This window comes from Chiloscyllium punctatum, chromosome 40 (genome assembly GCF_047496795.1).
Source record: "Chiloscyllium punctatum isolate Juve2018m chromosome 40, sChiPun1.3, whole genome shotgun sequence".
NCBI classification, from domain to species: Eukaryota; Metazoa; Chordata; class Chondrichthyes; order Orectolobiformes; family Hemiscylliidae; genus Chiloscyllium; species Chiloscyllium punctatum.
The window spans coordinates 21,390,171-21,462,259 of record NC_092778.1 but is presented as its reverse complement, the minus strand read 5'-3'; the positions used below and the strand labels follow the sequence as shown (position 1 = coordinate 21,462,259).

Genomic DNA, 72,089 nt, shown 5'->3' with positions numbered 1-72,089 from the left:
GGAGAAAGTGAGGACTGTAGGTGCTGGAGATCAGAGTCGAGAGTGTGGTGCTGGAAAAGCGCAGTCAGTCAGGCAACATCTGAGGATCGATGTTTCGGGCACAAGCCCTTCATCAGGAATCTTCCCGAAATGTCGACTCTCCTGCTCCTTGGATGCTGCCTGACCTGCTGTGCTTTTCCAACACCACACTCTCTCCCCTCCTAGTTATTGTCTCACCAAGTTATTTGCAAACACAGTGTCTTATTCAACTCTGAACTGACCTTACAACTTCACAATCAATCTGTCAGAAAGATTGCCTCAGTTTGTTTGGTACATTGCCTGTGACTCTTGTGCTGATGTCCTTACCTCTTTTAGAATTGTCATCCCAGCATTCTCAAGGTCAGTCTCGTGTCCCTCACAGACTATTAACTTCAATTACTTCAAACCTCTGTTATCCAGACTCTATTCCTTATGCTTCTCATTCACCAACTGTTAAACTATACTGCATTTTAACATTGTCAATTCTCCAAAGATCTTCCCTTCTCTATCACGGGAACTGCCTCTTCCCCAAATTTTGCCAACTGCAACACCCAAACCCAAACTCCCTACCCTCCAAGATCTCCATGTTACATATTCCCTCCCTTTCCCCCACTGCTTCATTATCATAGAATCCCTACAACTCATCGAGTCCACACAGACCCATCTGAAGAGTATCCCTCCCAGACCCAACCCCTCTACCTTACCCCTTTGACCCTGCATATCCCATGGCCAACCCATCTGAACCTGCAAATCTTTGGACTATGAGAGGAAACCGCACACAGACACGGGGAGAATGTGCAAATCCACACAGACAGTCGCCTGTGGCTGGAATCGAACGGAGGTCCCTGGTGCTGGGAGGCAGTGCTGCTAACCACTGAGCCACTGTGCCACCCTAACGATACCAGAAGTCACCAATGAGCCATGCTCATGAATCCTTTCCGTGAACCCTCTTCCATCTCCTGTCTGTACCTACTTTTCAGGCCACCTCTCCAAACAAACCTTGAAGGCACTATCGAAACGTTGGTACTGTGACTCTGATCTGAAGTACCTGTGCTAACTCAGTTGCTTTAAAACTGTAGCTAAAAGATGAACATATAACACTGGCAGTCAGCTCAGATTGAGTCATGGTTCTGAAAGGACTGAGTTCACATTGAGCCAAAGTTAGTGACCATTTCAACAGAGCAAGTTTAATTAAACTGCTTCATTCCCATCTGATAAATATACAACTTCAAGGACAAATAAATGATTCATTCTAATGGCTGAGTAAGTGCTGTCACTGCAGCTGGGCTCTCACACATGCAATCCACTAAATAAACTAAGATTTTACTGTAAACGATAGCACACACAAACTTTCCACCATGCATACAAAGGAATGTATGTCTGATTCTGTCAAAGTCTGTGCGGTCAATGCAGCTTTTGCAAAAAAGGCCTGAGGTAATTTGAAATAATCGGACCTTACAAATCTTGATTTTTCGGAATAAGCATTTTTCAGAATAAGCAAGGTCCTGAGAGCTGAACACTTAGATAACGTAAGAGATCGATGATCATCTATGATAGTGAGGGCAAAAAAACATGGAGGTGTTGGATCTACCATGATTATATTGGATGGCAGAGGAGGGTTGATGGGCTGAATGGCCCACTCCTCTACCTACCTTCCTCTCCTTTGACCCCAAACTAACAATAGGTTGCAGCTGCTACACTAAGTGAAGGACTAAGTGGATTGATACAGACTATGGATGTTCAGGGTGACTATCATGAATTCTCCACAAGTATCATCTTCCTGAGCTCACAGAGGAGCTGTCTCAGACATGACATTGGCATTGGATTTACCTGGAGCTGAAATTTAAGGTAGGGTGGTTTCTGTCCATTCTTAGTGCGAGGCCAAATAGACTGAGCTCATGCAGGCTCATGGGATTATTTCTGCATATTCTGGAGGGAGGTGGCTAATGTCAGCCAATCCCACGAATGCACCAGTCTGCTGCAAGGCTCCCTGATCTCCAGCGGGCACTTCCCTTAGGCCTACCAGCACAGTGTGTCTGCCAGCAATAACACTGCCTCAGGATCGAGGTGCTCAGATCCACTTTCCATTCATTTTTTCCAGAATTCATTACACTACCTCAAACTCAGGACTTGTGAACTGTCCCTAATTTCCCTTGTGGGCGGCACGGTGGCACAGTGGTTAGCACTGCTGGCTCACAGCGCCAGAGACCCGGGTTCAGTTCCCACCTCAGGCGACTGACTGTGTAGAGTTTGCACGTTCTCCCCGTGTCTGCGTGGGTTTCCTCCGGGTGCTCCGGTTTCCTCCCACAGTCCAAAGATGTGCAGGTCAGGTGAATTGGCCATGCTAAATTGCCAGTAAATTGAAGAGGTAAATGTAGGGTCTGGTGGGTTGCGCTTCGGTGGGTCGGTGTGGACTTGTTGGGCCGAAGGGCCTGTTTCCACACTGTAAGTAATCTAATCATAGCCTTGCTTTTTTTTTCCTGATTTAGCAATCAATAAGTTCAATCCAATCTTGTGCTCTAATTCTGGGGAGGAAGTGATGCATGAGTAATATTACTAAGAGCCCTATAATCCATTACCTTAGGCAGTTCACTCTTTCTCTCTCTCTCTCTCTTTCCCTTGATGCTTCCAGACCTGCTGAGTTTCTCCAGCAATCTCTGTGTTTGTTTCAGATCTCCAACATCTGCAGGAAGGAGAAGGAAATCTGCCATCCTGACCTGGTCTGGCCTACACGTGACTCCAGACCCACCACAATGTGGTTGACTCTTAACTGCTCTCGGAAAGGGCATGATAAGCCACTGGATCTGGGGAAATTAGGGACAGTTCACAAGTCCTGAACTTGCCAAGAACCAATGCAAGAACTAATAAAAAACATAAGAATACAGTCCCTTTTTAAGAGTAGTTGAATTGTTTGGTGATTTTCATTTTCATTTATTCATTTGCAGGGTGCTGATGTCACTGGTTGTTAATCCTACAGCACAGAAACAGACCCTTCGGTCCAACCAGTCCATGCTGACCATAATCCCAAACTAAACTGGTTCCCACCTGCCTATTCCTGACCAATAACCATCCAAACCCTTCTTCCTCATGTACTTATCGAAGTGTCTTTTAAATGATCCCACATCAACCACTTCCTCCGAAGTTCATTCCTCACACGATATAAAAAATTTGCCTCTTGTGTCTTTTGTAAACCTCTCTTCTCTCACCTTAAAAAGGTGCCTCCTAGTCTTGAAACCCTCCATCCCAGGGAAAAGACAACTACCATCAACTCTATCCATACTTCTCATTATCTTATAAACATTTATAAGGCCACGCCTCAACCTCCTACGCTCAATGAAAGAAGTTCCGGCTTATCCAGACTCTCATTATAACTCGAACATTCCATATCTGGCAGCATCCTAGTAAATCTCTTCTGAACTCTCTCTAGCTTCATAATATCCTTCCTATAACTGGGCGACCAGAACTGGGCACAGTATTCCAGAAGAGGCCTGATCAACGTCCTTCACAATCTCAACATGACATCCCAACTCCTACACTCAGGTGCCTTTGTAACCACCCTGTCTATATGTGATGCAAACTTCAAAGAATTATTTACCTGAACCTCGAGGTCCCTCTGTTCTACACCATTACCCCAGGGTCCTAATATTTCTTTCTGTTTCTGCATCTGAGTGTGCAGGACACTGTGATTGGAAGGGAAACTGACCAATAACTAACCTTAAAGTGAAAGACACTCACAAGAGCAACACCAACAAGATCTATTCTCTGTCTAATTTACCTTTTTAAGATTCCAACCAATTGATAGCCAATCAACAATATGCACAGACCAGTTCAGAGTTAGTCGAAAGTCAGAATGAAAAGTGAGATTATTCCGTCAATGTTATCTATTTTATACCAAAGTCACACTTAACCTGAAATCTGTGCAAGTTGTTGCACTTTATACAACTCAGCATTAACCTATCAGCTCTCTCCACAGATTTTGCTTATCCCTGATGAAGGGCTCTGGCCCGAAATGTCGATTCTCCTGCTCCTCGGATGCTGCCTGACCTGCTGTGCTTTTCCAGCAACACACTGTCGACTCTGATCTCCAGCATTCGCGGACCTCCCTTTCTCCCTGTGGCTTGGTGTTGCTGAGTGCTCCCGACATTTACCGTTCCTAACCTGCACAACCTACCTGAAGGCAGCGAAGAGAAAATCCAAAGAACTTGCCACAGTTATCTTGACATCCGTGCAGTGCATTATTTCCCAATGAGAATACTTAACCCAAGTGTCATGTCTGAAATGGACAATTTGTTCAAAATAGCTGCTACCACACAAGAAAAAGTGATCGAAATTAAATAGGATTCTGCCTTATTTCGCCATGGCAATAATTCCTTTATCCCCGACAACAAACAAATTTATTTTAGTCCAGGCATTACACTGAGTATATGAAACTATTCCTGTCAGTTCAACTGGTTTATATTTTTAAATAAAACAATCCCACAGTAATTTGAGTTAAGCATCAAGTTAAATAGCAATTGGAGGATTTTAATTGCAGCTTGCAATTATTCAGTCATATAAATTAAGTAGCTTTAACAGAAAGAGATTTGTTTATTGACCCGTGCTTTGTAATTTGAGACAATTGGCAGGTATCTGTACAACGAGGTAAAAACAATGACTGCAGATGCTGGAAACCAGATTCTGGATTAGTGGTGCTGGAAGAGCACAGCAGTTCAGGCAGCATCCAAGTAGCTTCGAAATCGACGTTTCGGGCAAAAGCCCTTCATCAGGAAGCCAGGTATCTGTACAACGCTGAACAAGGTGAAGAACCATATTTGTGCAGCACCTCAGATGATGTCAGAATGCCTCGAAGCCAACTTTGTGACTGTGTCATGAAGTTATATCACATTGAATATTGCTCTGAGAACTGAAGTTTGAAGAAACCATGTGTAGTACCGGGGCGGGGGCATTGAAGGGTGAGAGGGAAAAGTTCAAAGGAGATGTGGAGGGCAAGTTTTTTATGCAGAGTGTGGTAGGAGTCTGGAACACGTTGTCAGAGGTGCTGGTGGAAGCAGATACAATTCGGGACATTTAAAGGACATTTTAGTTAAGTACATGAATGTGCTTGGAATGGAGGGTTCAGACCACGAGCAGGCAGAAGGCATTGGTTTAATTTGGTGTCATGTTCAGCACAAGGGCCTGTTCTGTGCTGTATTGTTCTGAGTTCAATGTTCTATGTTCTATGTTCCAACATCATGGGCCAAAGGGCCTGTTCATGTGCTGTACTGTTCCCTATTCTACATTTTAAACATAAGATGCCTGGAAGTACTGGAACCTCGTCACATCAAGACTTCTTGGAAATCATGGGACTTGAAATAATTGCTGGTCATGGCTGCCCGAAAGTATTGCAGGAGAAACCCATGAGAGTTTCGCACTGAATATTGTGGCTATTATATTTGAACAGTGTTTGCAAGCTTGGAATTTGTGTTTGGAATTAATTGTGGATAAAGGCTTAGAGAGTGTGGGAGCCCAATCTGATGAGCGCCTCACATGGCACTCCCATAGCCAGCTAAGTGACAGCTCAGGCCCCCGACACTCAGAGACTAGGTAACAGTCCCCGGCCCAGGCAGGAGAGGGACCTGGGGATGTGGGCAATCAGGGATTTCATCCACATGCTCGGGGAGGGACAGCAGCAGCTGACAGGAATGTGGGAGGAATGGCTCTCATTGCCCAGAAGCTACAGCAGTGCAGTCAACAGATGGGGTGCAAGGCCCAGCCCCCTCAGGGTCTGCTGGAGAGGGGTACACACCCATTGCTCCAACCTCAGGACCAAGGCCATGGTGACAGGAGCATGGGGAACATTGACCCCCAATGCTGGTGCCCTCACAAGGGATAGTGCCAGAAGGTACCCAGACAGAGGAGGGCCACACACTGTCAACCACCAGAATTATCCAATCAGGGTGCTCCTGAGGCCTCGCTCCCCCCACCTTCACCCTGACTGCCTCCCCTCTAACCCTGCAAGGTCACTGCCACTTGCTATTGGCAAGAAGACCCTAGTTATCTCTGGACCATCCAGGCACAATCACCCCTGAGGTCTCATAATCCAACCTCTAGGCACAATGGGCCCTGCTGTTGGGCAGGTCCCCTCTACAAAATATCTGAGGGGATAGGGAGAGCACTGGGACAGGGGGGAGGAGGAAAACCTACTGAGGGGCACTTTGGTGTCCCGGGTCACAATGCACTGTAACCACTTCCTTATCCAGGCGACCGATCTGACTGTACATCTGTCAGCTTTTGTATTCGTTCACGTAATTTTGGCATCACTGGCTGGTCCAGATTTATTGCCCATCCCTAGGTGCTGCCCTGCCTCCCTCTGACAGCTCGTGTCTCTCTGGAGTAGTACAAAAACTCTTGGGCAAACAACAGATCTCAACCTCAGGGCAACGGGCAGCCTCAGGACTGCCACAGAATCCCTCACTTTGTCCCATCCTGCACTGTTCCAGCTGAATTCCACAGGAAACCCACCGAGGACGTGTCCACGTGCAAATCTGAGCTTCATCCGACGTTAGCCCCTCCCATCCCCAACCAGAGACGGATCCCTGACTCACAAAGGGACCAAACTCTTCTTTCCCCATTTCCCAGGTAGAAACTCAACATCAACCCTGAAGAAGGGCTGATGCCTGAAACATCGATTCTTCTGTTCCTTGGATGCTGCCTGACCTGCTGCACTTTTCCAGCAACACATTTTCAGCTAGAAACTCAAGTTAGTCATTCAAGAGCAAGCTTGAAGGAGCTGCAGACATTTGCCCACACTCCATTCCACATGATAGAAGCAGACAGGCTGCTGATTCTTCCTGAACTGCTGGTTTTTAAAATTTCAAATATATACTTTATTCATAAAATTATTTTGATATCTATACAATTGGCGATGCCATTCTTATGCACACATTGCATTTCTTTACACACAGAGATCGGAATTAATCATTCGTATCTACAAGTCTGTACATTGACCATCTAGATATTTAGCTGAGGTGTCAGTGGAGCCCAAATGTCTGCGTGGGCCCCCTGTTTTCTTTAGGCAGGCAGATGTTACACGGTGGTCTTTCCCCACCGCGCCTTGGCGGCAGCTGCCCCAAGCTTCAGCGCGTCCCTCAGCACGTAGTCCTGGACCTTGGAATGTGCCAGTCTGCAACACTCAGTCGGGGTCAACTCCTTCCGCTGGACGATCAACAGGTTTCGGACCGCCCAGAGAGCGTCCTTCACCGAACTGATGATCCTCCAGGCACAGTTGATGTTCGTCTCGGTGTGCGGCCCGGGGAACAGGCCGTAGAGCACGGAGTCCCGCGTCACGGCGCTGCTCGGGACAAACCTCGACAAACACCACTGCATTCCTCTTCAGACTTCCTCTGCGTAGGCACATTCCAGAAGGAGGTGTGTGACAGTCTCGTCCCCTCCACAGCCGCTTCGAGGGCAGCGTGCGGTGCGGCTGAGAGTCCGGGCGTGCATAAAGGATCTCACAGGCAGAGCCCTTCTCACCACCAGCCAAGCCATGTCTTGGTGCTTGTTGGAAAGTTCTGGCGATGAGGCATTCTGCCAAATGGCTTTGACGGTCTGCTCAGGGAACCGCTCGATAGGATCCGCCCTCTCCTTTTCCCGAAGGGTCTCAAGGACACTACGTGCTGACCACTTCCTGATGGACTTGTGGTCAAAGGTGTTTTTCTTCATAAACTTCTCCACGAAGGACAGGTGATACGGAACGGTCCAACTACTTGGAGCTTTCCGCGGCAGCGAGGCCAGGCCCATCCTTTGCAACACCAGGGACAGGTAGAACCTCAGTATGTAGTGACACTTGGTGTTTGTGTACCGGGGATCCATGCACAGCTTGATGCAGCCACACACAAAGGTGGCATCAGGGTGAGGGTGGCATTAGGTATATTTTTTCTCCCGCTGCCCAGATCTTTATACATTGAGTCCCTTAGGACCCGGTCCATTTTTGATCTCCATATAAATTGGAATATGGCCCAGGTGACTGCATCGGCACAGGTTCTGGGAATAGACCAGACCTGGGCCACGTATAACAACAATGATAGTGCCTCACACCTGATGACCAGGCTTTTTCCCGCGATGGAGAGTGACCGTAGCTTCCATCTGCTCAGTTTCTGCCTCACTTTGCTGATACACTCCTCCTAAGACTTGGCGCACACCCCAGCACCCCCCCCCAAACCAAATACCCAACACCTTCAGGTGGTCGGTCCTGACGGTGAAGGGGATCGAGGCTTGGTCGGCCCAGTTCCCGAAGAGCATGGCCTTGCTCTTGCCTTGGTTTACCTTGGCCCCCGAGGCCCGTTCGAACTGGTCACAGATGCACACGAGTCTGTGCACGGACAGCGGATCCGAGCAGAAAATGGCGATGTCATCCATGTACAGGGAGGCCTTAACCTGCAGGCCCCCGCTGCCAGGAATAGTCACCCCTCTCAGGCTTGCATCCTTCCTGATGGACTCGGCAAATGGCTCTATGCAACACACAAACAAGGCAGGAGTGAGAGGGCAGCCCTGCCTGACTCCAGATCTGACTGGGTAGCTATCTGATTCCCACCCATTGATTGAGACTGCACTGACAATGTTGGTGTAGAGCAGTCTGATCTAATTGCAGATTCCCTCCCCAAAGCCCATTTCGGAGAGAACATCTCTCATGTATGTGTGTGATATCCTGTCAAAGGCTTTCTCCTGGTCCAGACTGATCAGATGGGTGTCCAACCTTCTGTCCTGCACGTAGGCGATCGTATCCCTGAGGAGTGCGAGACTCTCAGCGATCTTCCTGCCCGTACAGCACAGGTTTGGACAGGGTGAATCACCAATCCCAGGGCAGGCCTGACCCAGTTGGCGATGACCTTTGACAAGATTTTGTAATCTATGTTTAATAGTGAGATTGGTCTCCAATTTCTAATTTCCTCCCTCTCCCCCTTCCGCTTGTAGATGAGGGTGATGATGCCTTTCCTCATGGATTCACTCATGGTACCTGCCCGAAGCATACTGACATACACCTCCAGCAGGTCCTGGCCAATCAAGTCCCACAGAGCGGAATAGAGCTCGACCGGTAAGCTGTCGCTTCCGTGAGTTTTATTCTTTTCGAAGGACTTGAGGGCCTTGGTCAGCTCATCCAGAGATAGCGGCTGGTCCAGCCTCTCTCGTGTTCTGTTGTCTAAGACCTCTGTGACAGAGGACAGGAACGACTGGGAGGCCGCGCTGTCAGTCGGCTTCACGTCATACAGACTGGCATAGAAGGATTTGCTGATCCTCATGACGTCAGCCTGAGGTGACGTTATGGAGCCATCTTCTTCCTTCAGGCTGCTGGGCACGGAGCTCTCTTTGTGCACCTTCTGGAAGAAGAAACGTGAGCACGTCTCGTCCTGCTCCACCGAGCGGACCCTGGACCGGAAGATTATCCTAGAGGCCTCTGAGGCAAAGAGCAAGGCTTGCTGGCCCTTCACCTCCTTGAGGTCCTCCGTGACATCGACCCCCATCGTCTGCAGCAGGAGCAGGTTCTGCATACTTTCCTGGAGCTGGGACAGTTTTCCCCGCCTCTCTTTCTCTCACCTCCTGAACACCTTTGAGGATGAAGAACCTCTTGATGTTCCCTTTTACTGTTTCCCACCAGTCCGCTGGGGACTCAAAGAGGGGCTTCATGGTTCTCCAACCTGCGTAGTCCCTCTTGAGCTCCTCAATGTTTCCCGGGGTCAACAGCTTTGAGTTCAGCTTCCACGTTCCCTTACCAGCCCGCTGCTCATCCTGTAGGTGACAGTCGGCCAGCAGGAGGCAGTGGTCAGAGAAGAACACCGACTTGATGTCGGTGGATCTGACCGAGAGCGTTCGGGACACAAACAGGTAATCTATCCTTGAGCGGATAGACCCGTCTGCCTGTGACCAGGTGTATCTACGCTGCGCTCCATCTGCAGGGGCGCTGAAGACATCGTGCGGCTTGGCGTCTTTGACCGTTTCCATCAGGGCTCTGGATGTAGCGTCCGGTTTACCGTCCCCCCCGCCGGATCGTCCATCTGCAACAATGATACAGTTGAAGTCTCCGGCCAGAATGACTGGCCTGGACGTAGCCAGCAGCAGTGGAAGCTGCTGCAGGACGGCCAACCGTTCACTCTTACCCGCTGGGGCGTACACATTAATCAGTCTCAGGGGAGCATTCCTGTACATGACGTTGGTGACGAGGAGGCGCCCGCCCACCACCTCCTTAACCTCGGAGATGGTGAAGTTGCCTCCTCGCAACAGGATACCCAGGCCGGAGGCGCGGCTATCGTTGCCCCCCGACCAAACTGACGGCCCATGGACCCCACAAGCTCGACCAATGTGTTTTATTCCAGTTATAGGGGGCATATTCCTTACCATGTGCTCTTCCCTCATTCTGGAATTGCACTGTACATCCCCTGAATTAAAACCACCTCACCGTTGCTGTTATATCTCGGAGCTGCAGCTGAAATAAAGTCAAAGTGAGAGGAGAAAGATTTAGAAGGGACCGGAGGGGCAACTTCCTCACACAGAGGGTGGTTCGTGTGTGGAACGAGCTGTCAGAGGAAGTGCTCAATGCAGATACAGTTGCAACATTTAAAAGAACTTTTGGGCAGGTAGGGTTTAAAGGGACACGGGCTGAACGCAGGCAAGTGGGACTAGCTTAGCTTGGGAAACTTGGTCGGCATGGTGGAGTTGGGCCGAAAGGTCTGTTTCTGTGCCGTACGACTCTATAAAATCAAACTGCTGGGGGAATCAAAATCAAATTCCAGTCCCGAAGAAAGCAAGTGTGGCTGCCGTTAAAACGGGATATTAAACAGAGTCTGACGAGAGCCGCTCTTGCCTCTCTTGTGGTCTGATGGTAGTCTTATTGGCACTAATTAAAGTTGTATCAAATGGAAATCAGTAAAGGCAGACAGAGACTAAAATAACAAATGTACATCCATTGCTTTCAGATAGACCTCGCAGGAGAAAATTTCTGATAGCGTCTAACATAAGGAATAAGCAACTTTAGTACATAATAGCAGTTATGCTATTTGGTTAGAAATAAAACAATGATACATTGCTACTTGTTAACCTGACTTTAAAATATCTTAACAATGGGTGGAGTGGGAAAGGCAAAAGTTCCTCATTAATATTTCCTTTTTGACTCCCAATTAATATGAGGTTTCTTTTCACCTCACGGTATTAACTTCACTTGGTAACCACGCGCTATTTGGATTCCGTGTTGGAGTGGTTGCCATGGCAGTGAGGCAAGACTGTGGGACGGTTGCCGGGTACAGTAGCTTTCAAAAGTAGATGTTCCAACTTGATAATCTGTGGACTAATCCTATCCAGAAAGCACTGGAGCTTGTTCACTGGGCTCCCAGTCCGACTGGGAAACAGATTCTCTCAGAGTACAGCAGAATTGGCAGACAGGGCCAGGATAAAGAATATATCAGCTTGATGCTGAGTGTATACCATGCTGAAAAAGACAGTCACCCTGCAGAAACACCGCATGGACATCCTGATCGTTGACTCTCGGATAACAAGACAGACACTCCAGCCAACTTCACCCGGAACAGGATGAGGGAGACCTAACATCAGGCAATTCCACCACAAATGTCCACAAGATGTGCTGTTACCCAACTCTGCAGTGCAGTCACCTTTGGTTTGGCAATTTCAGTGGCTATCGACCCATGTCGTTTTAACTCAACAACAACACTGCAGGAGAACAGCTGTCAGCCTAGGACTCTGGGGAGGACTTCAACCCTGTCCTAAAGTGCAAGTCAATTCCCAATCCAACAATTGAAGGCGGGAACTTTCCTTCATGTTCCTTTCTGTCCTTCCAGGAACCACTTCCTTTCTGGCTTCCAAGCAGGGATGTAAGGATTTCTGAAGGCTCGTGGAACACATTTGATGGTAGCCAGTTTGAGAAGTCAAATAAAATGGATGGTTCAATGTGATTTCTAATGTACTGGCTGTAGTTCCAATCCACAGATTCCAACCACACCAGCTTCCAGATCTTTCTGCAGCTATGTTAATGTTTGTTTGGGTCCTCACCCAGGCTTGAGCAATCAAGCTCAGTGAGCATCAATAGCAAACAGGCTCATGTAATCCAGCCCAGAACAATTGAACGCTGCAGTCAAAGTCACGGTGAGAGTGAATCTGGTGGAAGCCAGCTGGAGAAACGCAGCTGACAGAGTCGGCAGTGCTTCACTCACCCTGGATCTCTCAACGGTATAAGGTCCACTCCCCAACCTGGATGACTCAACGGTGTTTCTGCTGCTGGGTCCACTTGAGTCTGTGCTACTGAAACCCCATTTCCACCAATCCTCCTAAGAATTTCCTTTTTCCTCAATCTTTCTAAGTGGAACCTACCTAATTATCGATAACAGAGTGTCACCCATGGGAGAGTCTTAACAAGAAGAGGAACATATCCCACCTCACAAGGGGGGCATGGATAGGGCAAACAGACATGGTCTTTTCCCTGGGATGATGGGAGTTCAGAACTAGAGGGCATAGGTTTAGGGTGAGAAGGGGTAAAATTAAAGGGCACCTAAGGGGTAACTTTTTCATGCAGAGGGTGATCGTGTATGGAATGAGCCGCCAGAGGAAGTGGTGGAGGCTGGTACAATTACAGCATTTAAAAAGCATCTGGATTGATATATGAATAGGCAGGGTTTAGAGGAATATGGGCCAAGTGCCGGCAAATGGGACTAGATTAGATTAGGATATCTGGTTGGCATGGACTAGTTGGATAGAAGGATCTGTTTGTGTGCTGTACATCTCTATGACTCAATGACTGTAAGATGTAGTTGATTGTATGATAGCAGTAAGTGCAAATAACATGAACTACTAAGGCACAATTGCAACTATCAGCAGTTAGAGAGGGTACATCTGTCTCCATTAGGACTTCATGCTAGATTACCTGATTCTCTACCCAAAGACATTGTCACATCATCACATTGGATGGAGCTAATGCAATTTCAACGTTAACTCTTCTAGAACCGTTCTGAGCTTGGTTTAATATTTTGTCTAAAACATGGTAACTCTGACGGTGCAGCAGCCCCTCAGTATTGCATAGGAGTCTCAATGTGGATTTCTGTGCTCAAGCCCCAGTGTGAGACTTGAACCTGGAAACTTGCCATACAGAACCAAGCGCTGCCAACTGAACCATCACTGACACTTGGCATAGTGTACCAAACAAAGATAGATAGGTATCTGATCCAGGTTGGGAGGATTTACACCTACTTTTGTCTTATGTTAGAAAAATCCCTTAATATTGTGCAGGAATCTTATGGACACTGTGTCTCAAGCTGTTTCACAGTTTCACAGTAATTGTTACCACACTCTTAATGCTCGAGACCCAGAAGTAAGTGAGTTGACAATGAGTTTTGTCCAACATTATCCTGATTTCAAACTGATTACCTTACCTGATTACCCTAAGGGGTAGTGCCTTATTCAAAAATTGGAAACACAAATAGATTCAGCCTTGTTTGTTAAATGCTACATCAAACCCAATCAATTTGGCAACAGAAACATATTGGAACGCATATGTAAGGCTAGCGGTGTTTCTGGTTTTGGTGATTCTGTTGCTCATTTAACTGCTGAACACACACCTTTTCACCGATTTCTGTGCGTCTCTGCCGGCTATCATTTCCATCAATGTCGAAGATATTCTGTTGTGATTTGAGAGCTTGAGATAGGAAAGGCAGGGAAGGAGGTTGGGACAATTAACCATTGCAAAGGGCACAAAGAGAATAAGGAAGACAGAAATGAGCCTCACAGAAATGAGGATGCTACTGTGACTTTGATTAGGGACATGTCAGTGCTGGGAAACTTTGACTGGAAAGATTCCAAAATGGAGTGGTGGGAACGAGGGACACAGATAATGGAGGTCATTGGACTTTAGAGGGGATGGTGAGGTTGGAGGTGGTGACCTCAGTGAAAAAGGAGACCTTGGGTCCTTTCCACTCACTTTGGGGTCAACATTAGAAGGGACAGGGGAAATGAACTGCATTGGAGCCAGAAGGTCGCATTTCTGCTGTCTACGTTGACCCTGGAACATTGGGCGATTCTGGCAGAACAGGATTGTTCTGTTTCCAATTTTTAAATTCATTTGTGGGATCTGGGTGTCGCTGGCTGGGTCAGCATTTATTGCCTGTCCCTAGTTGCCCTTGAGAAGGTGGTGGTGAGCTGCCTGATTGAATCACTACAGTCCACCTATTGTGGGCTGACCAAAATGCCCTTAGGGAAGGATTTCCAGGATTTGGACCCAGCGGCAGTGAAGGAATGGCGATATATTTCCAAGTCGGGATGGAGGGGGTACTTGAAGGTGTTCCCATAGATCTGCTGCCCTTGTTGTTCTATTTAGAAGTGGTCGTGGGTTTGGAAGGTGCTGTCTGAGGATCTTGGGTGAATTTCTGCAGTGCATCTTGTAGAGAGCACACACTGCTGCGACTGAGAGTTGGTGGTGGAGGGAGTGGATGTGGTGCCAGTTATGTGGGCTGCTTAGTTTTGCATGGTGCTAAGCTTCTTGAGTGTTTGGGAAACTTTGACTGGAAAGATTCCAAAATGGAGTGGTGGGAACGAGGGACACAGATAATGGAGGTCATTGGAGCTGCACCCATTCAGGGTGACTCAATCAGATCAGAAGGATGGATGACAAAACCAACTCTATCAAATCTGTGTGTGTGTGTGTGTGTGTGTGTGTGTGTGTGTGTGTGTGTGTGTGTGTGTGTGTGTGTGTGTCACTTTGCTGAGGCAGAAACTAGGTTGAAGAGAGTGAAGCAAAATCAAATGAAGATATATTTCAAGACATAATTACAGTGAGCTAGAAACAGCTTAGACTGAATTTCCATTAAGGATGGAGCATTTCAATGATGTTTCCTTCTCAATCCCATCAATCCCATGCTGTGTATGAAACAGATTTTTACAAACTCTAGATAGTAAGTATTTTAAAAAGCTGCTGGAAGTCAACATTCTGTACACTGCTGAGGCCTGTGAATGAGGATGAACATTATAGCTATTGCATGTTGTCCAGAGGTAGCAGTATTGCTGTATCTTTAATGCAAGGCCCTACATTGCAGAAGATGTAAGTAAATTAAGTGAGACACTATTTTGGGAAGGCAAAAGGAGAAGGTGACAGCACAGTGCACACATGCTATATCTAATTAGCCACAAAAATTATCGTATCTTGGAGAGCCACAGATATGCTGTAGCGATAATAGAAGGAAAATAACAGGATTGGCTTATTAAGAAGGGTCTCCTGCACCACTTCATTAGATTGATTAATTGAAAACGGTTTACAAAGTCAGAGCAGCCACACGCCTCTTCACTTATTAATGGCTATTGCCGGAAGCAGTTGAAAGAGCGTTCACTCTCGTGATTTGACTGGTTATGTCACACGGCGGGTGTGGGTGGTTGGGGAACTCTCAATCTGGGCCAAGCTTTCCCAGGTAGGAGCGAGAGGGCAAAGGGTAAAGACTACTGTCACCTGCTTCACAGAACACAGCCGCACAATCGCTGAGCTATTAAAACAGAGCTACACCTCCGACACTGTCGGAAATGCTTAATAATCAGTAACACGTTGTTAATGAAGAGCCAGTTTCAGTCCAACGATGGATTGTTGGTGTGGACAGTCAGGGAAATGGAACTCTTCCTGCCAATAATTGTGGTTAGTAAGATATAATAATGTAATTGCAGCAAGTATGGTGAAAGAGCGAGGTCACCATTACATTTTCACTCAGACTAAAATTACTAGATATCTCTTCCTCGAAGCAATCATATCCTTCCAAAGGAGAGTAAAATTCAACACCTGCACTCAATTCAGTCATATTTCATACAGAAACCTTTCTGATGTTTCACACAAGCAAATAATGTGTGGGTTATGTCTTCTTCCAATGAAAGCAATTCGAGTGCAGTTTTGTATGGATAAGATGAGTTATCCTGACTTCAGCACTCTCATTACTTCTAACTTGAGATGTGTTAAAATGTCTTTATGTCCTACTCTCTCTCATGACTCTGCAAGATGCCATCGTTTGTGATATCTGTCTCGGTTTCTCTCGAGTGAGTTATGCAGATTGGGCTGGGAGCAGTACATGGCTCGGGTGTCCCTGCAGATTGCTGGCGCATTTAGCATCTCTGATGGCAAGTGCATCATGGACAATGTTTCCGGAACATAATGTGGTGAGGGTACATGGTGACAGAGCCCCACGGCGTCATCACTTGGCCAGAGGCTGACTGAGGATAAATTCAGAATCCTTTAGGAATCTCTCACTGGTTTGTAATTGGCAAACATTGGACAGTTACAGAAACATATTCTTCTCTTTGCAGTGTGAAACCAAGCATGAAGTACATTTGCCATGGTGTACGGTGCAGAAAGAGTCCTCTTTGGCTTATTCTTTCATGGGATGGGGAAGTCAATGAAGAGGCCAGTATTGTTGGACTGAGTGACTTACTCATCCATCCCAGAGGCCAGATAGAAGTCACCTGTTATTGCTGTGGATCTGAACAAAGGATGGTCTTTTGATCAGTTTTTTTCAGCAATCAATGTTGCTTTCAAGGTCACCCTCCCTGAGATTAGCTTTTGTATTGCAGAATTTCATTCACTGAATTCAAATTGCCCAGTTACCATGGCAGGAGTTGAACCCTTGTACCCAAGGCATTAGCTTGAGCCTCTTTGTTGTGGTCCAATGACATTAGCATGACCATTAGCACCCCCATTGTCCCTTATTATCTACTCAATTATCGTTCCTCACCTAAACTTGCAATCATAGCCTAATTTTATCCCATTTGCCAGCACTTGACCCATATCCCTGTAAACCCTTCCTATTCAGATACCCATCCAGATGCCTTTTAAATGTTGCAATTCTACTAGCCTCCACCACTTTGTCTGGCAGTTCATTCCATACACGTACCACCCTCTGCATAAAAAAGTTGCTCTTTAGGTCCCTTTTAAATCTTTCCCCTCTTTCCCTAAACCTATGCCCTCTAGTTCTAAACTCCCCCACCCCAGGGAAAAAGATCCATTCCCCTCATGATTTTATAAACCTCTATAAGCTCACCACTATATCGAATCTCATTAACTAACTACCCCATCCCTGTGGTGTTCTCCTCCTCCGGTTCAATCCCCACCTTGCCATGCAGTATTCCTGGAACAGCTCACTGGATATCCGCCAAAAGATCCCTTGCGCCCAAACCATTTCGGAAAGGATGCAGTTCACCCAGACACATGTTGGCATTCCAGCATTGCTCCTGAGGGGCAACATAATGGCACACAGCAGCCACAATGCCACACTGCTGTTGGCACAGGGTCGACAGAAGAAGTTATCTCGAGCAACTGAGGGTGCGAGCTGTCCAAATGAGTGTGAAGCCAAGCGAGAAGGAAATAATGGAAAGGAAGAAGTCACTCACGTGGGTATGTACTGACAGTGAAAGGACTTTGTCCGACAAGGTGTGAGTTTGTGACAACACTGCAACGACCAACAGATGTGAAATCAGTGCAGTAAATTATTAAGTTCAAGAACTACCTTACAAATTTCTCACTGGACCTCTGCCCAAGCTCACTGCGAAGGACATTCAATGGAATTGTGACGCAGAGCAAGAAGCAACTTGGCTGAGGATGAATCATCCAGCATTGACAATGCCAGTGCTGAGGTTCTATGTAGCTCCAGGACTTGGGGCAACCCTCATGCAGTAAAGACCACCAGTCCACAACATTAACACCAACTGAATGTGCTCAACATTGATTGAGAAAGCATGTCTTTGCTGCGAGTGTTTTAATCAAACACTTATTTGGGAGAGACAAAATGACAGTAGAGTCTGACCACAAGCCACTTTAAAGCATCTCACTCAAACCACTTGAACCTGCTACCACAAAGAGTGTGGTATCCTTTGCAGAGATATAATTCTGGAAGTTACGTACCAACGACATATGCATTGCAGATATGCTGTCAAGTGCAGCACTCCCTATGGAGAAAGTTTGTGATGCTAGAGCAGGCTGGGATATTTTGTAGAACCACCCAATGGCTTGAGGTGCTCGAGAAATCATCTTCCCAGCAGAGACATGGAACCCTCCTGAGAAACGTTATGGCCGGATTGTGGGTTGTAAAACAAATCTCTCCTCCTTTCCTCACACACCTGTCTGTAGTGGATTCTTTTTAGACCGTGGCAGCACATTTTCTACCTTCCCTCTGTGGAGTTTGTACAGACACTGGTGGAGTTAAACCAGGAATAGGGTTCATTTCAAAGACACTTCGGCTCCAGAGAATGCTTCAAACTTCTAGTGCCTTTACAAATGTACACAGAAAGATACAATTGGAAAGGATAAAGAGACTATTCAATTAATCACAACTTACTGACAAAGCTAATTTGGCAATGTCCCAGCTTTCAAGATGGAGTCCAAAAGTCTGAAATTGGAGTTAGCAGTCTGGATTTCCATTATGGTGATGGTTGATTTGCTGATAAGTAGTTAAGCAGTTATTTGTCGTTAATCTCTTTAAATGTCTACTGCAGACGTTTTGCTGAAATATAACTTCTGCTTCACTGACTAGACAAAAAAGGAGTTTTATTAGCAGAAGGTACATTACAGATTATTGGCTGTTTTCTACAAGCCAGAGCCTTCACCTTTGGAGCACAGATTTAAATATATTGACATTGTCATTAGATGTTGTGTGAAATATATTTCACCCCTAAACTGACTGGGTGACACAGTGGCTCAGCGGTTAGCACCGCTGCCTCACAGCGCTAGGGGCCCAGATTCGATGCCAGCCTTTGGCGACTTTCTGTGTGGAATTTGCTCATTTTCCCTCCTCTCTCCAGGTGCTCCACTTTCTTCCCACAGTCCAAAATATGCAGTTTAGGTGGATTGGCCGTGGGAAATTGACTCATAGTGTCCAGGGATGTGCAGGTTTGGTGCATGAGCTATGGGAAATGTGGAGTTATGGAGCTAGGATGGTGGGGAGAGTCTGGGGGGGATGCTGTTTGGAGGGTTGGTACAGACTCAATGGGCCAAATGGCCTCTATCTGCACTGATCGGATTCTATGACTGCTAGTTCACAATTGTATGTTTAAAAAGAGAGTTGGATTGTGTATTGTGTGGGTCATATGACTAAACCTTCTGTCAGACATGAGGATGGGGGAGTGGAACATAGGCATCCATCAAGGCAAAGGCATATAGCTCAATGCCGATGGTGTCAAGCTTCTTGAGTGTTGTTGGAACTGTACCCATCATCCAGGCAAGTGAGGATTATTCCATCGTACTCCTGACTTGTTGCATTTGGAATAGGTCTGCTTCAGTACCTGAGGAGATGCAAATGGTGCTGGTCATTATGCAATCATTGGCGAACATCCCCACTTCTGACCTTTGTTTTTAGATTAGATTACTTACAGTGTGGAAACAGGCCCTTCAGCCCAACAAGTCCACACCAACCCGCCGAAGCGCAACCCACCCATACCCCTACATTTACCCCTTACCTATCACTATGGGCAATTTCCCATGGCCAATTCACCTGACCTGCACATCTTTGGACTGTGGGAGGAAACCGGAGCACCCGGAGGAAACCCACGCAGACACTGGGAGAACGTGCAAACTCCACACAGTCAGTCGCCTGAGGTGGGAATTGAACCCAGGTCTCTGGCGCTGTGAGGCAGCAGTGCTAACCACTGTGCCACCGTGCCGCCCTTATAGTGGAGGAAATGTCATTGATGAAGCAGCTGAAGATGGCTGAGCCTAGGACACTACCCTGAGGAACTCCTACAGAGATGTTCTGGAACTGAGATGACTGACCTCCAACAACCACAACCAGCTTTGATATCAAGGGCTGTCACTCTCTCCTCACCTCTAGCATACAGCTCTTTTGTCCATATTTGAACCAAGGCTGTAATGAGGTCAGGAGCTGAGGGGTGGAACCCAAACTGGGCGTCACTAGACATGTTATTGCTGAGCAGGTTCTGCTTGATAGCACTGTTAGTGACACCTTCCATCACTTTACTGATGTTTGAGAGTAAACTGATGGGATGGTAATTGGCCGGGTTGGATTTGTCCTACTTTTTGAGCACAGGACAGACCTGGTCAATTTTGCACATTGTCAGGTAGATGCTAATGTTCAAGATTGGACTCATTTTCTTTGGAGCAGATAAGATTAAGAGGTGAATTTATTGAGGTATTAAAAATTATAAACATTTTGGACAAGGTAGAGTGGATACTCTGTTTCTACTAGTTGGTATGTCAGTAACCAGGGTGCACAACTTCAAAATTGTCAGCAAGACAGTTCAGAGTGAGATGAGGAGAAACGTCTTTACTCTGAGAGTTATTAGGATTTGGAATGCACTACCTGGGAGAGTGAGGGAGGCAGATTCCATAGAAGGTGTTAAAAGAGAGCAGGATATATATTTGAAAATGCTCAATTTAGGGGGTTACAGAGAAAGGGCTGGAGAATATGACTAGTTGGATAGCTCTTTCAGGATCCAGTACAGACAGAGTGAGTAAAATGGCCTTCTGTACTGTAAATCCCATGATTCTAAACAACTCAGTAAACCCTATAAACAGGGACCGTAGAACTGCCTTCCCAGTCATTCCTTCCACCCAGAACACCTTTTTTTTTGTCTGTTCATATAATGGGGTTTTTATTAAGGGGTTAGAACTATAACTGGTAGAGTTATATGTCAATGGCTTATAATCATTTATCCGTAGCTAGAATGTATTCATTTGTAATCAGTAGAATTTTTCCTCAGTAAAGAAACTTAGACTGAGCTTTTTGACAACGTGGGTCTGAAAGGCAGGTCAATTAGGGATTCTAAATACTTAAGTTGTTAACTTTCATGGTGACTCTGGGAATGGCTAGACTTGATTTCCAGCTTGCTACCCACCAAATGAGTATGCTTAACTGGTCTGTCAGACAGCTCTCCCAATCTTCGCAACCTCCCCCCCCCGCCCAGATGTTGGTAAGGGTGCTGTTGCAGGGTTAACAGAGCTGAAGTTGCCACTTCATCGATGTCACATGGTCCATCTAGTTCCATTGCCTTTTTTTTGAGACTTTTTAGCAGTCGGATAAAAGTGAATGGCATACTCAGCCATTTCAGAGGACAGTTAAGTGTCAACCACATCGCAATGGGTCTGGAATCACCAAGGAAGGATGGCAATCCCCAAGGACATCAGTGAACCAAGTTTTATTTTACAACAATGGATAATAGCTTCATAGCCATTATTGGAGTTTTAATTCCATAGGATTTATTTTAATCCACATGCCACAATCTGAGATTTGATCCTGGAACGTTAGGACATTACCCGGTAATCAGATAATTTCTAGTGCAGCAACAATACTACCCTGTCATCATAATCACCAACTAATGCTGCAATTTGATCTTCCAAGCAAAAGTCTATCAAAACCCCTGAATATTCAGCTCGAAGATTTGGTCACCTTGCAACCATATCTCTGTCATGGCTATAATTCCATTCCAATTTACTTCCATTGTGCTATCATTTCATCTATTCTGTTACAAGACTGTTTAATCCTGTGTATCATTTCTATACTCAATGAGATTAGACTATTGTCACAAAGGTAACCAGGCAAGACAGAATCACCTCCAGTGTATCTGGACAAAGAGGTATTTGAACTGTTTATGTGCAAACTTTATGTAGAACAGTTAAAAGAAACTGTCAGGAGTATTTTTGGATTTATGGTATTGTTGATTTAATATTCAGGAAGGCAGTAGCCTAGTGGTATTATCACTGAACTGAGATTATTTCAGAGATCCGTGTAATGATCCAGGTACTTATGTTCAAATCCCACCATGGTTGAATTTAAATTCAATAGAAATTTACTGTTGAAAAGGATATGGAAAGTATAGACTGTAGGGAAATAGATGGTGACATCTTGCAAAATGTCCAGATTACAGAGGAGGAAGTGCTGGATATCTTGAAATGGTTAAAGGTGGACAAATCCCCAGGACCTGATCAGGTGTACCCAAGAACTCTGTGGGAAGCTAGAGAAGTGATTGCTGGGCCTCTTGCTGAGATATTTGTATCATCGATAGTCACAGTTGAGGTGCTGGAAGACTGGAGATTGGTAAACATGGTGCCACTGTTTAAGAAGGGCAGTAAAGACAAACCAGGGAACTATAGACCGGTGAGCCTGACCTTGGTGGTGGGCAAGTTATTCGAGGGAATCCTGAGGGACAGGATGTACATGTATTTGGAAAGGAAAGGACTGATTCGGGATAGTCAACATGGCTTTGTGCGTGGGAAATCATGTCTCACAAACTTGATTGAGTTTTTTGAAGAAGTAACAAAGAGGATTGATGAGGGCAGAGCAGTAGATGTGATCTATATGGACTTCAGTAAAGCGTTCGACAAGGTTCCCCAAGGGAGACTGATTAGCAAGGTTAGATCTCACAGAATACAGGGGGACCTAGCCATTTGGATACAGAACTGGCTCAAAGGTAGAAGACAGAGGGTGGTGGTCGAGGGTTGTTTTCAGGCTGGAGGCCTGTGACCAGTGGAGTGTCACAAGGATTGGTGCTGGGCCCTCTACTTTTTGTCATTTACATAAATGATTTGGATGCAAGCATAAGAGGTACAGTTAGTAAGTTTGCAGATGACACCAAAATTGGAGGTGTAGTGGACAGCGAAGAAGGTTACCTCAGATTACAACAGGATCTGGACCAGATGGGTCAATGGGCTGAGAAATGGCAGATGGAGTTAATTCAGATAAATGCGAGGTGCTGCATTTTGGGAAAGCAAATCTTAGCAGGACTTATACACTTAATGGTAAGGTCCGAGGGAGTGTTGCTGAACAAAGAAACCTTGGAGTGCAGGTTCATAGCTCCTTGAAAGTGGAGTTGCAGGTAGATAGGATAGTGAAGAAGGCATTTGGTATGCTTTCCTTTATTGGTCAGAGTATTGAGTACAGGAGTTGGGAGGTCATGTTGCAGCTGTACAGGACATTGGTTAGGCCACTGTTGGAATATTGCGTGCAATTCTGGTCTCCTTCCTATCGGAAAGATGTTGTGAAACTTGAAAGGGTTCAGAAAAGATTTACAAGGATGTTGCCAGGGTTGGAGGATCTGAGCTACAGGGAGAGGCTGAACAGGCTGGGGCTGATTTCCCTGGAACGTCGGAGGCTGAGGGGTAACCATATAGAGGTTTACAAAATTATGAGGGGCATGGAAAGGGTAAATAGACAAAGTCATTTCCTTGGAGTGGGGGAGTCCAGAACTAGAGTGCATAGGTTTAGGGTGAGAGGTGAAAGATATAAAAGAGATCTAAGGGGCAACCTTTTCACGTAGAGCATGGTAGGTGTATGGAATGATCTGCCAGAGGAAGTGGTGGAAGTTGGTACAATTGCAACATTTAAGAGGCATTTGGATGGGTATATGAATAGGAAGGGTTTGGAGGGATATGGACCGGGTGTTGGCAGGTGGGACTAGATTGGGTTGGGATATCTGGTCGGCGTGGACGGGTTGGACCGAAGGGTCTATTTCCATGCTGTACATCTCTCTGACTCTATGACTCTAAGAGTCTGATGATGACCATTGCCGATATTTGGGAAAAATCCATCTGGGTCACTGATGTCCTTTAGGGAAGGAAGCTGCCATCCTTACCTGTTCTGGCCTACATGTGAATCCAGACCCACAGCAATGGGGTTGACTCTCGTCTGCACTTGGTGCAATCAGGGACAGGCAATAATGCTGGTCTGGCCCACAAAGCCCTCATCTGATGAATGAATAAAACACCATTGACCTCGAAACCGTGCGTTTTGTGACTTGAAGTGGGAGTTACTGATATACGCTGTTAGGAATTTCTGAAATTGTCTCATTGCGACCAGAGTTAAACATTTAGGTTCACTATCTTGGAGCAGCCTCAATGTTCTGTACGATCAAGGTTGAGCTCTGTCTCTGGCTATAATCAAGATGAAATATCTGATATTAGAGAGGTTTACAACACACAGAGAAAGGATCTTTGGTCCATCAAGTCTGTGCTGATCAAAACAGGCAAACCAGGGCAGGACTTATGCACTTCATGGTAATGTCCTGGGGAGTGTTGCTGAACAAAGAGACCTTGGAGCGCAGGTTCATAGCTTCTTGAAAGTGGAGTCTCGGGTAGATAGGATAGTTTGTGATGAAGCTGCTCCTTTAACAAGGTTATGAAGTCCTTGGCCTTTTTTTCAGAAATGACACAGACTCTGAAAGGTTGGGGGTGGGGGCATTGAAAGGCTTTGGGGCCAATTTGATAATAGCTAACAGATACTGCCTCAGGCAGAAGGCTTTCATGTTTTTAAAAACAACACTTGTACAATGAAAGGGGAGTGGCCAGTTCCCCCGGCTCAATCTTTCTCAAGTTTGGTTTGGTTCTTAGCAGTAGTGTGAAAAAAGCTAGTGGAGCCAGAAGAGGTAGGTCTTCTCTCTCTCTCTCTCTCTCTCTCTGACTTCCTTCCTGTAAGAACCTGGGTTTGACTTTACCTTTTGAGCCAAGGGGTATTTATGGGGATTGTTGCAAGCACTTGGAACACCATCATTAAGTTGGGATGGTTCTGTTGGGTTTTCAGAGAGGTTAAATTACTCGGTATTCTGTTTTCTGTTGTTTGTGTTTCATTCAGCAATCTTGTAAATAAATTCTGTTTTGTTTAAAATTATTGACCAGCTGATTCTGTCCTGGAATACCCACTTTACACCTGCTTAAAACAACGAGCTAAGATAAGGTCTGGGCTACTTTCTTGAAATGTTTGGAGAGGTCTGGCCTGGTCCGTAACATCGTGAAGAAGGCATTAGGTATGCTTGCCTTTAGTAGTCAGAGTATTGAGTACAGGAGTCGGGAGGTCATGCTGTGGCTGTACAAGACATTGGTTAGGCCACTTTGGGAATATTGGGTAAAGTTCTGGTCTCCCTGCTGCAGAAAGAATGTTGTGAAATCTGAAAAGGTTCAAAAAAGATTTACGAGGACGTTGCCAGAGCTGGAAGGTTTGAGCTATGGGAGAGGCTGAACAGGCTGGGGCTGTTTTCCCTGGAGCGTCGGAGGCTGAGGGGTGACCTTATAGAAGTTTGAAAAGTCATGAGAAACACGGATAGGAAAAATAGACACGGTCTTTTCCCTGGTGTGAGGGAAGTCCAGAACTAGAGGGCATGGGTTTAGGGCGAGAGGGGGAAGATTTAAAAGGGACCTAAGGGCATTTCCACATAGAGGGTGGTGCATGTATGGAATGAGCTGCCAGAGGAAGTGGTGGAGGTTGGTACAATTGCAGCATTTAAAAGGCATCTGGATGGGTATATGAATAGGAAGGGTTTGGAGGGATATGGGCCGGGTGCTGGCAGGTGGGACTAGATTGGGTTGGGATATCTGGTCAGCATGGAGGAGTTGGACCGAAGGGTCTGTTGCATGCCGTACATCTCTATCACTCTATGAGTCTATAACCTTCCCCCCCACCCCCCCGACCTATTTTTAACCTATTTTCCAGCATTTGGCTCATCGTCTTGTGTGCCGTGGCATTGTAAGTGCACATCTTCATTGTTAGGAGGGTTTCTGCCTCTCCCACCCGGACAGGCAGAGAGTCCCAGATTCCCACCACCCTCTGGATGAAAAGACTTTTCCTCCCAACCTGTCAACACCTTTCTTTTCACACTCAAGATTCATTCCGTAATGATTCAGCGCACGTGCTTTTGACTCATTCAGCTCTGTGAATCTGTGACTCTCTGACTGTGTGCCACCTCGCTGTGTTAATGAGGAGATCCCATCCTACCTTTCGCCAGTGTTGTTACATTCTGACTTTGAGCTGAGGAGTGGACAACGGAACCAGAGATTCCCATGCCCTCCGGTCGGCCTGCTGAGGGCTTCCAGAATTTTCCACTTTTGGAGTTTGTGTTCCAGCTTGTGCATCTTGCCTAAGGGATGTCGGAGTCAATCCCTCCCCACCCCCCCCAATTCAGTGCCTTCAGGCCTTGGAGAGGCAGGCAGGAACAGAAAATGTGCCCACACTTGACATACAAAAGAGACACATTCCGCCCGGGAAACGGGGAGTGAGTTAAAAACAAACCAGCATGTTCTCCCCTCACAATGACAAGATGTACTGCCTCTGAGCACTGCCTTTTCAAGTATTTCTGAACAGTTCTTTCTCAAACAGTCACAATCAGCAATGTAAAGATGTTATTGCAATACCAGTCATAACACTGCCTCTTTCTATGTGCATAATTACAGTGACAGACACTACACTTTATTCCATTAATAACAAGACCAGAAACGAACTTTCTCTCATGGAACTACCCTTCCTGTGATTTAGTTTCATGGGAAGTATTCCCTGCCAAAACAAATGAAAAACATTTTACAGCCCCAGTAGAAATCTGTTTGAAATCCTGTAATGGAGTCCCTGCCTTTGTTCTCTGCACACCTTCTGATGTGTGTGCACCTGAGAAATATCAGTGTTTACGCAGACCGGGAGTTCATTTTCCATAATGGATTTTTAGAATCAAAATATTTGCCCAAGGGCACAAAAACATGGTGACGTGTCACAGCTGTCACGTTGTTGAGGTAGAGAAAAATCAGATTGTTGACAATCTTTTCAGATTATTTGACACTGAGAGTTTCTGTGTGTTTAGGAAAGCTCAGTGTGAGACAATACAAATTGAGCCTGGACAGACTAACTGCGAGCCACAGTGTGAGTCATGGAATTGGCAAGGACTTGGTAAACTAAGAAATGTTCAGGACAATATATCTAGAAGGAAAAACACCATGCACTTTTACGTCACCACAATTTTGGACTTCTTATTTGTGAAAGGACATGCAAAGGAGTGCAAAGAAGGTTCACTCATTTAAGGTTTGGGACGAGGAAAGGTCAGACAGGTTGGGCTGTATCCTTTGTAGATCTTATTGAGCCATATAATGGAAGGCACTGCTGATTCCCAGCACCAGGGGCCTGGGTTCGATTCCAGCCTCGGGGATTGTCCATGTGGAGTTTGTCCATTCTCCCCTTGTCAGTGTGGGTTTCAGATTAGATTACTTACAGTGTGGAAACAGGCCCTTCGGCCCAACAAGTCCACACCGACCCGCTGAAGCGCAACCCACCCATACCCCTAAGCCAACAGTATTGGCAATTTAGCATGGCCAATTCACCTAACCTGCACATTTTTGGACTGTGGGAGGAAACCGGAGCACCCGGAGGAAACCCACGCAGACACTGGGAGAATGTGCAAACTCCACACAGTCAGTCGCCTGAGGCGGGAATTGAACCCAGGTCTCTGGCGCTGTGAGGCAGCATTGCTAACCACTGTGCCACCGTGCCGCCCATTACATGCCTTTACGTGCTCTGGTTTCCTTCCACAGTCGAATGAGTTTAGGTGGATTGGCCCTACTAAATAGTCCATTGAGGGATGTGTAGGTTGGGTGGGCTAGCCATGGGAAATGCAGGAATAGGGCACTGGTGGACTGCCCTTTGAGAGGTCAGTGTGGACTTGATCGATGGAATGGATCCATTCTACTGGGATTCTATGAGAATGTTGACAAGCTGATAGAGACCATTGGGTCTGCACTGCCAATGAGATCACAGCTGATCTGATGATCCTCAACTCCACGTTCCTACCTTTTTCCTTAAAAATCTTTGCCTATCTCAGCCTTGAATAATTCAGCATTTTTAGTAAAGTATTCGAAAAATTCACCAGCCTCTTAGAGAAAAGAATTCCACCTCATCGTTGTCTTAAATTCTGATTCATTATCCTAGTTCTATTCTCTCCGACAAGAGGCAACAACCTCTCCATATCCACCCTGTCAAAGTCCCCTGAGAATTTTATATGCTTCAGTAAGGTGGACTCGTCACTGTTAAATGAGCACAGTCCAACTTAATCAACCTCCCTTCATTAGACAGTTCCTCTGTGCCTGGTATTAGCTGAGAGAATCCTTTCTGGATTGGCCTAAAACTAGTGGGCCCAGTTTAGTTTAGGTTAGTTAGTTCACTTACAGGGTGGAAACAGGCCCTTCGGCCCAACAAGTCCACACCGACCCGCTGAAGCGTAACCCACCCATACCCCTACATCTACCCCTTACCTAACACTACGGGCAACTTAGCATGGCCAATTCACCTGACCTGCACATCTTTGGACTGTGGGAGGAAACCGGAGCACCTGGAGGAAACCCACGCAGACACGGGGAGAATGTGCAAACTCCACACAGTCAGTCACCTGAGTCGGGAATTGAACCCAGGTCTCTGGTGCTGTGAGGCAGCAGTGCTAACCACTGTGCCACCGTGCCGAACCCCTTTAAAAGTAAGAACATAAGAACTAGGAACAGGAGAAGTCCATCTGCCCTTTGAGCCTGCTCCACCATTCAATAAAATCATGGCTGATCTTTTCATAGCCTCAGCATCACTTACCCGCCCTCTCACCATAACCCTCCATTTTTTTGCTGTTGAGGACTCTATCTATCTTTGCCTTAAAAACATTGGGTGATTGCCGTTGCAAGAGAGAGAGAGAGAGATGAAAGAAGGATATGATTCTTTGGAATGTCTTTCCTCCCCAGAGTGGTGTTGTGGAGAGGGGCGTGTTACAGAATGGGGATGGAAGTGTCATCACAGCAGAGATAGATTTGCAAACCAGGGAATGAAATCTGGGCGGGAATGTGGAGTTGAGATAGCACGCAGATCATCTACAATCTGATTGAGCAGCGGAGTGGTACTGTGTGGGCTGAATGACCTAATCCTGCCACTAATTTGCATGCTGAGACGTTCCAACTTCAATGAATAGCCTGAGATGCTTTGCATGGAGGGAGAAACAGAGGCTAACACAACGGGTGAGACCATTAACACAGATGATCAGAATCTGGGTCGAAGCATCTAGGTATACGAATTGGTGGAAGCTCATTTTAGCTCTTTGAGCCTTCTCTGTCCTTCAATAATATTCTCATCAACTCAACTGTGTCCTCAATCCACTATTCTGGCTAACCGCCACCCCTCCCCTTCCCAGACAAGACATAGTTTGACAAGACTTTGAGGGGGAAAGACTACCATCCCTTGGGGAAAGTCATTCCTCCTGGTGGCTCAGTGGTTAGCACTGCTGCCTCACAGCGCCAGGGACCTGGGTTCGATTCCAACCTTGGACGACAGCCTGTGTGGAGTTTGCACATTCCCCCTGTGTGCTGGTTAGACGAATTGGCCGTGCTAAATTGCCATAGTGTTCAGGGATGTGTAAGGGTAGGTGCATTAGTCAGGGGTAAATATAGGGGAATGGGTCTGGAGGGTCAGTGTGGTCTTGTTGGGCCGAAGGGCCTGTTTCCACACTGTAGGGAATCTATATTCGATGCCATAGCATAAGAGACTCCTCAGCAAAATCACTTCTGAATTTCAGTCATGCCTCAAACCACAAGATTTTCTCAATCCTTTCGTGTGAGTCATTTCCCTTCAGGAAACAGAGAAAATATTTAAAAATAAAACATAATCAAGGCAAGTATGTTTTCACGTATCACATGTTTACTGACAGTTACTTTTTAACTCACTCATGTGTCATGGGCATTGCTGGCTGGGCTCGCATTTATTGTCCATTCCTAGTTACCCTTGAGAGGGTTGGTGACGAGCTGCCTTCTTGAACCGCTGCAGTCCCATAATGCCCTTAGGAAGGGAATTCCAGGATTTTGATCCAGGGACACTGAAGAAATAGTGATATATTTCGGTGAGGGACTTGGAGAGGAGTTTGCAGGTCGTGGTGTTACCATGTATCTGCTACCCTTTTCCTTTTGGGTGAAAGTGGTTGTGGCTTTGGAAGGTGCTGTCGAAGGAGCCTTGGTGAATTTCTGCAGTGCATCTTGTAGATAGTGCACACTGCTGCTACTGGGTGTCAGTGATGGGGGGGGGGGGGGAGTGGATTCTTGTGAATGTGGTGCCAATCAAGCAGGCTGCTTTGTCCTGGATGGTATCAAGCTTCTTGAGTATTTTTGGGGCTGCACCCATCCAGGCAAGTGAAAGGTATTCCATCACACTCCTGACCTGTGCCTTGCAACTGATGGACAGGCTTTGGAGAGTCAGGAGGTGAGTTACTCGATGCAGGATTCCTAGTCTCTGACGTACTCTTCTCAGTCAATGTACTTGGTGGGAAGAATGTTCTCCAATGCCAACTTTTATGGTGATTTTATTTGCATGTGTGTACCTTTGCTTGAGGATCGAACATGACTTGAGATAAATATTCAGTGTTTGATTTTCATGAAAAGACAATTATTGAGGATGCTCAAGTAAGAGCAGAAAATACCCGAGAAACTCAGCAGGACTGGCAACATCAGTGGAGAGAGAACCAGAGTTAACATTTTGAGTCTGGTATGACTCATCTCCAGAACGTAGTTCAGAGTGGTGCTGGAAAAGCACAGCAGGTCAGGCAGCATCTGAGGAGCAGGAGAATCGACGTTTCGGGCAAAAGCCCTGACCTGCTGTGCTTTTCCAGCATGACTCTGATCTAAACTCTGGTTTCCAGCATCTGCAGTCCTCACTTTTGCCTATTCATCTCCATGTTATACAGTCATAAAGTCACACAGTTGTACAGCACAGAAACTGATCCTTTGGTCCAACTCGCTCATGCCAACCAGATATCATATATTAATCGAGTCCCATTTGCCAGCATTTGGCCCATATTCCTGTAAACCCTTCCAGACTTTAAATGTTGTAACTGTACCAGCATCCACCACATCCTCTGGCATCTCATTGTGTACCTTCTGTGTGAAAAAGTTGCCCCTTACGTCCCTTTTAAGTCTTTCTCCTCTCGCCTTCAAAATATGCCCTTCAGTGTTGGACTCTGCTATGCTGAAGAAAAGACCTTGACTATTCACCCTATCTATGGCCCTCATGGTTTTATAAATCTCTGTTCTTCAGAGATTCATATTATCTGATCTCGCAACCAACAGATCAGGTCTGCAGTCCTACTATATCCAGTCCTGAAGGGTTGCGAACAATTAAATAGCTCACTGGAGGAGGAGACTCCACAAATATCCTCATCCTCAATGATAGAAGAGCCCAGCACATCAGTGCAAACGATAAGGCTGAAGCATTCGCAGCAATCTTCAGCCAGAAGTGCTGAGTGGATTGTCCACCTCGGCCTCCCTCAGCATTACAGATACCAAAGTTCAATTCACTTCACATGATACCAAGAAACAGTTAAAGGCTGGACACCGCAAAGGCTATGGACTCTGACAACATTCTGGCAATAGTACTGAAAACTTGTGCTCCGGAATTTGCTGCTCCCGTAGCCAAGTTGTTCCAGTACAGTTACAACACTGACATCTTCCTGACAATGCGGAAAATTGCCCAGGTGTGTCCTGTCCACAAAAAGCAGGACAAATCCAACTTTTTTTTTAAGATTAGATCAATTACAGTGTGGAAACAGGCCCTTCGGCCCAACAAGTCCACACTGACCCTCCAAAGAGCAACCCACCCAGACCCATTCTCCTACATTTACCCCTTACCTAACACTACGGGCAATTTAGCATGGTCAATTCACCTGACCTGCACATCTTTGGACTGTGGGAGGAACCGGAGCACCCAGAGAAACCCACGCAGACAGTTACCTCAGGTGGGAATTGAACCTGGGTTTCTGGCACTGTGAGACAGCAGTGCTAACCACTGCGCCACCACACCTTGGTCAATTCCTACCCCATCAGTCTACTCTCCATCATCAGTAAGGGGTCATCAACAGTGCTATCAAGCAGCACCTGCTCAGCAATAACCTACTCAGTGACGCCCAGTTTGGGTTCTACCAGGGTCACTCAGCTCCTGACTTAATTACAGCCTTGGTTCAAACATGGACAAAAGAGCTGAATTTCAGAGGTGAGGAGAGAGTGTCAGAGCCCTTGACATCAAGGCTGTCTTCGAACAAGTGTGGCATCAAAGATCCCTAGTATAACTGGAATCAATGGGTATCAGGGGACAAACTCTCCACTGGCACAGACGAAGATAGTCATGGTTTTTGGAGGTCAGTCAGCTCCAGGTCATCTCTGCAGGAGTCCCTCAGAATACTGTCCGAGGTTCAACCATCTACAGCTGCTGCATCAATGAGCTTCCCTCCATCATAAGGTGAGAAGTGGGGATGTTCACCCACAATTACACAATGTTCAACACTATTCGCTACTCCTCAGATACTGAAGCAGTCCATGTTCAAATGCAACCTGATCTGGACAACATCAAGGCTTGGGCTGACAAGTAGCAAGTAACACTCATGCTACACAAATGTCTGACTATGACCATCACCAATAAGAAACAATCTAACCACTGCCCAGTGACATTCAATGGTGTTATCATCATTGAATTCCCCACTATCAACGTCCCAGGGGTTATCATTGACCAGAAACGCAACTGTACCAGCCATACAAACACAGTGGCTACAAGAGCAGGTCAGACGCTAGGAAGTAACTCAGCTCCTGACTCCTCAAAGCCTGTCCACCATCTAAAAGGCACTAGTCAGGAGTGTGATGGAATACTCCCCACTTACCTGTACAGTTGTGGCTCCAGCCATACTCAAGAAACTTGACACCATCCAGGAGAAAGCAACCAACTTCATTGACACTCCCTTCACCACAGACACTCAGTAGCAGCCCTGTGTACTATCCACCAGATGCACTGTAAAAGGTCACCAAGGCTTCTTAAGCAGCACTCTCCAAACCCATGACCACTTCCATCAAGAAGGACAAGGGCAGCATACACCACATACCACCTGGAATCCACTCACCATCCTGATTTGGGAATAGATCACTGTTCCTTCACCATTGCTGGGATACGATTCCGGAGCTCCCTTCTTAACAGTGCTGCTGGTGTAGTGCAATGGCTCAAGGAGACAGCTCACCACCACCTTCTCAAGTTCTGACATAGCCTACCCTTACCAATCACACTGTCATGAGAAGAGGGTCACAGTGAGCGGTTTTGATAAGGGGCAGGCAATTTAATCCATCACTTTAAATAGACTAACCCCACTGCTGTCGTTGTGTGGCTAGGTGAGAATAATGATGGCAATACATAGTAAGATTTCACAAACATACCCATACACAAGCATTCACATACACAGTGACACCCTAACACACTCAGAATCATTCAAAAACACACACATGCACACTCACACACACATACACATGAATCAACATACACAGATATATACCCCATATCCCCCATATACATACACACAAGTGCAGGCTTAAACGCGCACACACACACACACACACACCCCTTGCATATTAGAAAGTGACAGATATAATCACACATTCAAATTCACAACCAGGTATATAGACATACACACATACTCACACTCACAGGGCTCTGTGCACGGACAGACACACATGCGCATCATCACAGACCCTACCCAGAGCCTAGTCATAAGACCATAAGACCACTGGAGCAGAAATTAGGCCATTCAGCCCATCAAGTCTGCTCTGCCATTCAATCTTGGCAGATATGATTTTCAACCCCAATCTTCCGCTTTCTCCCCGTAACCTTTGATCCCCTTGACAATCACGAACCTACCTATCTCAGTCTTAAATACACTCAATGACCTGGCCTCCACAGCCTTCTGTGGCAATGAATTCCATAGATTCACCACTGTCTGGCTGAAGGGGTTTCTCTGTATCTCTGTTCTAAAGGGTCTTCCCTTGACTCTAAGGCTGTGCCCTTGCGCCCTCGTCTCTGATGCCAATGCAAACACCTTTCCAACATCCACTCTGTCCAGGCCGTTCAGTATTCTGGTCACGGAAGCAGAAAGTTTGATATCCATATGTCTTCTCTTTACTGAGCCATAACCTTTAATCTCAGCCCTAATACATTGTCTCCATTAGATGGGGCTGTTCACGTTTTGACTCACATATCCTTTCTGTGGTCTCTGGTGGCGTTGAGTGTGAGATTAGCTGGTGTTGTTTACAGTTAGAATTGTCCTCATGGGGATGTGGAATAAAGCTAGGAAATGCTGGGCTGGGCCAATAGGAATTGAAAGCAAATAAGATTGGACAAGCAGGAGTACATTCTGAGTTTTAGTGTGTCTATACCTGTGTTTCACTAGTTTAAATTACAAATTTCTTTAAAACGCTTTTAATACCAATCTTGAGAATTGTTGGCTGATTGAGCTGGTAAAGGAGCCCTATTAATTATTCCTAAAAACATTATACCCATTCGGCAGATTGCAGCTTTGCTTTCTCCCCAGCCGTAAAGATTTAATTTTTTTTTTGGATATATGTTACCCAGGGAAAAATAAAGGCAGTGTTGAGGACTAAAGGCGAAAGAAAACGGAAGTACCTTTTATGACAGATTTTTGCTGAAAAAGATTTCAAGTTGCTTTTTTTAAAACATCAAGCGTTGTAATCGTTGAATGAGTGAAGACTTCCTGCAAATCTGTTCGAGGCCTCTGATATCAGTTGTTTTTGTACAAGTCAAAGGAGATCAAAAGGTTAGTCAAACACACGGGCAGTTGGAGGATGTGACAGGTGGATTTGGAGAGAAGGCCTGGCCTAGATTTAAAGATGAATGGTAGGCCTCAATCCACAGTGAGCGACTAATCAAACAATCGCCATTTTTTTGCCTGTGATTTTCTGATGATAAACATCAATAGAAGGAATTGCCTCAGGCAATGGTGCCCAGGATTTACCAATAAACCATTCAATGGAGCAAGGGGCCCGTGTGACGGTGCATTGCTTGTAATAGGGAAGAACATGGAAAGTCACAATCCTGATTTGGGACAATTTACAGACGTAATCGAGAGCTAGATCCCCCAACACAGCGCCCACCCCCCCGCCACCACTACCCCACCTCCAACCCTCCATGCCAGTCTGACTGCTGGAGATACCAACCAACCTCAGTTCCAGCCGATCCGAGTCTATCACTAGCAACCATCTATCTCACAGGGACTCAGCCACCTCCTGGGTATGATTTACAAGGACTAGGCCCTGTATTTATCATACAAATAAGCTGTCCCTGTCTATGTTGTAAAGTACAGTGTATATGAGAGAGAATATGATTCGGCAGAAGAGTCATGCAAGACTTGGAACGTTAACTCTGCTTCTCTCTCTGTGGATGCTGCCTGACCTGTTGAGCTTCTCCAGGGCTCTCTGTGTATTTTTTTTTCAGCTTTCCAACATTATTTTGTTTTAGTTTGAGGGTCTGTGGGACCCCCACAGGAGCAGGGATCCTCGTGCAACATGCCAGAGGGGTGTCCGTGAACTGAAGTAAACTCGGACAGGGAGCTGGCCGCTGTTTCCTCAAGGAAAAGTACATCCCACGATAAGGTGCACCTTATCGGGAGTTTTTCCAACATTCCTGGAGACAGGAACATTCTCGGTGTCCTATGCATTCCCCACTTCCAGATCAAACACCCTCTCCTTTGATCAACCCCTTGTCATTGCGAAGGATGCAGCAAGACATTACTCAGTCCCGTCAGGATTTGGGGTTAACCTAATGTTCTCCCGAAGGTTCTGATGGGTCCCAATTCAGCGGGAGTCCCGGTAGAGAGCGTCTCCTGGCTGCCGTCTACTCACCTGGCTCTGCTCTTTAAGAAGCACTGGCACTGACAACATAATGAAAGCATTAGGGCACCTTCCAAGGGACCTGGTATTAACACACATGAACCAGTTCTTGCAGTTGCAAGGCTGTTCTACGTTGAGAGGTGGGAATCTCTCTCTGTTAACATATGCGACAGGCTCACCAGCAAGTATTCTCATCGCAACATCCCTCCTGTTGTACAATCTATCGTACTGTTGGGAAGCCCAGAAATCTATCATGGTGTCCACTGGGGAATTATATAAGTTCCCCAGTTCTAATCAACCTTGATCCATGTCTATTACAGACTTGGAAACATGCCCCACACCATTTGCACTGAAGCTAAAAGTTAGTTCTGTCTTCAGCACGCCGAGAGCCGAGGTTCCAGTATGCACTAAAGTCTTGGGAAGGAAGATGTCTGTAGTGATGATGTCAGTAGTGATGATGTCAGTAGTGATGATGTCTGCAGTGATGATGTCTGTAGTGGTTCTAGATAACTCTGGAGATCACATTATTTACACACTCTGTAAATCTTAATAGGATTTCTCACAAGGTTCATTCGTCTTTCAGGGGATGTTGCCCGAGCCTAATCGCTCTTGAAATGGTCTCGCAAACCAAATGGCAGTCCACCACATTGCTGCAGGTCATAGAGTCATAGAGATGTGCAGCATGGAAACAGACCCTACAGTCCAACCCATCCATGCCAACCAGATATTCCAACCCAATCTAGTCCCACCTACCAGCACCCGGCCCATATCCCTCCAAACCCTTCCTATTCATATACCCATCCAAATGCCTCTTAAATATTGCAATTGTACCAGCCTCCACTACATCCACTGGCAGCCATTTCCATACACGTACCACCCTCTGCGTGAAACAGTTGCCCCGTAGATCTCTTTTATATCTTTCCCCTCTCACCCTAAACCTATGCCCTCTAGTTCTGGACTCCCCCACCCCAGGGAAAAGACTTTGCCTATTTACCCTATCCATGCCCTTCATAATTTTGTAAACCTCTATAAGGTCGCCCCCTCAGCCTCCAACACTCCAGGGAAAACAGCCCCAGCCTGTTCAGCCTCTCCCTGTAGGTCAGATCCAACCCTGGCAACATCCTTGTAAATCTTTTCTGAACCCTTTCAAGTTTCACAACATCTTTCCGATAGGAAGGAGACCAAAATTGCATTCAATATTCCAACAGTGGTCTAACCAATGTCCTGTACAACCTCAACATGACCTCCCAACTCCTGTACTCAATACTCTGACCAATAAAGGAAAGCATACCAAACACCTTCTTCACTATCCTATCTACCTGCGACTCCACTTTCAAGGAGCTATGAACCTGCACTCCAAGGTCTCTTTGTTCAGCAACACTCCCTAGGACCTTATCATTAAGTTCATAAGTCCTGCTAAGATTTGCTTTTCCAAAATGCAGAACCCCGCATTTATCTGAATTAAACTCCATCTGTCACTCCTCAGCCCATTGGCCCATCTGATCAAGATCCTGTTGTAATCTGAGGTAACATTCTTTGCTGCCCACTACACCTCAATTTTGATGTCATCTGCAAACTTACTAACTACACCTCTTATGTTCACATCTAAATCATCTGTATAAATGATGAAAAGTTGTGGACCCAGCACCGATCCTTGTGGAACTCTACTGGTCACAGGCCTCCAGTCTGAAAAACAACCCTCCACCACCACCCTCTGTCTTCTACCTTTGAGCCAGTTCTGTATCCAAATGGCTAGCTCCCCCTGTATTCCGTGAGATCTAACCTTGCTAACCAGTCTCCCATGGGGAACCTTGTCAAATGCCTTACTGAAGTCCATATAGACCACGTCCACCCCTCTGCCCTCATCAATCCTCTTTGTTGCTTCTTCAAAAAACTCAATCAAGTTTGTGAGACATGATTTCCCACGCACAAAGTCATGTTGACCATCCCGCATCAGTCCTTGCCTTTCCAAATACATGTACACCCTGTCCCTCAGGATTCCCTCCAACAACTTGCCCACCACTGAGGTCAGGCTCACTGGTCTATAGTTCCCTGGCTTGCCCTTATCATCCTTCTTAAACAGTGGCACCACGTTAGCCAACCTCCAGTCTTCTGGCACCTCACCTGTGACTATCACTTCTCTAGCTTCCCTCAGAGTTTTAGGGTACACCGCATCAGGTTCTGGTGAGTTATCTACTTTTATGTGTTCCAAGACACCCAGCACTTCCTCCTCTGTAACATGGGCATTTTGCAAGATGTCATTATCTATTTCCCTATATTCTATATCTTCCATGTCCTTTTCCACAATAAATACTCATTTAATATCTCCCCATTTTCTGCGGCTCCACACAAAGGCCACCTTGCTGATCTTTGAGGGGCCCTATTCTCTCCCTAGTTACCCTTTTATCCTTAATGTATTTGTAAAAACCCTTTTGGATTCTCCTTAACTCTATATTTGCCAAAGTTATCTCCTGTCCCCTTTTTGCCCTCCTGATTTCCCTCTTAAGTATACTCCTAGTGTCTTTATACTCTTCCAAGGATTCACTTGATTTATCCTTTCTCTACCAGACATTTGCTTCCTTGTTCTGTTTTGTGAAAATGCTCATGACTGTGACATCTCGGAGCTCTCCCGGGATGCTCTTCTCCTTCCAGGTAACGCAGACAAGGGGCATGTAAGCTGCAGTAGGAGGCTTCTTACCTCCGCACTTCAGTGCACCACATCTGCTCCAGCAGTCTGCTGTTCTTGAGCTGGCAGAGGGCCTTCCCCTACTTTGGGCAACGCTGGAGTGTCGCTGAGCTCATGGCTAGGACAGAGGAAGCACTCGGGTGATACCCTCAGGGCCTCACTGAACTGCGGCATTCCCACAGAAAAAGTGGAAAGAGCGTAAGGAGCAGGCTTCCACAGCGATGCCCCACCCACCCAATCCCGTGACCACTTTCAGCCCCAAGTGTAACAGAGTTTGTGGTATAAATCACCTAAGGACTCACCCTGAGAGTGGAAGGGAGTCATGCTTGTCTGTGAGGGACCACTGATGATGATGAAGTGTGTAAGTATACATGCGTTTGGTTGTACAGGACATTGGTGAGGCCTCTTCTGGAGTACTGTGTCCAGTTCTGGTCGCCCTGTTATAGGAAGGATATTATTAAACCGGAGGGGGTCCAGAAGAGATTTACCAGGATGTTGCCGGGTATGAAAAACTTAAGTTATAAAGAAAGGCTGGAGAGGCTGGGACTTTTTTCACTGGAGTGTAGGAGGTTGAAAGGTGACCTGATACAGGTTAATAACGTAAAGAGAGGTATTGATAGGGTTAATGCCCTCGGATGGGCAATTTCAGGATTAAGGGGCACACTTTTAAGACAAGAGGAAAGACATTTTAAAAAGACATAAGTGGCAAATGTTTTACATAGAGGGTGGTTCACGGCTAGAGTGAACTTCCTGAAGAGGCAATGGGTGTGGGAGCAGTTAAACGTTTAGGTAAGTACATGAGTAGGAAAGGTTTGGAGGGATATGGACCAGGAGCAGGCAGGTGGGACTAGTTTAGATTAGATTAGATTCCCTACAGTGTGGAAACAGGCCCTTTGGCCCAACAAGTCCACACTGACCCTCTGATGAGTAACCCACCCAGACCCATTTCCCTCTGACCAACATACCTAACACTACAGGCAATTTAGCATGGTCAATTCACCTAATCTGCACATCTTTGGACTGTGGGAGGAAACCAGAGCACCCAGAGGAAACCCACGCAGACACAGGGAGAATGTGCAAACTCCACCCAGACAGACACCCGAGGCTGGAATCGAACCTGGGACCCTGGTGCTGTGAGGCAGCAGTGCTAACCACTGAGCCACCATGCCCCCATTTAGCTTGGCATTATGTTCAGCATAGAAGGCATTAGATATGCTTGCCTTCATTGGTCAGCGCATTGATCATAGGAGTTGGGAGGTCATGTTGTGGCTGTATAGGACATTGATTAGGCCACTTTTGGAATATTGTGTGAGATTCTGGTCTGTCTGCTATATGAATGATGGTGTGAAATTTGAAAAGGTTCAGAAAAGATTTACAAGGATGTTGCCAGGGTTGGAGGGTTTAAGCTACAGGGAGCAACAGCCTCAAAACAGAATAGGCTAGGGCTGTTTTCCCTGGAGTGTCAGAGGCTGAGGGATGATATTATCAAGGCTTATAAAATCATGAGGGGCGTGGATAGGGTAAATAGACAAGGTCTTTTTCATGGGGTGGGTGAGTCTCAAACTAGAGTACATACGTTTAAGGTGAGAGGGGAAAGATTTAAAAGGGACCTAAAAGGTAACTTTTTCACACCGAGGGTGGTGAGTGTATGGAAAGAGCTGTCAGAGAAAGTGGTGGAGTCTGGTAAAATTACAACATTTATCAGGTATCTGGATGGGTATATGAATAGGAAGGGTTGAGTCGGATATGGGCCAAGTGCTGGCAAATGGGACTAGACTAATTTAGGAGAAAGAACATAGAACATTTCGGCGCGGTACAGGCCCTTCAGCCCTCGATGTGAAATCAATCTGAAGGCCACCAAACCAACACTATTCCATTTTCATCCTTATGTTTATCCAATGACAATTTAATTGCCCTTAAAGTTGGCGAGTTTACTACTGTTGCAGGCAGAACATTCTACACCCTTACTACTCTCTGAGTAAAGAAACTACCTCTGACATCTGTCCTATATCTATCAGCCCTTAGTTTAAAGCTATGTTCCCTCATGCTAGCCATCACCATCTGAGGAAAATGGTTCTCACTATCCACCCTATGTAATGCTCTGATTATCTTATATGTCTCAATTAAATCACATCTTAACCTTCTTCTCTCGAAAGAAAACAGCCTCAAGTCCCTCAGCCTTTCCTCATAAGACCTTCCCTCCATACCAAGCAACATCCTAGTAAATCTCCTCTGCACCCTTTCCAAAGCTTCCACATCCTTCCTATAATGCGGTGACCAGAACTGTACGCACCAGAGTTTTGTACAGCTGCAGCATGACCTCATGGCTCCAAAACTCAATCCCTCTCCCAATAAAAGCTAACACACCTTATGTCTTCTTATCAACCTGGGTGGCAACTTACACGGGTCTATGTACATGGACACTGAGATCTCTCTGCTCATCTACACGACAAGAATCTTACCATTAGCCCAGTACTCTGTATTCCTCTTAGTCCTTCCAAAGTGAATCACCTCACACTTTTCTGCATTAAACTCCATTTGCCACCTCTCAGCCCAGCTCTGCAGCTATGTCCCTTTGTAACCTGCAACATCTTTCCTCACTGTCCATGACTCCACCAACCTTAGTGTTGTTCACAAATTTACTAACCCGTCCATCTATGCCCCCATCCAGGTAATTTATAAAAACGACAAACAGCAGTGACCCCAAAGCAGATCCTTGATGTACACCACTATAGTAGCTGAACTCCAGGTTGAACATTTCCCATCAACCACCACCCTCTGTCTTTTTACAGCTAGCCAATTTCTGATCCAAACCACTAAATCACCCTCATTCCCATGCCTCCATATTTTTGGCTATAGTCTACTGTGGAGAACCTTATCGTAAGTCTTACTGAACTCCATATTCACCACATCAACTGCTTTACCCTCACCCACCTGTTTGGTCAGCTTCTCAAAGAACTCTATAAGATTTGTGAGGCATGACCTACCCTTCACAAAACCATGTTGACTATCCCTAATCAAATGATTCCTCTCTAGATGATTGGAAATCCTATCTCTTATAATCCTTTCCAACACTTTACCCAGAACCAAAGTAAGGCTCTCTGCTCTGTAATTACCAAGGTTGTCCCTACTCCCCTTCTTGAACAAGGGGACAACATTTGCTATCCTCTAGTCTTTTGGCACTATTCCCATCGACAATGACGCCATAAACATCAAAGCCAAAGGCTTTACAATCTCCTCTCTCCCATCCCAGAGAATTTTAGGATAAATCCCATCTGGCCCAGGGGACTTACCTATTTTCACGCTTTCCAGAATTGCTAACACCTGCTCCTTGTGAACCTCAATCCTGTCTAGTCTAATAGCCTGTATCTCAGTATTCTCCTCAACAACATTGTCTATTTCCAGTGTGAATACTGATAAAAAAACTCTCCTATCTCTTTGTACAACTTCCCACTACTGTCCTTGATTGGCCCTAATCTTACTCTAGTCACTCTTTTATTCCTGATACACCAAGCTTCAGGGTTTTCCTTGATCCTACCCACCAATGACTACTCATGTCCCCTCCTGGCTCTTCTTAGCTCTCTCTTTAGGTCTTTCCTGGCTACCTTGTAACTCTCAATCACCCTAACTGAGCCTTCATGTCTCATCCTAACATAAGCCTCCTTCTTCCTCTTGGCAAGTGATGCATTCTTCAGTAAACCCCTTCCTCCCTGCCTGACAGGTACATACTTATCAGGGACATGCAGCAGCTGCTTTTTGAACAAGCTCCACATTTCAATTGTGCCCATCCCCTGCAGTTTCCTTCTCCATCCTGTGCATCCTAAATCTCGCCTAATCACGTCATTATTAAAAATCACACAACACCCGGTTATAGGAGAAAGCACGGAATACGGATGCTGGAGATCAGAGTCGAGAGTGTGTTGCTGGAAAAGCACAGCAGGTCAGGCAGCATCCGAGAAGCAGCAGAATCGACGTATCAAACATAAGCTTAATGAAGGGCTTATGCTTGAAACCTTGATTCGTCTTCTCCTCGGATGCTACCTGACCTGCTGTGCTTTTCCAGCAACATACTCTCAACATCAGGTTATAATCCAACAGGTTTATTTGGAAGCACCAGCTTTCATAGCACTGCTCCTTCATCAGGTGGTTGTGGAACATAAGATCATAAGACACAGAATTTACTGTTGCATGACACTGTAATCTTTTGTAATGAATTCTGTGTCTTATGATCTTATGGTTCACTACCACCTGATGAGGGAGCATTGCTCCGAAAGCTAGTGTGTTCCCAAATAAACCTGTTGGACTATAACCTGGTGTTGTGTGATTTTTAACTTTATCCACCCCAGTCCAACATCAGCACATCATAATTGCCTTTCCCCCAGTTATAACTCTTGCCCTATCCCTTTCCATCACTAAAGTAAATGTAACTGAATTATGGGCACTATCACCAAAGTTCTCACCCACCTCCAAATCTAACACCTGGCCTGGTTCATTACCCAGTACCAAATCCAATATGGCCTCACCTCTTGTTGGTCTATCTGCATCCTTTTTCAGGAAACCCTCCTACACACATTAGACAAAAGCTAACCCATCTAAAGTACACAAACTGTAGCGTTTCCAGTCAATATTTGGAAAGTTAAAAACCTTTTGCTCCTATCCAGAATCAGCTTTTAGCGTGTTTTGAGAAGGTTTATAGTTCAGGTGAGGTTCTGGATGTAGGTTTGCTCGCTGAGCTGGAAGGTTCGTTTTCAGACGTTTCATCACCATACTCAGTAACATCTTCAATGAGCCTCCGAATGAAGCACTGGTGGTGTAGCCCGCAGACAAACCAACGGAACACCGATGGGATCTCCGATATCAGGGTTCTTAGCAGAGGCATTAACATAGAGACTTGAACAAACGGCTCTGCCAACTATCCAACCCAAACTTTGGGTCACACCTTTGTCATCACTAAACGAAACAAATTTGAGGAAACCTTCAAGGCCATCAATAGTACTCTTACTGACATGAAGTTCAAAGAGGAGGGAAGCAACAACAAACTGCCAATCCTAGATGTCACAATACAGCGAACAGCCAATGGGGAATTGCAAACCAGTGTCTACAGGAAAACAACACACACTGACCAAATATTGAACTACAGAAGCTATCATCCCAACCCCCACAAACGAAGCTGCTTTAGAACATTATTTCAATGAGCTACCACACACTGCAGCACGGAGGAATTACACAGAGCAGAGGAAAATCACCTATGCAGCGTTTTCAAAAAGGACAGGTACCCAATGAACACAGTCCGCCAATTTCTCAGCAACAAACCTAAACATACAGACAAAATGCATCCAGAAACCTAGCCACTTTCCCCTACATCAAAGACATCTCAGAAATGACTGCCAGACTACTCAGACTCCTTGGCATCATGGTAGCCCACAAACCCACCAACACACTAAAACAGCAGCTAATGAACTTGAAATACCCTACACAGACAACAAGCAAAACTAATGTCATTTACAAAATACCTTGCAAGAATTGAAACAAGTGCTACTTTGGACAAACAGGCAGAAAACTAGCCACCAGGATACGTGAACACCAACTAGCCACAAAAAGACATGACCCTCTCTCACTAGTCTCCTTACATACAGATAAGGAAAGACACCACTTTGACTAGGACAACACATCCATCCTAGGATAAGCCAAACAGAGGCATGCATGAGATTTCCTAGAAGCATGGCATTCCAACCAGAATTCTAACAACAAACACATCGAGTTAGACCCCATCTACCACTCCTGGGAAAAGGAACAGGAAGTGACTTCACCACAGGAAATGACATCATCACAGAAATAACATCACCAACCTAAGGACATAACTAGAAAGTGGGCTACACCACCAGACTTTTACCCAGAGGCTTACGGAAGATGTTACCTAGTATGGTTACGAAACGTCTGAAAAGGAACCTTCCAGCTCAGCGAGCAAACCTACATCAGAATCATCTTTGCGATCCTTTCCTCTACATCTCTGGAACTATTTAGAGGCCTATAGAAAACTCCCAAAAGGGTGACCTCTCCTTTCCTGTTTCTAACCTCAGCCCATGCTATCTCAGGAGTCCTCATCAAATGTTCTTTTTGCCTCCATAATACTGTCCTTGACTAACAATACTACACCATCCCCTCTTTTACCACCTTCCCTGTTCTTACTAAAACATCCAAACCATGGAACCTGCAACAACCATCCCTGTCCCTTCTTGATCCATGTCTCTGAAATGGCCACAATATCGTAGTCCGAGGTACCAACCCATGCTGCAAGTTCACCCACCTGATTCTGGATGCTCCTGGGTTGAAGTAGACACACTTCAAACCACGTTCCTGCCTGCTGGTACTCTCCTGCGACCTTGAACCCGTATTTATAACCTCACTACCCTCAACCTCCTGTGTACTGCAGCTACAATTCAGGTTCTCATCCTCTGCTGAATTAGTTTAAACCCTCCCAAAGAACATTATCAAATTTCCCCCTCAGGATATTGGTACCTCTCTGGTTCAGGTGTAGACCATCCTGTTTGTAGAGGACTCACCTACCCCAGAATGAGCCCCAATTATCCAGGTGTCTGAGTCCCTCCTTCCTGCACCATCCCTTTAGCCATGTGTTCAACTACTCTCTCCCTATTCCTCGCCTCACTAACAAACCAGAGATAACAACTCTGTTTGTTCTAGCTCTGAATTTCTGCCCTAAATCCCCATCCCTTTCCCTACCTATGTCATTGGTGCCTATGTGGACCACGACTTGGAGCTGCTTCCCATTCCCCTCAAAGATCCCAAAAACACACTCCGAGACATCATGAACCCTGGCACATGGGAGGCAACACACCAACTGTGAGCCTTTCTCATTCCCACAGAACCTTCTATCTATCCCCCTAACTATGGGGTCTCTAATGACTAATGCTCTACTCCTTATCCCCATTCCCTTCTGAGCAACAAGGACAGACTCTGTGCCAGAGACCTGTACCCCATGGTTTACCCCTGGTAAGTTGCCCCCCCCCCCCCAACAGTATCCAAAAGGGAATGGTCACAAGGGATCCCTGCACTGCCTGCTTCTTATACCTTCTAATAGTCACACAAATATCTTCATCCTTAGGAATAACTACCTCCCTGGAGCTTTTATCTATAACTGTCTCTGCATCTCTATCTGGTCGGCATGGACAAGTTGGCTGAAGGGTCTGTTAACGTGTTGTATGACTCTATGGCATGACTTCTTTAAGGTGTGTGTATAAGTGGCTGGGTCTGCATGAGTGTTGTGTATATATGTCCGTGTGCATGTGAATGTGTGTGGGTGTGTGTGTGGGTGTAGATATGTATATAAGTCTATAGGTGTGTGTATAGTATGCACATATATGTGCTTGTGTGCACGTGTGTGTGTATCTGTATGTATGTCTGTGCGCATGTGTGTGCGTGGGTGTAGCTATGTATAAGTCTAAAGGTGTGTGTATAAGTATGTATGTATACGTGCGTGTGTGTGTATGCCTGTGCGCTTGTGTATGTGTGTGGGTGGGTGTAGATATATATAACTCTATAGGGGTGTGTGTATATAAGTATGTACGCATATGAGCGTGTGCATGTGTGTGTGCATAAGTATGTATGTGTGTGTGTGAAAATAAGTATGTATGTGTGTGTGTATGTGTGTATAAATAGGTGTGTGTGTATAAGTATGTGTGTATAAGTATGTATGTGTGTCTAAATATATATGTGTGAGTGTGTTTGTGTTTGGATCTGTGTGTGTGTATAAGTGTGTGTGTGTGTGTGTGTGTGCGTGTGTGTATAGGTATATGTGTGTGTGTAACTATGTGTATGTGGGTGTGGGTGGGTGTGTGTACTCCCTCAGATTGAAGGTGACACTTACTCCTGTCAATTCTTGTCTTTGGAATTTTTTAACGCAGGGAGGCTGTTGCATTGTAGCTGCCTTCCAGTCCTTGCTGACGAGGAAACTCTCCCCCTCCTAGCGTCCACCCTTGGCATACCTGAAGGATGTGAAGATTAATAATCAACCTGCCCGGTGACATTGGAGCGCAGCTTCTGTCGCCATCAAGTCCTGAGGTGGGACTTGAAGCCAGGGATCTAGACACGACCACTGTGCCTCAAGACGTGCTGAAGGGGAGAGAACAGGAAAATTAAAAAGACAAGAATATGTATGCATATGGAAAACAGTCTGCAACAGGAAAGCACTTAAAGTTGTCTTATAATCCCTCCACAAAGCAAGTTATTCCTGATGCAGATTGGAACATGCCTGACCTTGGATTAAGAAAGTACTGGGGTGTGGAAACCAATAAAAGCAGCCGAGAGTGGTGCCGGAAACTTTCAACTGCTATCTGAGGCCTACGTTTAACATGGAAATCAAGGAGTGGTATACAAATACTCAAAATATTTCCTTGCCATGTAATCACACTGTAAATTCCTGTCCTTTGTCTCCTGTTGCCATTCAGTGCAGCATTGCAGAGGGATTCCCCAGGCAACAGCTATAATCAGTGGCACTCTAGGTGCTACTGCATAGAGGCAACATTGAAACCGTTTCTGAACAATGTGAACTCTGATGCTGTTCGGTCCTGTTCTGTTGGGGTAAACACAAGTCATTTTATAAAGAAAGGAGCACTAAGCTCCTACACACTTTGCCAAGTGCTAAAGAACCCATCCCAACTCCGGAGGGCAGGTTAGTGTCAGTTCCAGCCTGTTTATTTTGTGAGGGTGGCTCCTAATTGTGTTGTATTGAGGTCACTCACCTCCCTCCCCAGCCCCTGGTGGTTTTAGTTAAACAGGGAGAGGGTGCATCTCTTAAAGCAAGTCTGCAATCTTCCTCTGTTTGTTAAAACACTAACTAAAGTCTGTGGCTGTACAGGTGAGGAGGGGGAGGACCGCTCACCCTGACTCCCTCTGGCTTGTTTTTGTGAGGCCAGTCTTGCTTGATGGAGAGGGTCAGAGTGAGAGCAGGAGGTGTCCTTGAGCAATATCCAGCAGAGCCTTCTATATTCCTGTCCCTTCATGTTATCATTTCCACCAAGTCCTTCCCTTCCATCAGAAGCTTTCTACGTTGTAGGGAGAGCCAGAATTGAACCGACAGCTGAAACTTGGCGACACTTCCTGCTGACAGTGTTCAAGCGCTGTCCTAGCTACCTCCGGCCTTGGTGCACCGTGTATTGTGAAAGGGGCTGCCATGACCTGTGTGCTTAGCTGGAATCCAAGCTTCCCCACCAACCTTGTTCCTCTGAGGGTTACCCTCCAAGGGTTAACTCCTGGCTGGATTGCAGACTAGTAGAGGGCCCACTGCCGTGGCAACTACCTGGGCACCTCACAGAAACATAGCCAGACATCCCCTTGGTGTTTCTGAATGGCCTCCCTCTCTCCAGCCGGGCATCGTTGTCTGGTTCCTTGTTGGAAACATGTGGGCAGTTCCCTAGGAGACCAATCACTGCTCCAAATCCCAACCTCCATTCTGTTAACTGCTCAGGGCAGTGGGGAAAGTGAAAGAGATAACCTTTAAAAATGGAACTTCCCTCGTGGCTGGGTCCTGATGTGCCCTCTGTCAGATTGGCAGGAGGCAGCAGTGGAGAATTTAAAGGCCATTGTGACTTGTGCAGTGACTGGTGCCGTATGAACCACTGATCCAGGCAGTGGTTGCATTGAGAACCATCCTGAGTAGCTCCAGATAGTGAGTGCCCTCTTCCAATAGAGGGCACTGCACAGGGCATTTGACTATCTTGGTGTGGGACAAAGATCAAGGGAGCACTATAGGCAGTGGTGCGGTGGTAATCTCACTATAAATTGGGAGAGGGGAGTGTGCAGTGGGACCTGGGCATCCTTGTGCACTAGTTACTGAAGGTAAGCATGCAGATGGCAAAGAAGGCAAACATGGTATGTTGGCCTTCATTGCAAGACATTTTGAGTATAGGAGCAGGGATGTGTTGTTGCAGTTATACAGGACCCTAGAATATTTTGGGTAGTTTTGGTTTCCTTATCCTGAAGAAGGATACTCTTGCTCTCGAGGGAGTGCAGCGAGGATTTTCCAGGCTGATTCCAGGGGATGGTGGGACTGACGTAGGAGAAGTTTTCAATGGAGTTCAAGCGAGTGAGGAGGGGAATCTCATAGAGACTTAAAGAATTCTGACAGGACTGGACAGGGTAGAACCAGGGGTCACAGTCTGAGGATTCAGGGTGGACCATTTAGGATGGAGATGAGGAGACATTTCTTCACCCAAAGAACGGTGAGTGTGTGGAATTCATTACCACAGGAAGTAGTTGATGCCAAAACATTGAATGTATTCAAGAGGCAGCTAGATATATCACTTGGGGGTGAATGGGATCAAAGGTTATGAGGAAAAAGCAGGATTAGGCTATTGAGTTGGACAATCGGCCATGATTGTGATGAATGGCAGAGCAGGCTCGAAGGGCCGAATGGCCTCCCACCGCTCCTATCTTCTATGTTTCTATGACTAATAATTCAGACCCCAGTCTAAAGCTCTGGGGACATGGGTTCAAATCTCACCATGGCAAACTGCAAGAAATATTTGGAATTAAAAGGTGTCGTAATGGTGATCCTGTCATTTAGAGACCTGTGTAGTTCCATAATCCCCTTTAGGGAAGGAGATCTGCTGTCCTTCCCTGGTTTGACCTCCAGCATATGGCTTAATGGCCCAGTAAATCATTCAGATCAAGGGGCAATTACTGGTGGGTAATATATGTTGGCCTAGCCAATGATGCTCACATCCCATGAGCACACTTTTACTCTCGCTACAATTTCTATGATGGGCCTGTTACAATGTTCCGACACAAGCTGGAGGGGCAACACCTCATTTTACACTTTGGCACTTTATAGCCTCGAGGACATCACGTTGAGTTTAACAACTTCAGAATATGACCTCTGACCTCCGTCTTGATCATAACACATCCCTCAACACACCCCTGATCAACACTCCAACCCATGTTCACTCACATCCTCTTGACTCTACTCACCCGAGTGTGAACCCGTTTTCCCCTTTTCACACCTATCATTAATAACTGATTTTACATCTCAATTTCTCCTTTCCCACCATTTGCACCACCTTTGTCTTTTCCTCTGTGGTCTCTCACCAACTGTTTCCACTCACTCCTCCCCCTCTGTCAACGACATAAAAACCACCATTTCAAGCTCCTGTCATGTCTAAAGAAGTGGACCCGAAATATTAATTCTGTTTTTTTCCCCTCTCCGCTGCCAGGCCCGCTGTGTTTCTCCAGCAATTTCTCCATTTATTTCACATTACCATTTATTCTTGCTGAAACCTGGTCCTACCTTATTCCTGTTGGACAGGGACGGGTTTTAATTCTGCTTCAGAAATGGTAACGATACAATTCTTGTGAATACCTAATAAGGCTGTATCACTTTAGAGAGAGATGGAAAGACTTAGTGCACGTTCAGGATGTTGCAAAAGTGTTTTTACAGCATTTACAATGAAATACTTTTGCATTGTCATCAATGTTCCGATAACAGATAATTGGGTCTCTTACTGTCCCTAATCTCTCCATTTATATCAAAGAGATGACTTTACCTCTGTGTTCATTAACTGATTAATAACTTCCTCTTTCCTGAAACGTGTCATTCATTACTCTCCAGCTCTGATAACACGCTGTTTCCTTTTTTGCCAATCAACATTATAACGTTTTCATATTTCTCCACCCTTTAGTTGCTGGAAGCAAAGTTTTAAACAAAATGGATTGGGCGTTTTAGATTTGAATACATAGAAATATAGAAAATAGGGACAGGAGTAGGCCCTTCGAGCCTGCCCCACCATTCAATATGATCATGGCTGATCTTGCAATCTCACCATCCCGTGTCTGCTTTCTCCCCATACCCCTTGATTCCTTTAGCTGCAAGGGCCATGCCCAGCTGCCTCTTGAATATAACTAACAAAGCGGCCCCAACAGCTTCCTGTGGGAGAGAAGTCCTCAAGTTCACAGCTCTCTGAGTGAAGGCATTCTTCCTCATCTCAGTCCTGAATGGCTTCCCCCTTTATTCTTAGACTGAGACCCCTGAGGAATGTCTTTCCTAATACCAGGAGACCCAAAACTGCACACAATACTCAGGCTGTGGCCTCACCAAGGCCCAGGATAGCCCCAATCAAACAGCCACAGTCCAGTCCCTGCACCATTTACATGAAGAGGGCACAGCTTCAACCATCAAACACAGTGTGCAAGTCCAATCGCTTCCTGCAGAAAGGTTTTCTGATCTACTGACAGTTCTCACAACCCTAAACTCAAAGAGAGGTCCTGAGGGAGGGTCAAGCATCGTTGAACACATTATTAGAATAAACAGTAGGTCAGTAAGGATTGAGACAAGGAAGAATTTCCTTGCTCGGGGTGGTGAATCTCTGGTTTTCTCTATCCCCAGTGGGCAGCAGAGGCTCAGTAACCAGGTATGTTCCAGAGTGTTGTGGAAGGACTTTGGGGGCCACCATGTGATGATGTCTCACTGGGTATAAATATTACAGTGTGGACAGAGTTGAGGGGAAGATAGAATCACATGGAGAGCTAGGTAGAAGGCTAATTGTGCAGGCACGTACATGAAGTAGAAGCTCATACCATTCCTTCAGTGTCGCTAGATCAAAATCCTAGAATTCCCTCCCATTGTGTGTCTATCTGCAGCACATGGACTGCAATGGTCAAGAAGGCAGCTCATCACCACCTTCTCAAGGTCGAGTAGCGACGGGAACATGAGGTGGTCAAGTTTATGAAATTGCGTTAAGATGAGATTAGATCATTGATTGCTGTGTGTTATAGTATTTAATCTTAACCTGCAATAAACAGTTATTACAATGAAGATCAAGTGTGAAGACCTTGTCTAATTCTCACTCAAGGGACAGTGAGGTCTGCAGATGCTCGAGATCAGAGTCGAGAATGTGTTGCTTGGAAAAGCACGGCAGGTCAGGCAACATCCGAGGAGCAGGAAAATCGACGTTTCAGGCGGGAGCCCTTCATCACCGTGGGTGGCATGGTGGCACAGTGGTTAGCACTGCTGCCTCGCAGCGCCAGAGACCCGGGTTCAATTCCCACCTCAGGCGACTGACTGTGTGGAGTTTGCACATTCTCCCCGTGTCTGTGTGGGTTTCCTCCGGGTGCTCCGGTTTCCTCCCACAGTCCAAAGATGTGCAGGTCAGGTGAATTGGCCATGCTAAATTGCCCGTAGTGTTAGGTAAGGGGTAGATGTAGATGTAGATATAGGGGTATGAGTGGGTTGCGCTTTGGCGGGGCGGTGTGGACTTGTTGGGCCAAAGGGCCTGTTTCCACACTGTAAGTAATCTAATCTAATCAGGAATTTCGGGCTCTGGCCCGAAACGTTGATTTTCAGGCTCCTTTGATACTGCTTGACTTGTTGAGCTTTTCCAGCACCACACTATTCCTCAATCAGTCTATCTTGAACCCGAATTTCTGGTTCTGAGCATAAAAGCACACAACGAAAGAAAGATGGAGATCAATAGAGTTCTGGAAATCAAAAACATCAAGGGATATAGAGAGAACATGGACAAGATGGCACTGAGGTATTAGAAACGATGTCATGGTGAAGACACTGAAAGACCTAATCTGCTCTTGTGTTTCAGATGGATCGTTAAAAGAAAATCAGAAATGACACTTGCTGCATGTCAATAAAACTTACATTATGTTTGAATAAAGGAAAAGATGCCGATTAAGTTGATGAATTGCGTAAGTTTTGTTTGCATCGATGTCACCGTCTGTTATTTCAGGAAAAACAGGGTGAAGCAAATGCAGTAAATCTGAAACAAAAAAAACCCCCCAGAAATAGTTGGAAATTCTCCCAATGGAAAGAGGCACAGGGTATTCCAGGCTGAACTTGCCTTATCCCGTGGAGACAGGGAAACGTCAGCGTGACTCCTATGTGAGCTCTCACTGGTAGCTAACTTGCCCAGGGACCAGTCAAGGAGTGGCAGTGGGAATTCTCTGGCCTGTGGGAGCCAATCCATCCCGCTATTGATGGGGTCGTCTTGAGCAGCAATTGGAATTTCATAGATCCTCCTAGATCCTTCAGGGCCTTTGTATAAACATTTTTATTTTATCAGTTCAGTGTCTCATGGGATTATTCGCCTGGCCAGCATTTACTGCCTGTGCCTAATTGCCCTTGAACTGTGTGGCTTGCTCAGCCATTTCACAGAGCAGTTGAACGTCAGTCACATTGCTGTAGGTCTGGAGTCACCTGTAGCCCAGACCAGGTGAGGATAGCAGCTTTCCTCCTTAAAGGACATTAGTGAACCAGATGGGTATTTTGTGACAATCACTGGTCATTTTCCAGTCTCCATCACTGAGACCAGCTTTACATTCCAGATTTTATTAACTGAACTTAAACTCCACCAGCTGCTTCTGTTTTCATCCATTCACTGGATGAAGGCCTCACTGGCTAAGCCAGCATTTATTGCCCAGCCCTAATCGCAAAGAGGGCAGTTAAGAGTCAACCACATTGCTTAGATCTTGAACCACGAGTAGGCCAGACTGGGTAAGGATGATAGCTTCCTTCCCTAAAGGAAGGAATCAGCAATGGATTCATGGCAATCATTGGGCTATTAATTCTAGATTTGTTCTTTTTTTAAAAATTATATTCAAATTCTACCATCTAACCATAGCAGGATCCGAATCCAGAACATTACCTGGATCATCAGTTCAGTGATATTACCATGAGGCTGTTGCTGCCCCTTGTGGCAGGATTTGAACGTGTTCCCACAGGGCATTAGCCCGTGCCTCAGCATTACAGGTCAATGACATTACCGCAATGCCCTCTGGGAGGTGACTGTTGTGTGTTACTGAGGTGTGTCAATAAGATGTTTAGAGTTTCACAACTGCAACGATCCTGACTGCCCTTAGTGTGGGGAGGGGGGAACTACGGTAGCGCAAAGGGATTTCTGACTGCTGCAGAGGCCAGCGTGTGGGATGTTTTGTCCTCAGGACCATGTGAGGCATTCACTGCCATCCATTGAGAGTTGAAAGCTGCGTGGAGTACCCCTTTCCACTGGAGTTTACCACCTCCTGTCAGGAGGAAAGTGAGAGAGGAATTCCACAGGCAAAAGGACCACATGCAAGTTGGCACATTGTGGGCACACATGTGGATGGCACATTGGAACAGTAGGCAGCTGAGTGCATGAAGAATACACTTGGCAGCGCAAAGAGTCTACAGACAAAGTAAAAAACACCTTCATGGGCGTGAGGGAGTAGCATTGTCACCGCTGAAGATAATGTTTGACTAGACAGTTAGTGAACTGGAGGAGAGGTCGCGGACTCTCCCATATGGCAGGAACCCATTGTGACTGTGGTACTCAAACTTCCCCACCCCAGGATGGTTCCAAGGTCCAAATGGTGGCAGGGCCTTACAGTGTAAGGCTCACCGCCCAATCACGCAGGGCCGATCCTAAGAGCTGGCCAGACAGCTGAAGTTGCAAGCTGAACTCAGGTCGAGAGATCAATCAGTGTCAGTTCTGAGAGGGCTCGGTGGTAGGAGGGGGGATGAGGTTTAAGACTACACCCTCATGGCCACAAGGTTCCCTCAGGATAGGCCCAGGCTTCCATTGATTGGCCAGGCTCCCATTCCCTGTGGATTTCTGGCCCACAAATACAAACCCTTCATTAGATTCCCATGAAGCTGCCATTATACCTTCATCCCAAGACAGTCCTGGGTGTTGCCTGTTCCAGAGAGCCCTTTCTGGATAAATCCCGGGTTGTGAGTGCTATCCACTGGGAGCCCCGACACCAAGACACAGAAACCTTACAGCCACCAGCAGTTATGTCCAACAGCGGGGATTCTATAGGCAACTGGAATTTCAGATATTTGGATTTTTTTTGTATTCACACACTGGATGTGGGTATCACTGGCTAGGGCAGCATTTAGTGCCCATCCCAGAGGGCTGTTAAGGGTCAACCACATGACTGTGGGCCTGGAGTCACATGTAGGCCTGACCAGGTAAGGGCAGTAGTTTCCTTCCCTCAAGGACATTAAAGCGGTCAAAGCCGCAATGTGGTTTACAGAGTGAGTATGAGGGCAAAATTGGAGGCAGTTAGGATACACCTGGACTTCAAATAAACTTAATAGTTGCCAATGGAAATACGTTGATGAATAATGAAAGCAGAAACATGCTATAATCCGAGAAAGCGTTCGGAATATCGGTGCCAATAAGTTTGCTATTGTGCTGCGGAACTGTGGGTGGAAAGATCAGGATATCAGGACATCAGCAGCATTAATAACGAGATTTTAAAATAAACTGAGAGTCCACACCATGGGGACTGATGGTGACACACGTGCATATTTTAATGCAAATTAGAATGCTTGCCCAAGATAATAACAGGAAGTTTTAACACCAGTCAGATAAATGCAGTTAAAGGAAAGTCAACTGAAATTTTGCATGTTCTTCCTGTTCTATTTAAAAATGAACTCATATAGAAACCCAACCAAAACATACATCATAACTTGTCAAATGTGAAACACCAGGGGGGTTTCCAAGTGTCTCTTTTGCTGTTTCTCATTGCTGTAGCTCACTGTGGTAATTAGCAAGAACTTTAGACAAGTTCAAAATAAATAGAAGGGCATACCAAACACACCTTAAAACAAGTGGCAACATAAGTCTTGATGACTCAACCTTTTCTGGTTCTGAGTTCATTCGTGCACGATTGAACAACAGGCTGGTTTTGGAAGCCCAATTCACTAAAGCCGTAGAGTGAGTTACTAGTTCAGGCACATGTTTCTGTCCTCTCCTGTCAATCAACTAATGTTTCACATAATCTTTTCCCCATCCCCCAATGACATTAGTCACCTTGCTTGTCCCAGAACTGAGCACAAAAAGACAATTTTCTAGCCATTGCGCCTGGAGAGGCCGGTCTCTCCCATTCCCCCTGTGTTTCGCATTGGCTGATAAAATGAGGCAGCATGGTGCCTCACAGCGCCAGCGACCTGGGTTCGATTCCAGCCTCGGGTGACTGTCTGTGTGGAGCTGGCACATTCTCCCCGTGTCCGCCCACAGTCCAAAAATGTGCTGGTCAGGTATATTGGCCATAGTATAAGGTGTGTTAGTCAGGGGTAAATATAGGAAATGGGTCTGGGTGGGTTACTCTTCAGAGGATTGGTGTGGACTTGTTGGGCCAAAAAGCCTGTTTCAAACTGTAGGGAATATAATCAAAATACACCAAAATTATTCCAGCAATTACCATTTGCTGAATTTTCTAATGCAGTGACAAATAGGGCCATCAGCCATCTACTAGTTGCCACAACTCGATCTCAAACTAGTTGAATCAGTAACTAGTTGAACTTTTCAAGGTAGACTTTCTAAATATGAACTCATGTAGAAACCCAACCAAAACATACATCTTCATCATTATCAATAATACAATGCAATCTTTTTATTTAAAATAAATCCCGCCCATCTTGACCTAGCATGTTGGTTAGGATGCCTTATTTGAATTGTCAGAGTTTCTGATCACCTTCCATTTTAATGTTACATATTCAAAATGAAGTTATATTGTCCAGATTTGATTTGATTTGATTCATTGGTACATGTACCTAAGTAGAGTGAAGGTTTTGTTTATGAGCAGTATAGTCAGATCATAGCATACAAGGGCATACAGATCACAGAATGTTTAAGCAGAGAGAAGGGTACGGGGTTAAAGCTGCACAGGAGGGGCTCAGAGCAAGATCAACATTATTTGAAGTTAGAGAGTCCATTCAGCAGTCTAATAACAGCAGGGAAGAAGCTGTTCTTGAACCTGTTGGTGCGTGTGCTCAAACTTCTGTCTCTTCTGCCTAGTGGAAGGGGTTGGAAGACATTATTGCCTGGGTGGGAGAGGTCTTTGATCATGTTGGCAGCATTTCCACAGCAACAAGAATTATAGATGGAGTCCATGGATGGGAGGTTGGCTTGTGTGATGGTCTGGGCTGTATACCACAACTTTCTCTAGTTTCCCACAGTCCTGGGCAGAACATTTGCCATACTAGGCCATTATGCACCTGGATAGCATACTTTCTCTAGTTTGTCTGTAAAAGTTGGGGAGGGACATACCGAATTTCCTAAGACTCCTGAGGAAGAGGAGGTGTTGTTGTGCCTTCTTGGCTTTGGAGGTCCAGGCCAGATTGTCCGTTATCATCACTCTGACGAACTTGACACTCTCCACCCCATCCACCTCGGCTCCGTTCATGTAGATAGGGGGCTATCCTCCTCCATTCTTCCTGAAGGCAATGATCAGTTCTTTCACTTTGCTGACATTGAGAGAGAGAGATTGTTATCATTGCAACCACAACAATTCTTTCCTGTATTCTGACTCATTGTTTGACATCTGGCCTATAACGGTGGAGTCATCAGCAAACTTGTAAATGGCATTCGTATGTAATCTGGCCACAGCATTGCGGGTGGAGAGGGAGTACAATGGGGAGCTGAGTACGCATCTTTGTGGGACACCAGAGTTGAAGATTTTTGTGGAGGAGGTACTGTTGTCAAGCTTCACTGTGAGTCAGGAGGCTGAGGGTTGGTCTGGACAAAGACTTCAATGCAGATTCACATCCATTGGTCTGTGGAAATGGACATGGGGCTAATATTTCAGTTCTCTCTGACAGGATGAACTTCTAGGATGAACTTTACCACAGACTTCAAGACCCAAGTAATGTTAGACCAGAATGCACATCCCAATTCCATGCTTGACAACAGCTAGATAAACCAGTGACTGCTGGAAGCCTATTAGAGGCCCCTTCCAGTGAAGGATAACAGACCATTCAAATTGGCAGCTCTAGAGCCTTAGCAGTCTCACAGGAAGAGGTGGGTACTGCTCAGGTATGTTGGTGATCTTAAGGGCATGTCAACAAGAATGTTTCTCAGGCAGGACTGTCCAGTGTCAGACATATAGAGTCATAGAGATGTACAGCACGGAAACAGACCCTTCAGTCCAACCTGTTCATGCCGACCAGATATCCCAATTCAATCTAGTCCCACCTGCCAGCACCCGGCCCATATCCCTCCAAACCCTTCCTATTCATATACTCATCCTGATGCCTTTTAAAAGTTGTAATTGTACCAGCCTCCACCACATCCTCTGGCAGCTCATTCCATACACGTACCACCCTCTGCGTGAAAAAGTTGCCCCTTAGGTCTCGTTTATATCTTTCCCCTCTCACCCTAAACCTACGGTCTCTAGTTTTGGACTCCCTCACCCCAGGGAAAACACTTTGTCTATTTATCCTATCCATGCCCCTCATGATTTTATAAACCTCTATAAGGTCACCCCTCAGCCTCTAACGCTCCAGGGAAAACAGCCCCAGCCTGTTCAGCCTCTCCCTATAGCTCAAACCCTCCAACCCTGGCAACATCCTTGTAAATCTTTTCTGAACCCTTTCAAGATTCACAACATCTTTCCGATAGGAAGGAGACCAGAATTGCATGCAATATTCCAACAGTGGCCGCACCAATGTCCTGTACAGCTGCAACATGACCTCCCAACTCCTGTACTCAATACTCTGACCAATAAAGGAAAGCATACCAAACACCTTCTTCACTATCTACCTACCCGCGACTCAACTTTCAAGGAGCTATGAACCTGCACTCCAAGGTCTCTTTGTTCAGCAACACTCCCTAGGACCTTACCATTAAGTGTATAAGTCCTGCTAAGATTTGCTTTCCCAAAATGCAGCACCTCACATTTATCTAAATTAAACTCCATCTGCCAATTCTCAGTCCATTGGCCCATCTGATCAAGATCCGGTTGTGATCTGAGGTAACCTTCTTCACTGTCCACTACACCTCCAATTTTGGTGTCATCAGCAAACTGACTAACTATACCTCTATGCAAGATATTTAACCGAATCACAGGGCAGGCGAGCAGCAATCCCATACCAGGCGGCCTGGCTTCAAACCCCGCGACAGCAGATGGTGGCTTTCAATTCAATAATAAAATAACTGGAATTAAGAGTTTAATGATGACCATGAATGCATAGCTGATTGTCAGGAAAAACCCATCTGCCTCCCTCATGCCCTTGAGGGAAGGAAACTGCCATTCTTACCTGGACTGGCCTCCACATGACTCCAGGCCCACATGCAACGTGGTTGACTCTTTGCTGCCCTCTTGGCAACCATGGGTGGGTATTTTGGATTCTACAATATTCTGAAATCTCTCCATGGTCTGTAGTCTCATGGTTCACCACTGATATCTGTTGTGCTTTTCACTGTTAGAAAAGAGTCCTGTTTCGTGACAAAACTCCAGACGTTGGTGCTATCCCAACTGAGATTGATAAGGCTAGATGCCAATGCCTCACCAAACTCTGTCAGTCCCTGTAGGAGCACTATCCTGCAAGAAAAGATGGCTCCGTTGTCCACCTGTACAAATGGAAAGGAACTCCCCAACCTTGCGACAAAATCATCCAGGAATCTCACTCCTGGCCGTCATGAGCAAATATTTCATTGGAAATGCTCTGTGGACTGTTTAGTGAATAATCTCGAGAAGGATTTACTGCCAGGGAGTGCTGTCGGAGAAAGTTGAGGAAACATTGACATGCTGCTTACAGTTAGACTGCTCTAAGACAAATACCAAGAAGGGAACGTGAGCCACATTTAATGGCCTGACCAAAACCCTTGACATGGCCAAGCCATGAAGATCTATGGGAAGTAATGGAGACCCTGAGAAACTCATCACAACAGTTTCATGCCAACACGTGGAGACACGTCTGTACTGATGGAGAGTTCACACCCATTCCTGCTCACTGATGGAGTTAAATAGGACTGCACTCGATAACTACCCCTCTTTAGCTTGCATGTACCAGCAACACCCACCAGAGATGGTGGGTTCCTGACCTCGCAATGATAAACAGAGATGTTCTTGACCTGGCAATGATAAACTATGTTGACTGGAAGCTGCTCGATCTGACATGACTCCAGCCAAAAAGAAAACTTCACAATTTCCTTCTGTCTGATGACCGTGCTCTAGCTGCCGGTTCAGAGCTGGGAACACAACATGGTGCAGACCTCTTCCCCGTCACACTTGACTACTTCAGCCTTATGACCCTGGGGAAGACCCATAGCAGCGAGCTTCAAGCCTAATTCAGGCAAACCTGATCTTGAGCTTGAGGTTTCCGTCCCTGTCAGCAGGGGGAGCATCTGGGCAGCACACCCTGGCGATGACAAGACACATGCAAGAATTGTCATCCTCTGACAGACTTTGAGCATCGGTCTCAGAATGAAGAGCATTAAATCTTCCTGCCAGAGTGGAAGTCTTGGGGGGGGAGGTGGTGGGGTAACATTTGCTAATGCTCTTTGGTGGGGGGTGGGGGAGAGGTGGGGTGGTTTAAACTAATGCAGCAGGGGGATGGGAACCTGAATTAGAGTTCCAGTACACAGGAGGTTGAGCGTAGTGAGGTCAAGGATAGGTTGAGGGCACTGGCAATCAGGATGTTGGTTTCAAATGTCTGGACTTCAGTGCCAGGAGCATCCAGAATAAGGTGGGTGAACTTGCAGCATGGGTTGGTACCTGGGACTTCGATGTTGTGGCCATTTCAGAGACATGGCTAGAGGAGGGACAGGAATGGCTGCTGCAGATTCTGGGATTGAAATGTTTCAGCAAGAACAGAGATGATGGTAAAAGGTGTTGGTGGGGGGGAGGTTAATCAAGGGGAGTATTACAGCAGCTGAGAGAACATTTGAAGACTGCTGAGGTAGTTTGGACCAAGGTTAGAAACAGGAAAGGAGAGGTCACCCTGTTGGGAGTTTCTATAGGCATCCGAATTGTTCCCGGGATATAGAGGAAAGGATAACAAGGTTAATTCTCAACAGGAACAATAATAACAGGGTAGTTGTTATGGGGGTCTTTAACATCCCCAATATTGACCGGTAATACTATAGTTCAAGTAGTTTCGATGGGTCAGTTTTTGTTCAATGTGTGCAGGAGGCTTTTCTGACACAGTATGGAGACAGGCCCACAAGGGGAGATGCCATATCGGATTTGGTACTGCGGAATTAATCCTACCAAATGTTAGAGTTAGAGGTAGATGAGCACTTTGGTGATAGTGACCACAATTCGGTTTGTTCACAATAGCAATGAGCAAGGATAGGTATATATCGCAGGGAAAAAGGTATAACTGGGGGAAGGCAATTGTGATGCAATAGGATGCAGAGGATGGGGAAGGAAATTGCAGGGGATGGACACACGTGAAATGTGGATCAGAAATTGGCTAGCTGAAAGAAGATGGTGGTGGTTGATGGGAAATGTTCATCCTGGAGTTCAGTTACCAGTGGTGTGCCTCAAGGATCTATTTTAGGCCCACTGCTGTTTGTCATTTTTATAAATGATCTGGATGTGGGCGTAGAAGACAATAGACAATAGACAATAGACAATAGATGCAGGAGTAGGCCATTCTGCCCTTCGAGCCTGCACCGCCATTCAATATGATCATGGCTGATCATTCCCAATCAGTATCCTGTTCCAGCTTTATCTCCATAACCCTTGACTCCACAATCTTTAAGAGCTCTATCCAATTCTTTCTTAAATGAATCCAGAGGCTGGGCCTCCACTGCCCTCTGGGGCAGAGCATTCCACACAGCCACCACTCTCTGGGTGAAGTAGTTTCTCCTCATCTCCGTCCTAAATTGTCTACCCCGTATTTTTAAGTTGTGTCCTCTGGTTCGGCACTCCCCCATCAACGGAAATATGTTCCCTCCTGCCAGAGTGTCCAGTCCTTTCATAATCCTATACGTTTCAATCAGATCCCCTCTCAGTCTTCTAAACTCAAGGGTATACAAGCCCAGTCGCTTCAGTCTTTCCGTGTAAGGCAATCCTGCCATTCCAGGAATTGACCTCGTGAACCTACGCTGCACTCCCTCAATAGCCAGAAGGATGGGTTAGTAAATTTGTAGACGATACTAAGGTAGACGGAGTTGTGGATAGTGCCGAAGGATCTTGTGGATTACAGAGGGACATAGATAAGATGCAGAGCTGGGCTGAGAGGTGGCAAATGGAGTTTAATGCGGACAAGTGTGAGGTGATTCACTTTGAAAGAAATAACAGGAGTGCAGAGTACTGGTATTCATGATAAAATTCTTGGCAGTATAGATGAACAGTGAGATCTCGGTGTCCAGGTGCATAAATCCCTGAAAGTTGCCACCCAGGTTGATAGGGTTGTTAAGAAGGTATATGGTGTGTTGGCATTTATTGGTAGAGTAATTGAGTTTCGAAGCCACAAGGTCATGCTTCAGCTGTACAAGACACTGGTAAGGCCACACCTGGAGTTCTGGTCACCACATTATAGGAAGGATGTGTTGCTGGAAAAGCGCAGCAGGTCAGGCAGCATCCAAGGAGCAGGAGAATCGACATTTCGGGCATAAGCCCTTCTTCACATTTTTAAGCTCTGATCTCCAGCATCTGCAGTCCTCACTTTCTCCTATAGGAATGATGTGGAAGCTTTGGAAAGGATGCAGAGGAGATTTACTAGGATGTTGCCTGGTATGGAGGGAGTGTCTTACGAGGAAAGGCTGAGGGAACTGAGGCTGTTTTCATTGGAGAGAAGAAGGTTGAGGGGTGACTTTATCGAGACATATAAGATAATCAGAGGATTAGACAGGATGGTCAGTGAGAGCCTTTTTCCTCGGATGGTGAAGGCTAACACGAGGGGACATAGCTTTACATTGAGGGTTGATCGATTTAGGACAGATGTCAGGAGTAGTTTCTTCACTCAGAGAGAGTAGAGGTGTGGAATTGCCTGCCTATAACAGTAGGTGACTCACCAATGTTAAAGGCATATACATGGGCATTGGACATACATATGGATACAGTGTAGGTTAGCTGGGCATCAGATTATTTTCACAGATTGGCCCAACATCGAGGGCTGAAGGGCCTGTACTGCACTCTAACATTCCACGTACAAGCTTCAGTCTGGGATACGCTGTCATGGAAGCTAAGGTTAGAGCTACAAGGACACTCTGAATGGTTAGTTTCAGAGTACATACAAACTCCACACAGACAGTTGCCTGAGAGCAGGAATTGAACCCGGGTCTCTAGCGCTGTGAGGCAGCAGTGCTCACCACTGTGCCACCATGCCGCCCAGTATCAATTCCATGTCTAACATAGCATTTGTGCATACTTTGTTCTTATTTTCTAGTAAAGATCCCACGTTCTTGTTTCACCAATCCTCGCATATGTAAACAGCTTAAAATGATTGCTGATAATTGCACAGTGGTCAGCACCCATCCAAACCCCTCAGTCTGAAGCAGACCATGTCCACAAACAGTAAAGACTTGGGCAACGTTCAGGTTTGGGTTTACAAGTGCATGTTACCACAGCTCCCCTGTGGCCAGCAATGTCCAGTAAGAGAGCATTCAACCATCTCGCCAACCATCTGCTCTTGATGGTCTGAGGAGACTATAGCATTGTCTTATTGACTGCTGACCTCCTTTTCCAGGCAGAAACATTGAACTCCTGGCCAGCTGGCAGTGCTGTCTGTTACCATGTCTGTCCCAGGAAGGGCACATAATTGAAAACATACTTTAAAGTAAACTCATGCTCACACAGAATTTTAAGGAGATTTGGAGAAGGCAAATTATAACATAACAGGTGTCTGATAAATGAGTACGAGAACAGTATTACTCATATTAAAGTGACATATAACAGAGGAAATTGATCATTCTGATATTCCCCTACTTTGCATCTCAAAACCCACCTTAGACTTATTTCCAAATCTTTAAACTTATGTACTTTTCTATCTCGGTGTTGAAATCAAGATTCCTACTATCAATCATTCACCGGGAACTTAAAAGCCTGGGATGCATCTTCTGTCCTTCATTTCCTTGGTCATTCATGTTGGCACGGTGGCACCGTGGTTAGACACTGCTGCCTCACAGCGCCAGGGACCCGGGTTCGATTCCGGCCTCCAGCGACTCTCTGTGTGGAGTTTGCACATTCTCCCCGTGTCTGCGTGGGTTTCCTCCCACAATCCAAAGATGTACAGGTTAGGTGAATTGTCCATAGTGTTAGGTGCATTAGTCCGAGGGAAATGGGTCTGGGTGGGTTACACTTCGGAGGGTCGGTGTGGACTTGTTGGGCCGAAGGGCCTGTTTCCACACTGTAGGGGATCTAATCTAATCCTTGCCCTTAGAAAATACAGGGTTCTAAACCCCATGTGTAATTGCTAGCCCCCAGTTTTAAATGAGAGAAATTACAGTGTGGAATAGGCCATTTGGCCCATAAGTCTTTTAATAGTCCCTTTGGTCACACAAGACTGGTTCCCCAGCAATCCCTCCCCAGCCCACCCTGGTCAGAGTTTCTTCCTCTCTCATATGTCTATCCAATTTCTCTCAAAGTGTGTCGATACCATTAACTTCAACCGTTTCCCTGTGGTCACGAGTTCCACATTCTAACGGAATAAAGAAGTTTCCCGAATTCTTTATTTGATTTAGTAGCAGTTATTGGATATTTATACCTCTTCGCATGGTCTCTTCCACATTTCATTTTCCACATGAGTCTTTATAAACCTTTCAAGTGTCCTCCACAAACTTGATTTCTGCATTTTAGAAATGACGAAAGAAGATCACTAGGAACTCCCCCCACACCCCCTCCCAATCCTGACTTTGCATTTCCCCTTCACAGAAATACCACCCACTCTTTTGAACTAAAGGCCGATGAGGTTCTGGCTTCACTGGAATATTCTGGTTTGAATTTAAGAATTTCTCTTTGAATGCTCACATGAGAAGTGGCTGTCCCCTGGACACTGACATTTATTCCCTCTCTCAAACAGACTGAGTGGCCAGCACTGCTGCCTCACAGCGCCAGGGACCCGGGTTTGGTTCCAGCCTCGGGTGACTGTCTGTGTGGAGTTTGCACATTCTCCCCGTGTCTGCGTAGGTTTCCTTCAGGTGCTCCAGTTTTTTCCAACAGTCCAAAGATGTGCAGGTTAGATGGATTGACCATGCTAAATTACCCATAGTCTCCAAGGATGTGTTGGCTAGGCAGGTTAGTCATGGGAAATCCAAGGATGGGCTGGGTCTCGTTAGGATGCTCTTTGAAGGATCAATGTGGACTTGATGGGCCAGATGCCCTGCTTTCACAATTGAAAGCATTTGTTCTCTGGTTTGTTTTGGAGGACAATGGAGACAATCACAGTTTTTGGCATTAACAATAATGTGAAGGCTAGCTTAAGTAAGGATAGCATGTTTCCTTCCTTAAAGGACTTCAATAAACCAGATGGGCATTTACAGTGGCTTCATCCTCACCATTTGACAAATCATTTTAAAAACGTCTAATTTCATCAGCTGTTTTTGAAGAGGGTGGACTGGATGGGGGAAGGATTTGAACCTGAAGCCAGGACATTGTCATAGAGTCATAGAGTTGTACAGCACGGAAACAAACCCTTCAGTCCAACTTGTCCATGCTGACCAGATATCCCGTCACAATCTAGTCCCACCTGCCAGCACCCGGCCCACATCCCTCCAAACCCATCCAAATGCCTCTTAAATGTTGCAATTGTACCAGCCTCCATCACTTCCTTTGGCAGCTCATTCCATACACTCACCACCCTCTGCATGAAAAAGGTGCCCCTTAGGTCTCTTTTATATCTTTCCCCTCTCACCCTAAACCTATGCCCTCTAGTTCTGGACTCCCCGACCCCAGGGAAAAGACTTGGTGTATTTATCCTATCCATGCCCCTCATAGTTTTGTAAACCTCTATGAGATCACCCCTCAGCCTCCGACACTCCAGGGAAAACAGCCCCAGCCTATTCAGCCTCTCTGTATAGCTCAAATCCTCCAACCCAGGCCAATCTCTTCTGAACCCCTTCAAGTTTCACAACATCTTCCTGATAGGAAGGAGACCAGAATTGCACGCAATATTCCAACAGTGGCCTAACCAATGTCCTGTACAACTGCAACATGACCTCCCAACTCCTGTACTCAATACTCTGACCAATAAAGGAAAGCATACCAAACGCTGCCTTCACTATCCTATCTACCTTGACTCCACTTTCAAGGAGCTATGAACCTGCACGCCAAGGTCCCTTTGTTCAGCAACACTCCCTAGGACCTTACCATTAAGTGTATAAGTCCTGCTAATAATTGCTTTCCCAAAATGCAGCACCTCACATTTATCTAAATTAAACTCCATCTGCCACTTCTCAGCCCATTGGCCCATCTGATCAAGATCCAGTTGTAATCTGAGGTAACTTTCTTTGCTGTCCACTACACCTCCAATTTTGGTGTCACCTGCAAACTTACGAATTAGCCAACCTCCAGTCTTCTGGTACCTCACCTGTGACTATCAATGGTACAAATATCTCAGCAAGGGGTCCAGAAATCACTTCCCTAGCTTCCCACAGGTCCGGGGGGGGGGGTTATCCACTTTTATGTGTTTCAAGAATCCAGCACTTCCTCCTCTGTAATATGGACATTTTTCAAGACGTCACCATCTATTTCCCTACAGTCTATATCTTCCATATCCTTTTCCACGTAAATACTGATGCAAAATACTCATTTAGTATCTCCCCCATCTCCTGTAGCTCCACACAAAGGCCGCCTTGCTGATCTTTGAGGGGCTCTATTCTCTCCGTAGTTACCCTTTTGTCCTTAATTTGTAAAAACCCTTTGGATTCTCCTTAATTCTATTTGCCAAAGCTATCTCATGTCCCCGTTTTGCCCTCCTGATTTCCCTCTTAAGGATACTCCTACTGCCTTTATACTCTTCTAAGGATTCACTCGATCTAACCTATCTATACCTGACATATGCTTCCTTCTTTTTCTGAACCAAACCCTCAATTTTTTTAACCATCCAGCATTCCCTACACCTACCAGCTTTTCTTTCACCCTAACAGCAATATACTTTCTCTGGACTCTCATTATCTCATTTCTGAAGGCTTCCCATTTTCCAGCTGCCCTTTGCTGGCGAACATCTGGCCCCAATCAGCTTTTGAGAGTTCTTGCCTAATACTTTGAGCTCTGGTGATATTATGACTACACCAGCCCTCTCCCGAGGGCTACTGCAGAGCTAGTGATGATGAAACAAGTATCACCTTGTTTACTGATGCGTTCTGTAAGCTGTTGGAGGATGAATGGCTGTTATTTCCCATCACGGTTTCAGAATTATGGAATCAGCAAATCTATACCAGCAATTTCCATGAGAGATGGCTACAATTTCGGGATTTCCATTATTTTTTAACCAACGTTCGAAGTTCTTATGATCTTTCAGAATGTTAAGGCACTATATATATGCCAGTAATTTCTAAGATCCCAGGTTGATTCCAAATCAGGGCTCATTTTGAAAGTGTGCTACTGCAGTCAATCATTCTATATTCTCGTGAATCATTACAATGACATATCAAACACAAGAATGGCACCAGATCATATTTCACTCGCATTCTCACTGCTACATGTTGAAACTCACACCAGCTTAAATTGGATACAGTGCCGAGAATTCGCGTGAAGTGGGAGGACACAGAGATACACAGAAGTTTTTTAAAAGCACAATTAACATGTTGCATATGTTGAGGCGGCATATCGTCAGTGTTGTCCAGACAAGTATGAATGAAATGGACTGAGTAATCTCGTGAAAGTACACAAGGTTTCGTTATTAGTAATGATAGAGAAATTAAGCCGGTTTGTGAAATCACACATCATTGAGTGAAATTCTAGCCGCAGTTAAGTTTCGGTTCTGCTCAAATCTGTGAAGCATTGGGCAATTCTGTGCAATATTTAATTTTTATAAAAATGCAAACAGTGACACTACTCTGTCCCATGCACAAGGGAGGGGCTTTGTGGTAACGGAATGATAAAGGCACGGAGCGGATTTCAACAGAGTTTGCTCATCTGGAGAAAGTTGAGGAAACATGTTGTGAAATACAGAGTTCAAAAAAACCCACAGGCATCACAGGATTCAGAGAAGGGGTGTATTTACACTGAAGCGGTGAAGTAAAAAGAGTTTAAAGATGCGATTGAAGGTCATATGCTATGCACTCATTTGTGGATTTTTAAATGAACTGGAAAATCACAGGATATGCTCAGAGTACATGAGGGCATTGTCGAACTAAATGTGCAACCCTTGTTATCAACTTATAAAACTCAGTAATCCACGAAAATAACTCCTGTGGAGATGTGTTTTGCACTTTGAAACTGGACAACATTTCTTAATGGTTTTGGAAGTGTGCTGGTTGTTAGTTTGTCAGTTAGATAAATAATGACAAATGTGGTCATTTAATTATCTCAGAGTTTAAAGGCGGTCCGACTGGAAAGCTTTCGGCAAACATTTGTTTGTTTACAAACTGTGTGGGTTGATCCGGTGCCACGATTGGGTCAGCTGTGCATTGTCAAACAAATTTGGATTGACCGCTTTGAGGTGCAGTGCACAAAATCATACCACAACACTTCAAACTCAGCATGCTCACACCAACGCAAAATTCGTCTCAGGGATTTGGAGGCGAAAGTGGGGACTGCAGCTGCTGGAGATTCGAGTCGAGCGTGAGGTGCTGGAAAAGCACAGCAGGTCAGGCAGCATCCGAGGAGCAGGAGAGTCGACGTTTCGGGGCAAAGGCCCTTCATCAGGAATTGGGGGGGGGGGGGGGAGGTTGCGGCGGTGGGAAGGGGGTTTGAGAGATAAGTAGGAGAGTGGGATCCCTGATGATGGGCTTTTGCCCAAAAACACCAGACCTGCTGTGTTTTTCCAGCACCACGCTCTTGACTCTGGGATTTTGGGCCCATCCTTCGTCGTCCAAAGGGCAATTAAGAGTCAACCACTTTGCTGTAGGTCTGTGCAGCCGAGACCAAGTTAAAGAGGGCAGATTTGCTTCCCTGAAGGATATGGGTGAACCAAGTGGGTATTTATAACATTGACAATTAGATTAGCTTTTTAATTCAAACATTTTTATTGAATTCAACGTCCACCATTGAAATTGGGATTTGAATCCATTCCCCTGAGGCCCCAGATTCATAACCCAGTGACATTAGCCTCTGCTTGAAAGCCGAATGAATAAGATCTGCCACTCTCCAGCATCTGCAGGCTTCAGTCTCTCTCCGCAGTTTACCTGAGTTCCATGTCAGCCACTGGTCACTGTAATTGTCCATCTCTTCCTCTAGATACAGGGACTGGGTGAAAGGGAGGCCTGCAGCTGCTGGAGATCAGAGTCAAAAAGTGTGTTGCTGGAAAAGCGCAGCTGGTCAGGCAGCATCCGAGGAGCAGGAGAATCCACGTTTCAGGCATCAGCCCTTCATCAGGAATGTGGGGGTGGGAAGGGGGTTGAGAGATAAATAGGAGGGTGGAAATGGGGCTGGGGGGGGTGGGGGGCCCTCCCACTCCCCCAACAACATGCAGCTCATGGGCCTCCTCCACCACTACATCCTAGCCACCCGATGCCTGGAGGAAGAACACCTCATCTTGGAGGGCCTTGGTGCCCTCCAAACTATGGCGTCAATGTAGATTTCACTAGTTTCCTCATTTCCCCTCCCCAAGCCTTATCCCAGAGCCAACCCTCCAACTCGGCACTGCCCTCTTGAACCCGTCCTACCTGTCCATCTTCCTTCCCACCTATCCGCTCCACCTTCCCCTCCGACCTATCACAATCCCCCTCCCTTCGGCTACATCTACCTATCACCTTCCCAGCTACCTCCCCCCGAGCCCCACCCCCATCCTCCTACTGGTGAAGAAGCAGCGCCTCGAAAGCTAGTGTTTCCATATTACCCTGTTGGACTATAACCCGGTGATGTGAGTCTCTCAACCATATTGATGAGGGCAGTGCAGTTGATGTAGTTGACATGGGCTTCAGTTGGGCCTTTAACAAGGCCCCACATGGAAGGCTGGCGCAAGAGGTCAGATCCCATGGGATCGAAGACAACATGGAAAACTGGATCCAAAATTGGTTGGCAGAAAGGAGGCAAAGAGTGATGGTGAAGGGGTGTTTTTTGTAATTGGAAGCCTGTCACCGGCGGTGCATCCCAGGGATCAGTGCTGGGACCCTTGCTGCATCTTGGATGTGAATGTAGAAGGTATAATTAGTAAGTTTGCAGATGACATCAAAGTGAATGGTGCTGTTGATAGTGAGGAGGAAGGACTCGGGCTACAGTCTGATATTGAAAACAACTAATGCTGGAGATCACAGCGGGTCAGGCCGCATCCGTGGAGAGAGAGCAAGCTAATGTTTCGAGTCGAGATGATTCTTCCTCAGGGTTGACGTGAAGTGTGGAGGGGACAGCATTTATGTGATAGTGGGGGGGGGGGGGGGAGGGGGAGAGCGTTGGAGTGCTGGGGGAGAAAGGGTGCTGACAGTACAGATTAAGAGATCAACATATACGAATGGCAGAACAATGGTATGTCTAACTGCCACACTGGAACAGGGCAGGCAGTCCCACTGGAGTGCAAGGGGTGGGGAGACCAGACATGGTGACAGAGAATGTAACAGAGAAGGATAAAAGAAGGAATGGGCTCACCATTTAAGGGTGAACTCAATATTAAATCCAAAAGGCCGTAATGTGCCTAGTCTGAAGCTGAGATGTTGTTCCTCCAGTTTGCGCTGTGTTTCACTGGAACACTGCAGTATGTCAAGGACAGACATGTGGGCATGTGAGCAGGATGCTGTGTTGGCTACAGGAAAGTTGGGATCCTACTTTCACACTGACTAGAGCTGCTCCACAAAGTGGTCACCCAGCCTGCATTTGGTTTCTCCAATGTAGAGTAGGTGACATTGGGTGCAGTGAATACAATAAACAAGATTGGAGGAGGTGCAGGTGAAATGCTGCTTGAGCAGGGAGGAGGCGAAAGGGCAGGTGTTTCACCTTCTGCGGTTACATGGCAAAGTGCCATAGGAAGTGGGGTGGTGTTGGTGTTAGACTCGGGTGTCCTGGAGGGAACGATCCCTGCGACTTACAGACAATGGGGTGAGGAGAAAATGTGTTCAGTGCTGGCATTCTGCTGGAGTTGTCTGAAATGGAGAAGAATGCGGAGATTCAGGGGATGAAAGGTCTGATATTGATCAGCTAGTAAATTGAGCAGCGTTCCAGGCTGATGGAATTTAGTCCTGATAAGTGTGAAGTGATGCATGTTGGGAGGTCTAATAAAGGAAGGATATATACAATAAACGGTCAGTCCCGAGGGAGTACTGAGGGACAAAGGGACCTTGCTGTACAAGTCCATCGATCCCTGAAGGTGTCAGTGCAGAGACAGCAGAATGAAGAAGCCAGACTTCAATAGCCAGAGCATAGAATTTGGGAACTAGGAAGTCTTAATACAAACTTATAAAACATTGCTCGGGTCACCACATCATCGGAAGGATGTGATTGCGCTGGAGAGGGGGCAGAGGGGGTTCACCAGGATTCTGCTGGGGATAGAAGGCCTCAGTTGTGAGGAGAGACTGGATAGACTGTGTTTGTTTTCCTTGGAGCAGAGGAGGCTGAGGGAGTGGGGATCTGATTGGGGGGTGTACAAATTTTGAGAGGCCTGGACAGAGTAGTTCATGAGAATCCTTTCCCCGTGGCAGATGTGTCTAAGACCAGAGGGCATCGGTTTAAGGTGAGGAGCGAGTGCTTCAGAGGAGATCTGAGAAAAATCTCATTCATTCAGAGGGTAGGAGAATGTGTTGCCTGAGAGGGTGATGGAGGCAGGTCTTTTCACAATATTTAAGAACCATCTGGACTTGCACTGACAATGCCAGGGCATAGTAGGCGATGGATCCAGTGCAGGTAAACGGGATTCGTGCAGTTTGCTGTTTGTTGTTCAGCAGAGACATAGTGAGCTGAAAAGCCTGTTTCTGTGCTGTATGAATCTATGACTGTCTATGATTCTTCTTTGGAATCAAAGAAGGAGATTTCAGACTGAAACGTTTACCCTGCTTTTCTCTGCACAAATGCTGCCAGACCTGCTCACTTGTCTCAGCACGTTCAGTTTTTATTTCTGACATCAGCATTTGTTTCACGTTGTGAATCTGTTATCGGAACAAACTAGCCAGTGGAACATTATGGCCATTATGTAGGATGTTGAACAGTCCATTTAAATGTTCTTGTCTTGCAGATTGATTGATATTCTTTTGTCTTGGTTCCTTTCGATCTTGGCTGGTATGATTTATCCTCGGAATCTCTGGGAAGCCAGGGAGGAGATTGCAGAGCCTTTGGCATCGATCTTTATGTCATCATTGTCGACAGGAGTAGTGCCAGAAGACTGGAGGATAGCAAATGCTGTTCCCTTGTTTAAGAAGGGGACCTTGGATAGTCCTGATAATTATAGGCCAGTGAGCTTTACTTCGTTTTTTTTTAGATTACTTACAGTGTGGAAACAGGCCCTTCGGCCCAACGAGTCCACACCTACCCGCCGAAGCGCAACCCACCCAGACCCATTCCTCTACATTTACCCCTTCACCTAACACTACAGGCAATTTAGCATGGCCAGTTCACCTAACCTGCACATTTTTGGACTGGGGGAGGAAACTGGAGCACCTGGAGGAAACCCACGCAGACACGGGGAGAATGTGCAAATTCCACACAGTCAGTCGCCTGAGGCGGGGAATTGAACCCGGATCTCTGGTGCTGTGAGGCAGCAGTGCTAACCACTGTGCCGCTGTGCCGCCCACCGTTGTGAGTAAGGTGTTGGAAAAGGTTCTAAGAGATAGGATTTATAATCATCTGGAAAGGAATAATTTGATTATGGATAGTCAATACAGTTTTGTGAAGGGTGGGTCATGCCTCACTAACCTTATTGAGTTCTTTGTGAAGGTGAGCAAACAGGTGGATGAGGGCAAAGTGGTGGATGTTGTATATATGGACTTCAGCAAGGCATTTGATAAGGTTCCCCACAGTAGGCTATTGCACAAAATACGGCGTTACAGGATTGAGGGTGATGTTGCGGTTTGGATCAGAAATTGGCTAGCTGAAAGAAGACAGAGAGGGTGGTGGTTGATGGGAAATGTTTATCCTGGAGCTCAGTTACCAGTGGTGTGTCTCAACGATCTGTTTTAGGGCCACTGCTATTTGTCA

General features: G+C 46.0%; 1 long non-coding RNA gene across 1 annotated transcript; it reads right to left on the bottom strand.

The window, feature by feature from the left end:
* Positions 1-18,545: 18,545 nt before the first annotated feature.
* Positions 18,546-46,704, bottom strand: LOC140464420 (uncharacterized). The gene is made up of 3 exons (XR_011954923.1): positions 46,407-46,704; positions 46,018-46,262; positions 18,546-19,296 (listed from the first exon to the last, which is right to left on the bottom strand). It is a non-coding gene; the product is annotated as an uncharacterized lncRNA (long non-coding RNA).
* Positions 46,705-72,089: the final 25,385 nt, after the last annotated feature.